The 72,089-nt window shown below is 47.0% G+C and overlaps 1 protein-coding gene across 1 annotated transcript; it reads right to left on the bottom strand.

Annotated features, from left to right (window-relative positions):
- Positions 1-30,319: 30,319 nt before the first annotated feature.
- On the bottom strand, positions 30,320-45,028 carry LOC119403455 (uncharacterized). Its single transcript, XM_049418333.1, has 4 exons — positions 44,912-45,028; positions 43,764-43,914; positions 33,224-33,394; positions 30,320-30,334 (listed from the first exon to the last, which is right to left on the bottom strand). Exons 1-4 carry the CDS (start codon positions 45,019-45,021, stop codon positions 30,320-30,322), a joined length of 447 nt encoding a protein of 148 aa, XP_049274290.1. The 5' UTR covers positions 45,022-45,028.
- Between the last annotated feature and the right edge of the window lie 27,061 nt (positions 45,029-72,089).

Genomic DNA, 72,089 nt, shown 5'->3' on the forward strand with positions numbered 1-72,089 from the left:
CTGTTATAAGCCTTCATGATACAGACCCATCACTTTGGCTGGCAGTTTGTGTAAGCTTTTTTAAAACATGTCAGAATTTCTAACGTAGTCGCATTTATAAAGGGAACAACTCTTTCAGAGCAGTCAACTTGGTTTTAGGAAACACTACTCACGCGAAACACGATCACCTCTGTTTACTAACGACTTATTTCAGCATATCACACGTTCTGGTATGGACTGCATTAACGCGATAGCTTTTGAAGAGCTCGTCTCGTAGAAATTCCGGTGTCGGCGTCGGTGACGGCGTTGTTGGTTGTGAGCGAAAAATCGTCCGTGACCGAAAAATGGAGCAAGATGCAAATAAAATAATAAAAATCTTCGGTGCCAGTGACGATCGAACCAGGGCCGTTTACGTGGCAAGAAGGTGTCCTACCACAAAGCCACGATGTTACTTGCAACTGCTGCGGAAAAAAAACACTACATAAATGCCATGTAGTGGAAGGAGTCTCCTTCACGCATTTAATCTCGGATGGCAGAGGCGCACAATCGCGGCAGGCGACGTTTAACTGCATCAACTCGTGTGTGTGTGAAAACTTTGAAGTACACAGGCATGTGAAGAATAGCTTCATATGTTTCGCACTCCCATCGGCCCTCGGACTGAGCTTTTTCGCCCCCTGGGAGAGCTTGCCAGTGTCATGTCTAATGACTCTACCTCCGACTTCCGCTGCACACTACGTAATGGTGCTCCTGCGATTGTCATTCATTGCGTCAACGCTAAGGTCGGTTTTGTCGGTTAGAGCCGGGTAGCTGTTCTGAAGCGAGACCCTGAATTTCTGTGCTTTCCCTCTGAGAGCTAGCTCATTAATTGACTTCTTGCGGATGAGTTTCTCCGTTCCTTCCTCAAGTTTAGGCGAATTCGAGACCTTACCATTGTGTGGTCACTTCATCGTATCTTCCCAACTACTTCCACATCCTGCACGATGCCAGGGTGTGCGCGCAGTATAAAGTCTATTTCAGTTCTTAGTTTCGCTGTTGGGGCTTCTCCACGTCCACTTACGGTTCGCCCGTTTCCGGTAGAACGTATTTAGGAGTCGTAAATGTTTACTCTACTAATAGCTCCCCTCCGCAATTCGAGAAGCGTGCTCGACTGCTGACGCGGAAGTCGCGGGATCGAATCCCTGCCGTGGCGGCCACAGGTTCGATGGAGGCGAAAATGCTAGAAGCCCGTGTACGTAGATTGGTTCCACTTTAGAGAACCCCTGGTGGACAAAATTTCCGGAGCCTTCCACTACGGCGTCTATCATAATCATATGTGGTTTTTCGTATGTTAAACACCAAAAGGTATTATTATGTATTTCTAGAACCAATGCCATATATCTCCACGTCCTGGTCTCCAGCCTGCGTCTTGCCTACCTTTGTATTAGGTCGCCCATCAGCACAGTATACTGTGCCTTCACCTTCTTCATGTAGGCGCGAAGGCCTGTACCGACTCTCGTCCCCGACTTCGCATCGACTTGAGAGTTGTCGGTTGCATTGGTACAATACAACGCTCGTACGAGCGCTTTGCATGAAGTTAATACTTATGTATTTGGCCGTACTGAGAATCGTTCCAATGCTTGTCAGCAGGAAAGTTGATCCTGTACTTCCTGAGCTTATTGATCCTGAACTTATTTGCACAAGTATCAGCAGCCCCAATGATATCAGACAATTGTGAACCTTTACGAACATTGTGGCATGATCTGTGCCGAGAAGCTGCTAACAGATTTTGTCGGTGAAACATAAAGATAAAACAAGAAGCGGGCGTTGCAGCTGTCCCCTTTGAAAAAGCTTCGTGCCGATGCGAAAAAGAGAACATGGAAGTAAGAAACGCCAGGCCTGCGCGGAAAGCGCAGCACAGTCACAGCGAAAGCTGGAAGCGCGGCATTTCTAGAGCTCGTCATAAACTCTATTGTGGCTACTGATACAAGTACATTGACAACGTACCCACTACACCACAAATCATAATTTTGTGACGTTGGGAAGCTCCCACCACGACATTATTCGTCATTCTGCGATGACGATGAATTATGGATGAGTCCTTTGTAATAGGTTCGAAGCTATAAACGACCCACTAGTTACGTAATTCACCTTGTGTGACACCCGGTCGTTATTTAAATCTCCCACCGCGCTTTATAAAATGCGTTACCGTGAGAAAGAGGAAGAGAGAGGGCAATCATTTTATTGAGACCCCGAGGAAATGGATCATGAGAGCCTCATGGGCTTCCTTAGCAACCAACAGAACTGCATTTGAGAGGAGCCCAGTTCGCTATACATCATAATTTTTGTGCAGTAGTGAAGCAGCCACTATGCAAGTTTTCGTCATTCTGCGGAGAATCGTGGTACCTGCTAAACACCTGTAAGGCATTCTGAGCACTTTGTTCGTGTTGTGGCTGACGACGATAAAGAATTATGACAGAACCCTTTGTAATGGGTTGAAAGCATTCAACAACCCACTCGTTGTGCAATTTGCATTGTGTGACGCCTGGTTACAGAATTCGCGTTGTCTGACGCCCTGGTTGTTATTTTACTCTTCTACCACACTCCATTACATATGTTAATCTGGGTGTTTCCCGGCATGAAGCCTGTATAGGGCCTTTTTGCAACGCAGTTTCAAGCACCGGCATGGCTCTGAGGAAGAATACTGGGCTCCCACGCAGAGGTCACAGGTTCGAACCGCGTTCCGTCCCGGATATTTTTTCTTATTTAGTTTATCTTTCTTATTTCGCGCGATAGTGGTTGCAGACACTGGCGGCGGACAATTACGGCGTCAAAAATGGCCCTTCTTGTGATCTTATAAGAGCTTTCGCTGTAAAAATAACTGCATGTAACTCGAAAGAACACCAATAAATCAAGCAAAAGCAGAATCCTCAGGTTCGTCAACGCGCATAAAACGGCTTGAGGTAGTTGACTCAAGGCACCACGAAAAGGTAGTTTGTCGAAGGGGCGAGAAGTTCTTTAGAAGAACGCCGTTTCGCAAGGGAGATGACGCCAGTCCTCGCTTGAATACCTTCCGGACAACGGTGGCCCTGCCTTCGAGGTATTCCACAAGACCCCTGAGTTCTAGATCGCATCGCTGTCGTTCGGCGAAGTCGTCGGAACTTATGGTTCCCAAGAAGCAGTCATCATTCTTCTCGTCCTGCGACGGTGGGTCGACGGGGGCACGAGGCAGGCAGTCAGGGTCGGTGTGGTTTATTCCAGACATGTAAAGGATGGTAATGCCGAATTCTTGAAGTCATAGGCTCTACCATTCGAGGCAACCTGAAGTGTTCAAGTTAGCTAGCCAACACTAGGTGTGGTGGTCGCTCACAACTTTGAAGGGCCTGCCTATAGGTAGGGACGAAACTTGGATCTAGGTCAGACGATGGCTTGGCACTTCTATCCAGGAGAATGCGTGGTGGTGGCTCACAACTTTGAACGGCATAAATGATGACCTTTTCCAGCCCGTCAGTCTTCTGCACAAGGACGCTGCCAGTCCTACGCTGCTTGCGTCGGTGGGGATTTTCATATTGGCGTATTTGTCGAAGTGCGCTAGTATCGGAGGCATCTGAAGCGTCGTTTAAATTCTTGAAATGCCTCGATTTGAGCCGTTTCCCACTTAAATGGCACATCGGTCTTCGTGACGTGCGTTAGAGACTCGGCGATTTGTGAAAATTTCTTGAATAAGTGTCTGTAGTAGACGCACAAGCCGAGAAATCGGGGTACGGCATTTCTGTCGGTGGGTGGAGGGAAGGCAGCGATGGCAGCTATTTTTCGCGGATCTGGGCGAACACCATCCTTGCTGATCACGTGACCCCAAAACAAGAAGAAGAGCTGCTCGTACGCGAAGTGGCACTTTTCAGCCTTCAAGGTGTGTCGGGGTGTCTTGATTGTTTGAAGTAAAGCTTAAGGCGTGGGAGTTTCGTCCATGTTTGGGGCAAACACAACGACGTTGGCCAAGTACACCAGGCCCGTCTGTCACTTTAAGCCAGCCAGTACTGTATCCATAACGCGTTGAAAAGTTGCAGGTGCCGAAGCAAAGACCAAAGGGCATGACCTTGAACTCGAACAGGTCGTCTGGTCTTATAAAGGCAGTCTGTTCTCGGCCCTCTCGTTGACATCGATTTGCTAGTACCCAGTCTTGAAATCCATCGAGGAAAAGTACTTCGCATCGTGGAGTCCATGTAGGGCGTCATCTATTCGTGGAAGAGGGTACACGTCCTTTTTCATGACTTTGTTCAGGTGACGACAGCTGACGCAAAAACGCAGGGTTCCATCCTTCTGCCTCACTAACACCGCGTGTGACGTCCACGGACTCTTTGACGGTTGGATGATGTCGTCGCGTAGCATTTTGTCAACCTGTTTCTTAATGACCTCGCGTTCTCGCGTCTAAACTAAGCAAGGGATCTGACAGTTTCGGGCAATTTCTTCTTTTATGATGCAATGTTTCGCGACTGGGGTCTGTCAAATTCTTGATGGCGACGAGCAGCGATCCTTCAATTGCAGGAGCAGTGCTCTGAACTGGTTTTGCTTGTGCTTCGGGAGACTCTGGTTGACAACAAAATCCGGTTGGGGACCTCGATCCATCGAAGCAGGTTCAGTAGCGTCGAAGAGGGCGAAAGCATTGCTGGCGTCCATGAATTCATCGATATAGGCCACCGTCGTACCAATGTTGTGCCTATATTCGTGGCTGAAGTTTGTCAGCACTACCTTTGCTTTGCCATCACGCAGCTCGGCAATGCCTTTTGCGACGCGGATCTGACGGTTCAGAAGCAGCTGCTGATCGTCCTCGATGACGACTTCAAGGTTTGCGTATTGAATTTTATTTATTTCTATATTTTAACACGATACCGTTAAAGAGCTCGTTTCGGAGAAACTGCGATGTCGGATTCGGCCTCGGTGTCGGCATCGTTCGTTGTGAGCAAAAAATCATCTTGTCCGTGACCAAAAAGTCCAGAAAGCTGCAAATACAATAAGTAATGAAATCCGGCAGATTTCATGCACCAGTGGGAATCGATGTAACGCGAAGACTATAGCGAAGAGCTCCGTACATCGCGTTGTGTTTGTTGGAGCAAAATAAAGTCATTCAAGTCATGACATCTAGTTCACTATATATCACATGTTTGTCATGCATGCAGACATGTACAATCTTTTATATTGAGAAGCGTATATTCTGGTATATACAATGCATGATCTATTATGTTCGTAACGCACACGTCATGCCATACTGATTGAGGTATATACCCAGTTAACAAACAAGGCGTAGGCGCACCAATAGAGTGTCATGTAAATCACGCCCTATATGCACGTCATGATTTTCATGATACCACCTGTCATTTATGTTCGTCACATACATACGTCAAGCAATAATAATTTGGGGGTACACAAAGGTACCTTAACAGCCGCGAGCGCACCATGAGCATGACATATAAATCATGCCCTACACAACATGCATGTCATGATTATCATGTTATCACCTGTCATTTATGTTCTTCCTACAGTCACTTCGCGAAATACAAATTTTGAGGTATACTAAGCTAGTGAACCGGCCGCGAGCGCACCATGAGCGTGTCATGTAAATCATCCTCTACATGAAATGCATGTAATGATTATCATGTTACCACCTCCCATTTCTGTTCGCCATATAGTCGTGTCGCACAATACCAATGTTGGTGTATGTCAAGCTAGCGAAACAGCCGCGAGCAGACTATGAGCGTGTTATTATAATCATGCCCTATATGACATGCATATCATGATTTTCATGTTACCACCTGTCATTTTATTCGTCGTACAGTCACGTCACACAGTACCAATTTTGGTGAATATCAAGATAGCGAAACGGCTGCGAACGCTCCCGAGCATGGCATGTAAATCATGCCCTACACGACATGCATGTCTTGATTACCATGTTGTCACCTCTCATTTATGTTCGTCCTACAGTCAAGTCACGAAATACCAATTTTGAGTATACTAAGCTAGTGAACCGGCCGCGAGCGCACCATGAGCGTGGCATGTAAACCATGCCCTACACGACATGCATGTCATGACTGCCATGTTACCAACTGTCATTTATGTTCATCGTACAGTCACGTCACGCAATACCAGTTTTTGTGTATATGAAGCTAGCCAAACGGCCGCCAGCTTTCCGTGAGCGTGGCATGTAAATCATGCAGTACATGACATGCAGGTCATGATATTAGATGCGAAGTATCTTAAGGCGGAGTTCAATAATCCGGTGGTCGTGGTGTGCGGCCTGACCACCCTTACTGCGCATGCGCATACCCTCTCCACACACCTATCCACTCCCCCTCACCATTCCCCATGTCCTCTACCCCTCTCCCCATTTCCCCTCCACTCACCCTCTCCCATACCCCTCTCCACTCCCCCTCTCCCCTTCCCCTCTCCACTATTCCTCTGAAACGCGGGCTAGACATGCCAAAATTCTCTCCTGCGCAACGCCGCGATGAGCTCGAGCGCATGCGCGTCCCCTCCCCTTCTCTCCCCTCTCCTACGCTGCCCCCCTCTCGCCCGCCTGTCGACCGCGTTCCCCGCTCGCCCTGTGAGAATTAACGGCCAGGCTAGATGGAAGATAAGACGCGCGTAGCGTCCCTCTTCGCGTTCCACGACGCGAGGTCGGTAGTATGCCCAACGAACGCCAACGGAACGCGATCGTGCAAGTGCTCCGGCTTCGCATCGCCTCATGGTCCCCTTTAGCGGGAGATGGTGTAATTTTTTCATCTTACTGCCTGTGATTTATGTGCTGCATACAGTCATGTGACGCAATAACCAATTTGGTAATTCTCCTGATAGCGAAACGTCCGCAAGTCCACCATGAGCGAGGCATGTATGTCATGGCGGACATGACATGCATCACATAATTTTCATGTTACCACCTCTCATTTATGTTCGCTGCACAGAATATCCATCTAATTAAACGGCCGCGAGCACCCTGAGACCATGCCATGTAAATCATGCTCTACATGACATGCGTGTCATGATTTGCATGATAGGACCTGCCACTTATATTTGCCATACACTCTTGTCACGCCATACCAATTTTGGTATATATCAAGTTAACGAAATGGCCTAAAGAGCACCAAGACCGTGGCATGTAAATCGTGCTGTTCATGACATGAATATTATGATTTTCATGTTTGGCCATTCATTTATATTTGTCATAGAGTCATGTTATGTCATACTAATTTTGGTATACATCCCATTAACGAAACGGCCTGGAGAGCACAAAGTCGTAGGCGGCTAGATAGATAGATAGACAGATAGATAGATAGAAAGATAGATAGACAGATAGATAGATAGATAGATAGATAGATAGATAGATAGATAGATAGATAGATAGATAGATAGATAGATAGATAGATAGATAGATAGATAGATAGATAGATAGATAGATAGATAGATAGATATGGTCAAAGCTTCGCATTTAAAAACGTTTAGTCCGAGTGAGAATCCACCCCAGACCCCCCTGTGTGGCTAGCCGGTATTCTACCACACAGCCACGCCTAGGTTTGGAACTGCAATGAAAGTAACTTCCATGCTTCACAAACATACACCTCATGTATAGAGGTGTCGCAGTAGGAGATGTAACGTCGCAGTAATATTGCGTGGCACAAGCGTAAATTGCCATCGGGCGCCACATCATGTGAATATCATAACGATTGGTGGTTTAAAGCCAGGCTCCCTTTAGAAAAGGCATAAACATTACTGAGTGGGTGCATCACGAAAACGTTTCTCGCGCATAAGTGCTCCTGGTTTAAAGCATGATACCCATTACATAACGCACAAAAATTTGTGCGCGCATTCTGTTACACACACGTAGTGTCTGCACTGATACTTGGAAAAAAATGTCACGCGCAAGACGTTCTCTTACGCCATCGGGCTCTGACACGCTTATGTTGGATTCTTGGTGGCGCATCAGTGTCGCACGATAACGAGGGCGGCGAGTTTTCGTGGGGCATCGCACGATAAAGAGGGCGGCCACGCAAGGCGTAGGCAGAGAAGGCAGACACAGAAGCTCGGCGTGCTACGGCTATGCGGCCACTTTGTACTTTGTCAATTACATTGCAGTGATGCACAATCTGAACTTCTCGAGTAACAACATACAATAAGAAGTATGATCTAAGTGGTAGAAGTACGCACTATGGGCAGGATATAGCTATCGCGTTCAACTATTAAAGGCGAAGCTTAAGCGTCCCCCATTTTTTTATTTATTTGCATATAATGCCGTCTCTTTGAGAGACATTGCAGGTGTGGGTACAGACCTTCATTGGGAATCAGACATAAGATAGGACAAGTAAGCATGCAAAGTAACTCAATACTGCGTGAATGAGCAAGCAAATAGAAAACAATGTTATACAATTGCGCGTGTGACAAATCAGTATTGCATCAAGAAACACTTGTTGAATAGTAAAAAAAAGTCACATAAATATACAAGCGCACAGCTTGTTTACAGCTAATGACAATTGACGATGAGGTTCTTCCCTAAATTGTGTGGAAGGCAACTGCCGAAGCGCGCCGAAAAGACCATTCCAGAGTTCTACTGGGATGGGAAAATGAGAATTTATAAACTGTTTAAACGTGGCCTAGTGGGAAAAAGTTAAGGGGGCGAAAACTTCGAGTAGCGCGAGTAGGGCGCTTCACAAATTAAACTGGTGCCGCAATGACCGAAGACACATGTATAATCTTGTGAAGAGTGATAACGCGTTTACACGTTCGTGTATGCGCAAGTTTGTCAAGCGAAAAGTTATGTGCGTGCGATGAATGTGAAATGCGGCGGTCGTATCTGCTATATATGAACTTTTCGCTTTTTTTTAAAAGGATTCGAACTTGACATCGTCACAAGTGGAGTAGGGGGACAAGACAATGCATGCGCACTCCAAGATCGGCCTGATTAGGGTTTTATATGCGGTTAGTTTGTAATCATTGGTAGCGTCAATGAACGTAAGGTTTAAGTGGAATAGATTGCGAAGGGCCTTCGAGTGGACGCGGTTTACGTGTTTCTGCAATTTCAAGTAATGTGTTAAAGCCACCCCAATGTATTTACCTCCTCCAAATGCGACATGTTAGTTCCTTCTAACTATCAGAAAAACGCAAAGGCTTAACCTTATGGGAGAAGGTCATTGAGACTGTCTTCGTTAGATTAGGAGATAGTTGTTAGGAATAGCTCCAAGCAAGGACATGGAAAAAACGTCATTTATTCGAAACTTGGTCAGTATTGGAAATTACAGAATACTAGTCGTCTGCATAGGAACGAAGTTTAACTGGCGTGTTCTGAGTGAACTGCACGACGTGAATAGTATAAATAACAAATAAAAGCAGCCCAATACAGATCCTTGGGGAACACCGGATTTAACTTCGGTGGTATTAGACTTTGCTTTGTTAAAAGAAACACGCTGATGTCTTCGATGCAGGTAATCAGCGATCCAATCAATTGATCTGTGATTTTTTAACCTCACAAAGCTTGAGAAGTTTTTTGTGACAGACTGAGTCGAAAGCTTATGCGTAGTCTATATATATAGCGTCCAGCTGGCCTTGACTATGAAGAACCGTAGCAATTTCATGCGAAAACTCCATTAGTTGCGTAAATGTCGAGCGACCGGTTCGAAAGCCGTGCTGGCAGGGCGAGATGACATTCTCTGTTAGATACTTAGCAATTTGGTTGTGTACAAGTGCTCCAGTAACTTACACGTGGTAGACAACAATGAAATTGACCTGTAGTTGGAAATTATTTGGTTTTTACCGGTCTTAAAGACTGGGACCAGGTTAGCTGCCATCCAAATGCAGGGCACGGTGCTCGTCTTAAGTGACTTCCTGAAGATGATTGTTAGGTAGCGCGCGTTCCACTCAGAGTATCGTTTGAGGAAAATATTAGGAATGTTGTCAGGACCACTGCTTTTGGTTGTGTTAGCCTTCACCAAAAGGTTAACACACCCTCGGTTACGAACACCTTCGTAAGTAATAACAATGTCGGAAAGTGCTGGTAGGGGCAAGATGGTTAAAAGATGGAGTGGAGCCATCGTTCTCAATGAAAATAGAATAAAAAAATATTGAAGGCAGGAAGGCTCAGAAGAGGCAATACCATCTATAAGAAATGACGAAGTGGTAGAGCCTTTAGGAATGATTGTTATCCAAAACCGCGAGGGATTGTCTTTCTGAATAGTTGTTAAGGTCACGTTATAATAAAGGTGTTTGGCCTCATACATTTTGGCTTTTCAGTTAGCATAGGTCTTCAGTTAGCATAGAAGACTGGCTGAAGAATGGTCTTTGTGACGCAAATCTGACGGTACAGGAGCAGGTGCTTATCGCCCTCGATGACGTCTTCATGGTCTGCGGGTTCTTCGTTGCCGACGGAAATGACGCTGGAGAGAGGCGAAACAGTGACGTACTCTTCTATCACATTCAATGCATGTTTCCCTGGCATCGTATGGTGCGGCAGCGCTTTTCTGAGGTATGACTTAAGGAGGTGCCGTTCGTTCACGTTCCGGACGCTCCTTCAAGCCGTTACCTATCTCACTTCGTGGCGAAGACACCAACCCCATCACGGACAGCCGAACCAGCCTCAGACTGAAAGGACTACCCAGCACCTCCACCAGATGTCACGGGGTTGTGACGTCAACTAAGGCAGCAGTCGGCGTGTACAATATAAACTCCTTATTTGGCCAAACTAGTGGCCGCGTAACAGTAAGTCAAACTGCAGCAGTACACGCTGTACACTGATAGCGGCGACCAGAGCTTCAGCCAAACTGATCAGCGGTAATGCGCGTCGGTATTTATACATGTGGCATCGAAGGTTGGAAATTGGAAATTGCTGACACTTGCTTAAGCCCTCTAAGAAACTTGACTATTAGCGCCGTGCGTGTAATCTTGACCGAATGATCTCAAACAATTGTGAAGCTTCACGAGCATCGTGACACGGGCTGTGCCGAGCGTTGCTAACAAATGTCTTGGGTGAAACTCAAATACGTAAGTATAAAGCAGAAGCGGGCACGGAATGTCGTGGTTCTGGGTCGTTAAACTACCAATTGTTATTATTACCTCATATTCCTTCGGTAGGAGGAACCAGCACAAAAAGCTTTCTGCGTAGCTTCACTGAAGTCCTGCCGCTGATAACAATACAGCAACAACAGATACCTCAATTCCATTGAGTACAGAGAGCATTCAACAGAAAAATGGTTATACATATGAAAATGCATGCAACAGCGTGAGCGCACAGTGCGCGTAATGATGTTAATGTATATTGACCTGTCTATTCAGGCATGCATGACCAACGATGCATTCCCCAACAGGTTAGCAAGGTTTAGTCGTGAAACTATTGGTGAAAACATTCATGAAAATGGCAACTCTCGCTCCGAAGTTTTTGTGAACCAATGCCAGCGCCACTCTGCCATCGCATTTTTGTTGACTAGAAAGAAAATAGGACCTAAGTTTTCTCAACTGAAAAAAATGCACATTGAATGATAACAAATGAGATAATATTGCCCTCCACGTGGCTACTAACTTCATGACGAAGAGCGGCGATCTGGTCAGGCGCTGGCACGAAAGAGAGCAAGGCAGAACAAAGCGGCGTAGGATAACACGGCCGGCCCAGCGAAAGGGCGCAGTGGCGGTCTCCTCCGGTAATTTACTTCCACTTGCTTTTATTATGCAACAGAATCTAATATTCCACTTTCTAGTAAAATGGCTGGAGCGGTAACTTCTAAATGTATTGGATAGTGTGTCACTCTAAAACTTGGTGAAGGCAGTCGCAGGAGTAAACAAGCCGAGTTACTCTCCAGTGCCTTCCTTTTACTTTCTCAAATCGTCCGATGGAGTGAAATTCATGGTTCACTCTTCATGAAAGCAGAGAGGGAAATGTGCTTTATACTACACCTTTCTCTGAGAGTGGAATGCCCATATACTCTACTGGCATGATAGAGTAAAGCACAGTTGTACACTTGCTCCTGATCTCGATGTGCCGGCATACCACAAGCGATGACCACGTAAAAGTCTACGAAAGCAGTGAGCTTCGGTAGTTTATTGATGCTACATCATCGCCATCTTCTCCTCTTTCTTCTTCTCTTCCTCCGGCCACATTCACGGTCTCTTCACTTTGTCTTTGTCGTTCTGCTGTTGCGGTTATATTAAGTTTGTAGAACATTATATCCTCCCAACCTTCTGTCTTCATCCCTCCTGGGATGGTACGGAAGAACATTTCCTATCGAAGCTTCTGTTTTTCCTCTCAAGCCTTGGTAGTACACAGTCTTCAATATTCTTTGTTGTTTTGCCGTTTTAACCACACTGGAAGGGCCGATGAACGGAAATTTTGCATCTGAGGCCTTTGCGCACCAGAATCATGTCTCCAGGCATAATGCCCGGCATATCTGCCATGTGTCGTTTATCGAAGTTTTTCTTCATGTTACACCGGTACTTCTTCCGCTGTTGTGCTGACAATAGTGCTTGTCGGAGTGACACTTTACCAACGATGTCCAGTTCTTTATCAGCCGCAAGCCATGCGCTTGTTCCAAAAGCCGCAAAATGTGGACGGCATCCTATTCCAGCTGTGTATGAGCGATTATGATGTCAGACTGCTGCCTCGAGCGAGCATTTCCAGCCTCCCTTAAATTGTGGGTAGAGTGCTATGAATGTCTGCAGGTCACGAATTACCCTTTCAGCGAGAGAACTGGCTTCGGGGTGATAACGAGCAGGAAACGAAGATCGACACCTTTTTGCTGTGCCCAAACTCGAAACTTGTCACTTCGGAAAGCTGGTCCGCTGTCAGCCACTACAACCTTCACGTTTTTGAAGATGCCTTTTTCAAGAAGCTGAATAACGGAGTTCGCGTCCTCTTTTCCGGGCTTGGCAGTAACGAACCGCGTACATTCATCCACTGCTACAAGAAAAGCTTGCGTTTTTCTGACGCCCTCGCCCTTTTTTATCTCGGCGAAGTCGAGGTGCAACACTTCGAAGGGAACGTCTGAGTATGTTGGCATGACCATCTGATTCCCTCTTGGCTTGAACGTGGCTTTGTGCACCTGACATTCGTGGTATGTTTTGTTGTAGCGTGCAACATCCGCTTTCATGTTTTTCCACGTGAATCTTTGCGTAAGCTTCCGGTATGTCCTCCAAAACCCATCATGACCACCTGATTCCGGGCTATTGTGGTACATTCTAAGAATTAACGGCACACTTCTTTCAGGTACGTGTATGCGATAGTGATGCATAACTATCGATGGCACTATCGATACTATCGATAGCCGAGTCACAATCGAACTATCGATGGTGAAAAATACTATCGATAGCGCTATCGATAGTAAAAAATTCGATGGTACTATCGATAGGATCAAATCAACAGCGCGGACTCACTGCAGAATAAACTTGGTTCCCCGCGCGCGTAGTACATAGGGGAGCCGGAGGAGCAGGATGGAGGGCAAGAAAGTTGACATGTGTTCATCACCACAGTGTGTTCATCACCAAAGTGTTCATCACCACAGTGCTTTGCTGACACATGATCCTAAAGTAAAACTGTTCAGCTGTCGCGGAAAGGAAGCCGTTACATGTGGTGGGACTGCGCGGCTTCATATTGATATAGCATTTAATAAGGTGTAACTGGTTGCTTTTGGATACGAATTTGTTTATGGATATATTCCGCTATTTTCACTGCGGAAATAATTAATTTCTCTGCCAAAAATTGCTCATAAATTAAGCGAAGGTGGTAGTAGGCTATCGCAAACTTATTGGCAATATGGCTGGCAAGCAACCGCATCATTATTCACACCACTATCGATAGTATTGTCACGTGGTTGTGACGATGAAGAATGCTGCAGCAAGACTGGGAAACACGGAGCTCTTTATTTGGGCGAACTTCTGCCCAGAAAAACAAAACTCGAGGTACAAGCGATACATGCTGCGCACAGATAGCGACGGGAGCACTCGCCAGCCGTCGAGTAATCTGATCATCGGTGGAACGCGTCCTCCTTTATACATCAGTTATTAAACCTTCTAGCGTTATCGCTGGTGCTCGCGTAAACTCTCGAATAAACTTGGCTATTCGCATCCAGCGCGAAATCTTAACAGAATGATCTCAAACAATTGTGAAGCTTCTCAAACAATACAGCGCGGTCTGCGTCAAACGTTGCTAAAAGTCTGTGTGGGTGAAACCCGAATACGTCAAAACAAAGCAATAAACACGCGTGGCAGTAATATCGCAGTAGTAATACTAACGATGATACTACCGATTTCACTATCGATAGTTTGTCGATAGTAGCACTATCGATAGTTTGTTTACAGTATCGATAGTTTCAAAAAAATCTATCGATACTATCGATAGTCAATTTACCGATAGTTCTGCATCACTAGTATGCGACCATTCTTACATTGTAGATCCTGTGTGCCTTCCCAAAGCGTTGCCATGTTTACGCTCTCACAGTTCGCTTCCTTTGGCACGTGTAAACTGGAAAGCGCATCAGCGTCTCGATGCTCGAGTCCTGGGCGATGCGAAACTTCGAAACGATACTACTGGATTTCACTGATCCACCGAGCCAGCCTTCCTTTACGCTGCGCCAGCTTAAGGAGGTGCGTAAGAGCTTGATTATCAGTGAAAAGCTTGAAATTTTGGCCTTCTAGGTAACTCTTGAAGTATCTTAAGGCCATCACAACAGCAAGTGCCTCCTTTTCGGTAGTTGCATAGTAAACTTCTGCCTTTGAAAATGTGTATGAGTAATACCCAATTACTTGTTGTTGCCTTCCAGTGGGCTTCTGAACGTCGTGTTGATAGAGTACGGCTCCAGTTCCGTAGTGAGAAGCATCGATACATAGTTCGAAAAGTAGTGAGAAATCCGGTAATGTCAGCACGGGGTCAGCCGAAATAATCTTGACAAGTTCCAAGTAGCACAGTTCACACTCTTCGGTCCATATAAACGGAACTTCTTTTTGTGTCAGTGCGGTTAAGCAATTCGTTTTCGTTGAGTAATTCTTGATAAATGTCCTGAAATGACCCGCCAGACCCCGGAAAACTCGCAAGGAATGCACATCATATGGCTTGATAAGGCTTGAAATTCTCTGCAGACTTTTTTCTTTTGTGCTTTTCGTTTTCCCATTGAAGACTTGACCGAGGAACACAACAGTTTGACAAAAAATTCACTTTTCTTCACGTTTATCTTGAGTCTTGCTTAGTCAGGTGACTTAGCTCCTCAAAATCCATGTAATAGTCGGGGTTGAATTTCATTACTTCGTCATTATTACTAGAGGCCGCTTTTTCGAAATCTCATTGTTGGGATGAGTTTCTGGCACGAAGAACTTCAATTCCCCAATTTGAAACAGTCACCTAACTCCAGTAATTAAAAAAGTTAATTAATTTAACTTTCTTCATTACTGTCTCAAGTCATGCCTCTAACCATCTTAAGATGCCTAGCGCCACAGAAAAAGTCATTCACTCATTTTGGAGGTCTCAGAAGAATATGGCAGTTGCGTTCTTCAGTGTTTCTGTTTAGGTTTCGCCATTGAATTTGGTTGAATTTCATTACTGCGTAATTAATACTAGATGCCACTTTTTCGAAATCTCAAAGTTGGGTTGGGTTTCTGACGTGAAGAACTTCAATTCTCCCATTTAACACAACCACCTAAATCCACTAATTAAAAAGTTAATTAATTTAACTTTTTTAATTAAAGCCCTAAATAATCTCTTTAGCCATCTTAAAATTCCTGCCACTACAGAAAAACTAATTCTGAAGGCAGCAATCAAATATCGCATTTTCCTGATTTTTTGAGAAGGTTGGACACATTTCTTGAAACACCCTGTATAATACATACAGTAAATAGCCCTGAATTTGTATATTGTGGTGCTGGAGACGATTAATATGGGAAAAAGCGTTTCCAGGTCCTCCGTGCCTTTCAGTGCGCTGAAATTCACTAGGAATGCCTAATATCTGCGTTTTTAGCACCAGATTTAGGTAGTTACACAAGCAAATGTGACGTAATTTAGTCGGTCATGGTCTAAACTACATTCGAACGATTGTTAAGTTCTGGTTATTAGATATGTCTAAGGAGGTCACGAAAACTGAACTGTTCAGTAGGCAGTTCAGAAGCACGACGTTTTCTACATAGAATTGAACTAACCGCTTAGCAATTCAATGCGAATGCCGCAGATATCTTCGGTTACGCTAATGTCGTTGGCTGCAAAATGTGCCGGATTGGCGTACTGATCTCGGGAAGCACAGAACAAACAAATCAACTACCTTCTGTTTCGTTTTCGCATGTATGGAGACACTGAAATGTGCTTTTCTAAACAAGGAAATGAAGAGATATCACCGACATCAGTAATTACGTGAAAGAAAAATACAGCACTGGCCGATTCCAAAATGGTCTCAGAAGGGTAGACTGTTGGGCGAGTTGGTAATTCATGCTGGAACCAATAGCGCTAAAAAACGTGGGACAGTAGAAGAAAGCAACGGGACAAGCGGATACTAACAGCTGAACCTTTATTTAAAAATCGAATGTATTTATGCCAAGCAAACCCACACATTTACCACGCACAAAACCCAAGCCTCAGATGTGCGCATCCAGACACCCTATCTCAACTTTGTTCAAAGCAAGAGAAGGTTTAGCCACGCAGTTATCACCGCCTTTGCCAATAAAGAAAGCTACTATAAGCTCACGTGCTGTCTGGTCACGATGGCGTGCAAGCACTTTTGCATCAGTCAAGACCCACTGTTCCACGTTTTTTCGCGCTATTCGGTTCCACAATCCAAAATAGTGTATCGTTAGCGTGTCGGACTCGCGATTTGAGGAGCGTGAAGAGGCTGCGGGTTCGAATCTCGCTCGGTCTCCTTTTTTTTGCCGTAGTGCTAGTTGCTACGTCCTCATTAGGAGCTGCGCACGATTAACATTTTCAAAAGCAATTTAAAAGCCCAATTTTAGCCCATGTTCTATTTGCTTCTTGAGGTGTACTACTACTCGCTTCGGAGGGTCGTGCTACTCTGTTTCGGCAAGAGTTATGTTACTCTGTTGGTAAGAGTACTCTAACCCTTTCTGGGGGAATTACTATATTCTGCCTCAGAAAGGTGATTTACTCTGGGAAGGAGAGTTAAATACGGGGCAAGAAAAATACTACCCAAAGGGCGTTCCCGGCACTGTATTGGTTCTGAGTGTTTACAATGGTAAATAAAAAAACTCAGGTATGACGCCATATGCATCGGAGGTGTGGTGGTTACAAACAGTCGTTAATTTTTCTTTGAGACACCGCGTTACTATCCATGCTGAACGATTGGTGTTTTCTATCTTGTATGGTGGACAGATGGCGCAGCACTGCCCTGCACCGGCCTTGAAATTTGAATCCCTAGCTGCCAAGTTTTCGTCTGGAAGACACCGAAAAATCTCCATCACAGCATGTCGATGAAGATCAACATTATGATCATCATCGTCGTCGTCATCGTCATTATCGTGTTTTGTCTTCGCTACGTGACAAACGTCTCTCCTCGTGATGCGTGAGCTGATCCCATTTAATGTCCGCAAATTTCTCAATATGATTACCTCACCCTACGATCTGTTGCGCGGGGCTACGTATCCCATCTCGTCGAGAACCTTCCAGTGCTCTAAATGACCACCGGGTACTTGTCTATTACGTGACCTGCTACCACTCTAAGAAAAAAGAGTGGAGTGCGAGCTACTCACCAGTGTGGCTATAGATACCTCGGTGAGGTAGACTATTGCCCTGTTGTCCTGCTGGTTATAGGCCATGACAGGCAGCGAGGTAACCGGAGACCAGCCTGACCTTCCGCAGAGCTGGAAAATTAAACCAAGATTTTGTGGAACAAAAACAAAGACGAATACTTTATCAAGCACAACTGTTGGGGGCGAACGTATATTTACACAATTTTCACACGAAGTACGCATGTATTAGAGCAAGCAAAATACGAGGAACCAGCCTCACAGTTGTTGTCAGAGACGCAGTAACAATACCACTGTCTCAATGTATTGTGTAGTCACCCTTTGTTAAGTTCCCCTCTGCCCAAACACTCGACCCGGCAGGCAATACATGCATCTGAACTGGTGGCCCGTAGGAATGGGCGCACATAGCGCCCTCTAGTCCCGTAGGACAAGTCATTGATGTCGCTCAGAATAAGGCAAGGATTAATGGAGCATAGTGGGCGCTTTCACCTTCGAATTTGCGGCTATAGGAGCACAGGAAATTTAATGTGTCAAAAAGAATTCCTCTGTCGCGGTCAAAATGGTTAGTCTCGTGCGAAATACAGCAGCCAAGGGAAAAATCCCGGAAGCCGACAGATTCATCCTTGAAATGGTTGACAGCCTGCCAGCAAGCGTGAAAGGTCACACGCGTCTAGAACCACGTGAAGCTACTGCACTGATGCGTCGGAACAATGACAGTTTGGTCTTGTATGATAAGAAGGGTGGACATGGGGTGTCACCTGTGGAAGCTATGACGATAGCACAGCGAATACCATTGGTGAAAACTTTCGCGAGCCTGAAGAACGACCCTCCCGCCTTGAGAAGGAGAGAGCAGGTCTAGCCCACCTGGCTGGTGCAGTCAATAAGCGGAAGGCATGATAAAAAAAAACAAACCAGCGGCCGTCCTCGTCAAACCTTCCTTCGTCCCATCTTCGCGCTGCTTTTTACAACTTTTGAGTTACGTACCAAATGGCCCGCCTTCCGCCACTTCCCTAAAAGGGTAAATTTGTCACGGCAGCAACACCCCGAAATGGTGGATAGAGTAATGACTCAACACGCTATCAGATATCTGTGGACACACACACTTCGTCTTGAAAATATCCATGACATGCCGCTAAGAATGTATCTTCATATTGTCTTGTTCAAAGCAAAGGTGACGTGTACAAGGCGGCGATACAAGGCCCAAGTGCCAAAAGGGGTCAGCACAGCACAGCCAAAAACAAACCTACTGTCACGAGGACTATTGCGTGGCGCCTTAGTCTGTCTCTTTCTCGCTGGCTTATTAAGCGCGAGGCAGTGCCCTTCCTCCCGAAAGAGCATCACCTCGATGCTAAAGAAGCGTGTGCGATAAACACAAACGAAAACACAATGTGCCGGAAGGCATGAATGCGTGGGGAAAAAATCCGTAAACAGGAGGTGGGCGCTCGAGCCGACGTTTCGACAAGTGGACTTGTCTTCTTGAAGCCTTGAAGAAGACGGATTTTTTCATCGCAAGCTTCCATGTTCTCCTTCCTGCCGTTCTTTGGACAATGTGTGGTATGGGTTTAACCGCACCACGTGCACAATCTTGGGTCGTGGCTGTCGGCGTCGTGCTAGTTGGCGTCCGTCCGGAAGGATTTCGTAGGTGACGTCGCTCACTCTCCATAGCACTTCGTAACGGCCGAATTAGCGACTGAGAGGCTTTTCAGAAAGACCTTTGCGGCACACGTGGGTCCAAAGTAACACCCAGTCACCTTGTTGGTAATCGACTTGTCTGTGGCGGAGGCTGTAACGCCGTGTGTCGACGCCCTGTTATTTCTTGGTGTTCACGCTGGCCAGTTGGCGTGCTTCCTCGGGTCACTGCACAAAACACTCAGCATCTTCGTCAAGATTGTTGATGTGGACAATGTCGCATGCTGTCAATGTAGTGCTTGTTTTGTTCAGCCTTTCGGTCAATCCATTTTCTGTGGGTGATAGACTGTTGTCTTGCGATGCGCTGTCTGTGTGCAAAACGTGCTCAAGCAGCCTTGCCGTAAACGCTGTTCCTCGGTCTGTGATGACGCAGGATGGAGCGCCGTGGCGTAGGACAACGCTCTCGATGATAAACAGCGACTTCAGAAGCTGTGCCTTTTGGAAGAGCCCTTGATTCAGCGTAGCAGGTTAAATCTGTAGCGGCGATTATCCACTTGTTTCCTGAAGACGATAAAGGAAACTGGCCCAGGAGGCCCATGCCGCCTTGATCGAAGGGTGTTGCGGGTGGATTGAAGGTTTAAGTGATCCCGCAGGCTTGAACGTAATGTTTAACGCAAGCGACAAGTTTCAGCCAGTAGTAAGACTTGCGTACCCCTGCGAGATGATGATGATGATGATGTCTGCGGCCATGCCCTTTGCAGCAGGCGATCAACAGACATAGCCCGGGTCAGACATATAAAAACTAATCAAAAACAAAAAAACGTCCATGAAGGAAACAAGTCCTATTTTGGCCTTCCCTTCGGGGCCACTTGCCTGATTCCTCGTGCGCCACTAGTGCTCGAGCCGTCGCTTTGTTACTTCAACCGCTTTCCAGTTAGGTGGCCTGTCGCCAGGGCACTGAAGTCCGTCTGCTCGAGCGGAGGCTCGTTTGGCCCGGGCCGCAGGCCATTGGACTCAAGCACAACATGTTGTATGGTCTCCGCCGCCACGCTGCATCGGTGGCAGGTCGTAGACGCGCTCGGTGCGTACTTGTTCTGTAGGGGGCGCGTTCTCAGAACGCCACCACAGGTCTCTGCGAGGAGGCTGCTTCCCCAGGTGTTGTCGTAGAAACGTTCCCTTTCAATTCCTTGTCTATAAGATCGGTACAATGTCATTGTCGACCTCTTCTGGGCCGATGTCATTCACCTCTCCAGTGTAGTGGCTTTGACGCGCTCTCTCACTTTATGCTTTTGCTCAGCTTGTGGGGCGGTCATGAGTCGGATATTTTCGACTCCGAACCGTTCGGTTAGGATTTAAGCTGGGTGACCCATTTGGTGCAGAGAGAGCGCAGATGGATGTACTTGTACATCTGTCGGGCCCACCGGTCGTCTGGCATTCCGCTTAACCTTCGGTCGTAGGAGATTTTCGCCACGGCCTCTCACGCTTCATGGGAGCACCATCCCGCATCGCCCTGTACTGCATCGTTTGGCATGCATTTCTGTGCGCCGAGGGCCAAGCGCCCGGTCTCTCTTAGTCTGGTGTCCAGAGCCTGCCTTGTGCCTGAAGATGGCACAGTACCACATTCAAGAAAGTGGGGCTTGGCACGGCCACTCCCTTCCATAGAGCCCTGCATACCTCAAAGCGGTTGAAGGACCACAGTGCCTCATAGCCGAAAAGAGATCGTCGGGTCCTCGCCTTCGCTGTTAGGTCCACCTCATAGCTCTGGAATTAGTTTGGAGCAGTTGTGATTGCTATCCCCAGATACTTGAGGTTATTTGTCCAAGCTATTGGTTTAGCTTGAATGGAGAGCCTCGACATCACTTAGGAGCCCGCTTGTTCATAGGCCATTGCCACCGCCTTTTTGGCACTGAAGGTGAATCCGAGCCTTGTGCCTTCTTCGCCGCACAAGTTCAGGAGGGCGTGTAGCTCACCACAGCTGTTGGCCAGGAGGACAATGTCATCAGCGTAAAACAGTGCCGGAATGCGTCGTGTGTTAGGAGCACCTTCCTCCATGTCATCATCATCGTCAGCCTGTCTACGCCCACTGCAGGGCAAAGGCCTCTCCCATGTTCCGCCATTCAACCGGGTCCTGTGCTTTCTGCTGCCCCGTTATACCTACAAACTTCTTAATCTCATCTACCCACCTAATTTTCTGTCTCCCCCTCACGCGTTTGCCATCTCTTGGAATCCAGTGAGTTACCCTTATAGACCACCGCTTATCCTGCCGACGTGCTACGTGCCCGGCCCATATACATTTCTTTTTCTTGATTTCCACTGATATCCTTAACTCCCGTTTGTTCCGAGACCCACTGTGTTATCTTCCTGTCTCTTAAGGTTACACCTATCATTTTCCTTCCATCGCTCGCTGCGTCGTCCTCAATTTAAGTTGAACCCTCTTTGTAAGTCTCCAGGTTTCTGGTCCGTAGGTAAGTGCCGGTAAGATGCAGCTGTTATATACCTTCCTCTTGAGGGATAGTGGTAGACTACCATTCATGATTTGATAATGCTTGCCGAATGAGGCATATGCCATCCTTATTCTTCTAGATATTTCACTCTCATGGTTCGGCTCTGCGGTTACTATATGTCCTAAGTAGACGTGCTCTTTTACAACTTCCAGTGTCTCGCCACCTATCGCAAAGTGCTGTTCTGTGCCAAGATTTTTCCACATTACTTTAGTTTTATGCATATTAATTTTCAGACCTACTCTTCTACTTTCCGTATCTAGTTCAGTCCTCCATGTAGCTTGTCAAAGCCCAGACCACTTTCCGTCAGACGTTGCTCCATGCCTGCGGCATAGAGCATGAAGAGCAGTGGTGACATGGGGCAACCTTGTAGGCCTCTGGTTACTTGCATGGGGCATGAACTCTTTTGTACCCACTGTACGAAGCAAAAGGGAGAGTTGGGCTAGTTGGTTTGTCCCCACCGTACGGCTGCCCGAGTGTCGGTGTACAGTGTCTTATGTAGTAACACGAATTCGTCTGTCGCACCCAGGTATGACAGTGTCGACCACAAATTTGTCTGTTCAACGGCACCGTATGCCTGCGAGATGCCAAGGAACACCGCAAAGACAGCACGGGATTCCTTTAGAGCGACTTCCATCGTCTGCGTGACAATGGAGATATTGTTCTCCAGGCATCTGCCAGGCCAGAAGCCATTTTGCAGTACCCCCAGGACCTCTGCCTCAACCCATCGCTGTAGCCTTGCTCGCACAATATGGGCGAACAACGTGTACATGGCAGAGGTTATTGTGATGGGTTGATAGCTGTCTGTGAGGAACTTGTCAACTCCTTTCTTAAGGATGAGCCTTATGCGGGCACACCTCCATTCCCTCGGTATATTGCCGGACTGGACCACAGAGTTCAGGGCGTCTCGCAACTGCTCTCGAGTCTTCTTCCCCAGTCGCTTCAATAGTAACGATGGTATTCCATCCAGTCCAGCGGCCAAACCACCTAAAAACCGTCTCGGGGCACGGTCAACCTTACCTTCAGTGGTAGAGTCATTCTTTGCTAGATCAGGTGGTTGTAGCTTCTCATTCAAGTCACCACTGTTCCCAGCCTGTGAACTGAACGTGCTGGCCATATGTTTTGCGACGAAGTGGAGGCATGCTTCACATCTGTACTCCAGTCCCGTTTCCGGATACTGAAGGTAGTCGGTCCATGGTTCGGCTGTCGACCTCTGGCATTGTATGTGTCTCCACAATTTCTTCCCAGCGTTACGGCCAGCCTCTTTTATCTCATGTAAAAGCTTGGGATTTATGACTCTCATGCGGTCTCGTACCAAGGCAGACATTGATTTCTTCGAATTGAAGTACCGAGCCTATAGGTCTTGGACCTCCGTGTCATCAGCAACATGCCAGAGAGCAACTCTATGTTGCCAGCAAAGTTGCTTACGTGCAGCCAGAGAGGCTGCCGCGTCGCTGTCCCACCATGTCTTCCTCTTTTGTCTCGGTGGGCCTCTCGAAGGTGTGTGTTAATCGGCCACTTTCCCAATCATTTTCACCTGGCGTGGAAGTCATCATAAGTTACCAAGTGTTTCTGGTGTGCCTCTTTCTCCAGACACATAGCCACCACCTCTATTTCAGCGTCTATAAGTGACCGAAAGCGGGTCTGGTGTCCAGGAAGTCTGGTAGGGTTGGCCTGTGCTTCAAACCGCAATTTGAAGCTATGATGATCACTGCCTATGCTCTGCTCTCCGCTCCCATGAAGTTATGTCGGCTAGCCGTGGTAGAAGAACTGGCGAGATCAGGCAGTAGTTCATGCATGATGTGCTGGTCCGTGCTGTCCACGTTCCATAATACTTTGACTTGGGCGAGTTGGTACATACTCGCCCAAGTTGGCACATACTCGCCCTTGGGGGTTATCAGGGATGACCATGTATGTGACGTCACTTAGACATCGCAACACTCGATGAGGTGCGAAGTATAGTCTGAGCAGCTTCTCGGATAGTCTCCGTCGTCGTATAGGCGTCCCCACCCACACGCCGCCTCCGGTCTCGTAGATTACAAGTCTATGGCGAAGATTATAGCGACCTCCGTCATGCTCTTGTTCCTGGTGTATACGCTCACGTGCGAGCTGTGTGGCTTCCTCCGCGCGTTATATAAAGGCGTCGGCTCCTTTTTGAAAATTATCGTGTTCCTGTTGCAGCATCGCGTCATCCACCGTCCTCCTCGTTCATGAACGAGGCTGGATGTAGTCATTCCTGTCGTTTCTTGTTTGGAAAATAAGCGCGAACACGACGCACCAAGACGAGAAGGTAACAGTGCGACACAGCCTCGTCATGTGTCTCTGTTGTGTTCGCGTTGATTTTCTACGTATGCGTCGTTTCCAGCTAGCCCACTTCTCTACACTATTGTAATTTGTTTCTTGCTTAACCGTGCTCTTAAAAATGTGTAAGGTACAATTTCGCGCGCTCTGTGTCCGCGCACATTGAAAGCATGTCTTCCGGTGTTTTACTCGGGCGCTGGTTTAGTCCGTTGGTTTGTGGATGTTAGGCTGTCGACCTCGGATGAATCGCACCACTGAGCACCACCACTAAAGTCTCTGCTGTGAGTGCAGTTCCGCGCTCTGCTATTACGATGGAACGAAGGTGACGTCATCTGGACACTACGACACTGGCGACAATATAAAAATGTATTTTTCTCAAACTCTTAAGGAAATATTTTATATAAGAAGTCCATTACTTAGATTATGATATCTTTTTCGATAAAGCACGGACGCATTTCACTGTTAACTTTCACGCACGTCAGAATAGTATACCACGCAGCTTGAGTACCATGCTTTTTGTTTGCATTGGAATAACCGCACACAGGACGTGCATTGCCCAGATATAGGATGCGCATCATTGTATATTTTCAAATATTTTACAAAGAAGTCCCTCACTGAGAACCAACCTTATCGAACGCCAACAGGAAATGAGAATAATGAAAGTATGGGTCACGTTATTTGTGATGTTTAAATGGCGTTATAATAGCTGCAATATCAATATGAACCAATTAAAGTGGCCGAAAACAACACCGTGCCACCGGTAGGTACCGCACCTGCAACCTTCGGACAACGCGTCCGATATTGCACCAATTGAGCTACAGTGACTGTGGTACTCCCATGCATGATATCGGGCATGTAGCTGGCGATGATAGTCAGCGCTTTACATTCACAGAAATTAGGTAAGTTTTCGAGATATGGTAATTCATCATCGAATGCTCGCTCCGTGACATAGATAAAGAGCGTACTATTATGCCTAATATTGAATGCTCGTACGACAGGCGCATATTGCTGTCATTCAAATATCTGAACAAGTAGTGTTCAACTTGCTGAATTTGAACGTAAAGAAAAGCCCTGGGTCCGACGGCATCCGGAATGAGTTTTGTAGAACTAAGCTGAACGAAATTCAAGATATCTCGCCGCATCACTTTTCAGGTTTTCACTTTATAGCGTGTCCCTAAGGATTTGACGAAAAAAAGAATGATTGTGTCGCGAAAAGCTCCAATACTAGCAATACAGCAAATTATCGAGCTGTGTTACTAGTATTTGTTGCAAGCTGCTTGAACGTACCATCTCGAAACGTTTATTAAGTTATGTGAATAGCAGAATTTATTATCTGACAGGCAGCATGGCCTTCGACCAGGTTTGTCGAAACGCCCCAGATAGTCTTATTAGTTCATGATCTCTCGAAAACATATTAACTCTCGAGGACAGACGGATAGGATCTTCATGGTCTTTGCGACAGCTTTCGCTAATGTGTATCACCGTAAAATACTAAGAAATGCTTTCTTATTTTGCAAAAATCTACCGTTACAAACTGGTCATCTTCTTATTTTCATTCTCGCGAGCAATACGTTAAATTTATGACACGAAGTCGCAACATTTTTATGTTAAGTCGGGAATACTCCGAGGTAGAGTTTTGTGGTCCCCTGCTGTTCCTTTTATTTGTAAATGACCTCTCAAATCAAATATACGTTTCCATCAGTCTAATAGCAGACGACTGCATTATGTATAATAAAGCAGATAGAGTAGGTGACTCTGTAAAATTGCAGGGTAATTTGCAGAAGATAAAGGAATGCTGTGATAAATGGTAAATTGTGGTAACCCCTCTAAAACAGCATTTATGACAATCTCCAGAAAGAAAAAGAAACATTTACATTAAACTTACTGCATTAATAACCACGAACATAAATGCCTTGATGCATATGAATATCTTGGCATCATTTTCAGAAGCGATCTCGCTGGATTCATAATTTTGATTGCATTTGTGCTAAGGCCAAAAAGTCACTGTGGTGCCTGGGGCGTAATTTGCCATATGCAACGCATGAAACAATATTTTTAGCACAAAATACCCTAAATAGACAAATAACAAAAGATTTGAATATTGTCTGGTATCCTTTCCCTGTTACATGCCAAATCTTGACGAAAATCGGCGTCTAACAGTCACATTTATATCTGACAGTCAGATTTATATATTCACTATGTAGTGGCGGACGGGCTCTCCTTAAAGGGGTCATGAACCACTCCTCGGGCTTGGCGTGAAAAACACCCTGGAATGATTCGGACCCTTCCCAGAAATATATAGCCGAAAGAATTTTTCGAAAAGCTAAAGAAGGACCGGAGATATAGCGATCGCAATATTTACCCTCTCAACTCCCTCTCAACTCGCTTCATTCCGGAGGAGAGAGGGAGCGCCGTTCGAGGAGCCCCGCCCACATGCCTTACGTCACCGCGCTTCAATGTTGTGTGGTGTCCTTTCCGCGTAACTTGGCGGTGTTGACGGCTGCTGCTGGAAACTAATAGTTCCGGTCGGCTGCTTCTCGCGGCGCGGTGCGGTCTATCGCGTCTGGGTTGTAAGCGCTGACGCGATCTATTTGCATCGATACTGTCGTTACTTCGCTTATGTCGCATTGATATTGATACTTCGCATTGGTACTGTCGTTACCTTCGCTTCGTGACTTCGCTTATGTCGTTTTTCCATCAAATCAAAATTAAACTGAAAGGAAAAGCCGGCCTCGATGCAGCCTCGATGCAGCCGATTGGCACGGCATGTACACTCAATATACGCTTTTAGATAACGAACTGGCCAAGGCGGCCTGCCTCATCGCACGGAATAAAATCCCGTGCGGAGAAAACGCGACGCAAAAGCAAAAAAAAAAAACGCGATTCTTTTTAAGCGGCCGCTGTGAACGGGAGGAAACGAGATAAAATGCCCTTCGACCTTCGGACGGCTGCAGCCCGCCTGCCGTGGGCGAGAGCGAGGAAATCAGACAATCAGACGCGTCGGAATACAAGCGAGGTTTGAAAAAGCGTCGCGGCGTATGCGCGCGCCAAGGGGGAAAAAACGCAAAAAAGAAACGCGAGAAGAGAGTTGTTTTAGGCTGGCCCCAGCAGCGTGCGGGGTGCCCAAGCAAAGCCGTCATGGGATTACCTTGGCCCTGTGAACGCCGCTTCTGAACTGCCCAGCTGTGTCGGCCGTGTGTGCGCGTTTTGTGCCTGCGCTTTGCCGCTGGACGTGAAATGCGTGGTTTGACGACAGTGCAATATGCCTTACTGCGGGTCTTACTGCGGGTGCGATATGGAGTGACAATAATGTCCCGGCGACTCAAGCGAGCCTGCCGCTGTGTATATTACCAAGCAGATGATGGGCACACTGCGTTCGCGGTACCATCGGGAACACAATGGTAAGTAATACTAATGTTTCCTCTGTTGGCGCGTCCTTATCGTCGCTCGGGCAGCTGAAGGTATCCTCCTGTACATTGCGTCGAGTGAAAAGTGCAATGAAAAATCGATAAGAAAGAAAGAACAGTCAATAAGCTCACATAGCGATGATGTGTAATGCGTGTTTAGAAACTCCTGTGAATATATATATTGCACATGCGTCGATGCGCGAGTGCGCCTTGAAAAAAGATGTTTGTACAGCATAATTTCCTTCCTTGCGATAAAGCATAAATGAAGCAGAGTGCTTTCAAGGAGTATACACGAAAGCGAAAAAAAAAACCGCCATTATCACGCTGTTATGTAATGAAATGTGCATTGAGGCCAAATTTGTTTTCTGTTTATGCTGTTTTGATGCTTGATTTGCTTGTCTTGATCCTCCATCTCGATGTCAATTTGTGCGCGTTGACATGTGGCATAATCGTCACATAATTTTGACCATATGATGAAACATAATTATGGCCATATTATGTGTACAGACATCTGCTAAGTGACAGTGTGTGTTGTGAAGAACATGCATTTTATGGTATTGTCACTTCATTAGTCACCTATCAGCACTGGAACTTACCAGGGTTACATATGCATATTTATAGCCTTTAGGAGATGTATTAATTATGCAAGGTTATTTTAATCACATTGATATAAGCCAGTTGAACCTGTTGAACCACCTTGTTGAATCACCTTGTTTCTTCCCTCTCGTTATTTTGTTTTGAATTATGTTGCCATAGTGTTTATTATCTGTACACAGTATTCTCATTGTTGACACAATTTCTGACAAGGTGAAAACGCTGGCATTGTGTCCAGGTCTTCTTTTGTCCTCATTACATGTATGCTGTTAATTTTTGCATGAATCAATACCAAAGTTGCCCAATATTCAGTCCTAAACAGAGCAGCTGTGGTTGCTCAAGAATCTCGTGACCAACGTGTTTAAATACGAAGTGAACATCACTAACATTCACACCCTTTTACACTATAATGCTAACTTAACTGACATCGAAATCTACCCAAATGGTGGTACACAGGACAAGAGTAACACTTCTGGTGTTGTTTCGCATTTCTTTACCTACGTGTATTTTTCGGCCTGTGTACTTGAAAAGTTGACAAGGAACTACTTAGCAGCCTCACAATTTTGCATTTGTTTCACGTTTTGTTAAAAGGTCCGCAATAAGTATAGTGAAGTGTGAGTCCTTCGCGAGAAATTCATTTTTATGGACACAGAAAGCTTAATGAACTTCGTTTTTGTATCATTTTCAGGAAGACATTTCTGGCAAAGCAGCAAGAGTTGCTCGCCCACTGCTTGTGTACGAGGCAGTGTATTGTGGGAACACTCCACTGTGCCTCATTGTACACTATCTCGAACATTTCTTACATCTTACAGCATTTGGGCAAATACTGGGATTGATGCAGAGTGTTATGCATGATACTGCGTGCAACCTTTCCAGTAGCATGTGCATTTGAAAATTTCGCATTGTTCAAAATGACACTTAGTCGAACTGGCTTTATTCAGCTAACTTTATCCTAAAATAGACAGCTGGGCGAGTTGATGTGTATTCATAGTTAAAGAAAGTGCGGAAAAAAACCCACAGCACAGAGAAATGAGAATGAAAGGCACAGGATGATGCGCTACTAGCAACTGAAGTATAATGCAAACCGCAGAAAGATATACACACAGTATGAAAAACTACAAAATTAAGGAATCACGCAGTCTCAGAAAGAGTAAAAACATGTCTAAAAAAGCCAAGCACGTGCTAAACTTCAGTTGCTAGTACTGCGTCATCCTGTCCCCTTCATTTCTACGTGTGTTGTGGTTTTGTTTTCCCACTTTCTTTTACTGTGAACTTAAGTCCTGACTGCTTTACAGTCTCTATAAGTGTGTGGTCAAATTTTATTCAACCTCATGGCATATCAAGTACTAGGATCCAATGTGCCAAGCCATCAGCCACTATTTATAAGAAATTTTTAATTTTGGCCACATTATTGCCTAATATCAAGTTCATCTTGAAGCCATAATGCTGGGCTTAATTTTCAATGTGGTAATTATGCATAAGCCATGAAGTGAGGAATTAAATATGAAGAACTTTAAGTTGCAGATGACACTAGCTGGCATGGATATATTGTAAACATAGATGTACTAATTATTCATAATAGAAGTATTGGTACATTGTAGTCATGTGATAACGCCAACAAGTTCCCAAGCATAATTCCAGAAATTTACGTTAGTTTTCAGATATCTGTGAGCAAATATGTGCATCAATATACATATGAAGGCCGCGTTGTCATTTTGTGGGCATTGCTGAATGCTTTCATAAATTGTGATAAGTGGATCTACAATCACTTTTAGACTTTTCTGCAGGAAACTCAACTGTATGATCATCTGCGACATGTTTTGATGCCATAGTGCAAACTAATGCAATAAAAATACTAGAACATGCCTATCTGCATGGTTGCATATTTCTCAAAAGTAAAGCTAGCCTTATTGTACTAATTTAGTTGCCTTCATGTGTAGGCTGACACCAAGTTCATTGTGCATCCCATTTCTTTGGATTGTGCTTAGATACTGGCACTGTGAAGTGCACATACCAATATGCATTATGAGGAGGTTTTACACACTACTTTCATGTTGCTTTACTGCTGTGAATTGTATATAGTACCTGGGCTGTACTGTATATGTTGTTCCATGTGTTCAGTATTGGGTGCAGGTTCTGTGCACAAAGATGGAAATATACATATGCTTACACTGACATGAGGACTGCTTCTGTTTTGATTCCAATAAAATAGTGCAAACACTGTTGCTTGTATCAGTTGAGGTATGACTGTTGTGCACGCAAATGGAAGAAATGAACTTCTGCATGCAATACAAATTGGTGAAACACTGCTCGCTCAATGTAACGGCCTGTGTTTTATTACCAAACAAGTAGAACAGATGATTTACACATTAGAACACATTGTGGAAGAGAAATAGGTGACAGGCAATTAGGCAACAAGTCATCACTGTGTTCTAACGTAGGTTTGGTGATATTTCAATTATCGTAGCATAATTAAAGTGCCTGTTGTATAAGTGAACTTCAACACAATGTGCAGGTGGACGAGGGAGTGCACATATGACCGAGTTTTTCCAGTTTTGTCCCGATTTGCTATAGTCCTCGTGTTTCTGTGTTATGTATGTAACATTCTGAATTGTGAACAAGCCACCCTGTCTACTGGTGTGAATATAGTATACTAGCAACTCAAGCGAACCATTATTTTCTGGAGAACAGCTGTTTCATTGAGGAGGACTGTATGCAATAAATACATATTTTTTAAAAATTCGTTCTGCGTTATCTGTGCACAGGGAATGCCAAGTACACATGAACGTTCACAAGGGTGAAGTGCAAGTGCATTAACTTTTTTATTTGGCGGGAGACATGTCACTGGTAAATTTTTGGATGTTGTGCTTGACCAACGTTACTAGATTGGCTTGACATCGGGGCACGCTTTTGGCATTCGCTTTAACGCGGTGATGTGATGCTTAACAATAACGGTTAATTAGTAAGATAGTAGGTAGTCTACGAGTATGAAAGCAACTAAATACAAATATCAGTTATAGAGAAACACTGTATGCCACGCTAAAGCGAGAATTGCAAATAAGTGCTCATTGCGGAAATAGATTATCGCTCAGCTGCTCAGAAGGCGCTGTTGCCCCTGCGTGCAGCTCCCGACAGTAGGCGCGCTTTAAATGCACCTAATGTAGGCGTACAATATCCTTGTAACTGTGGCGTCTGCGTGTGTAACTTTTATATGCTGTGGGAGCGGCAGCCGCGAGCGCGCCGACGGTAGAAGAGAACGATGGACACGGGCACGCTTGCCGCTCGCGCTCAGTGGCCGTTGATAGTGAGTCGCGGCCGAGTCTTGGAATGATAAAGACGTGTTGCTCAGTGCACGGGGAGATCGAGCGGCCGTGTTCAGCGTCTCGTCCTCGACTCTGAGAGGTTCTGCGCGGCGGCTGGCCCAGACCCCTACAGTGCAAACACAGGCGGGCTTAAAACAGCTCAGAACACGCTGCTGCCACTGGACGCGTGCAGCTCGCGGCAGAAATGACTAAAATTGCCCCACAGCATACGCCCATGAAATGCAGATACGTTCGGCCAACTGAAGATACCTTTGTCACGCTGGTATTCACGAATTTCGGGCGAGCGAAGCATTGTACACTCAAGAGGGCACACGTTTATCATTTTTATAACGGCACGACACGACGAACCGAAGAATTCGGAGCCGAAGGTGTTCACTTCGGCCTGCATGACGCCCCAGAAATTATGTAGCTTAAACACAGGCCGATGGTTGTTCTTTGATGAGGACTGGAAGCAAAAATACTCTCAGTGAGTTGACAGTGGAATTCAGGTTGTATTATTTCGTACCTGACCGCTGAATCCATCTTCGGGATATCTTCGACGTGAAGTGTATTATCCAAAGGTCAAAGGATCGTGTGCATTCTCTGTCAACTAAATAATAGTGTTCAAACCCTCAGCTATAATCCAACCCTCATGGTTCACGAGGGGCCGCTCTCCGGTCTGTTAATTAAAACTCGATCTGTGCACGCACTGATCAAGTCAGCAAGAGAGCCGTGTCGTTAGAACTCAACGCCACACACAAGTTTTGTAAGGTTTGAGGCCAGTTATGACGTACAAGACTAATCGAAACAAGCGAGGCACAAGAAACTGCGATACTGAAAAGGTCATGCGGCCAAATTTAAGTTATGCTCGAACGTGCGCGGGCGCACCGAGTTCAGCAGACGACAGTTGGCTTCTACCGGAAGTGAGTCACCTTTTCGAAAACTCGCAACGAAGTTTTTCCATATTTCAACCTGTTTATTTAACTACAACAACTATTATACACAGTGTCAACGAGAACAAGCGCATCTGATCCAAACACCGCTCTTGATTTATGTCGGCTATTGGCCACAAGTATGCTATGTCTCTTGCGACGTACAACGGACAGACGCCCCGCCCACCGACGAGAGTGAGAACCGGCCTCTGTTTGAAAAGAGGGTGCCTGGGGAAACGGCAACTTCGCGCTCCGCTTGTGGCCATTACGCGGCGCGCACGACTGTAATATTTGGCAGAGCAGTTCATAGCCGTGTCAGCTTTCCGCAGGATGTGTTTTTTCAACAAGCCCAAGGGGTGCTTCATGACCCCTTTAAGTACCCACATTACAGGCTAGGACTAAAGAAAGACCTAAACATTTTTATCTGATTATTAATCATTATATTCGCCATGTTATGCCGACTGTTTTGATATTCCTCCCAGTGGAACTTGTCGACGCTATTATGTGTTTATTCGTGCTACCGCTATTCACACCGATTTTTTTAAGAACAGCTTCTTTTGAAGAGCTATCATGGAATGCCATTCCGTGTCAGATGAAGCCATTTTTTGCACATTAGCTGATATATTCTTGAAAGGTATTCTTGAAAGGAGGACCTACTGTTTTGATTTGATATGGTTTTCTTGGCCACTTTGTAATATGGTTTGTTTAATTTTCTTATCTACTTATATGTGTCTTGGTCTGTTATCTGTCCTTTTGCCTGTTAGTTATGATAGCACAAGATAGTAAATTTTGTTTCGAGCAAGATTTTTACGTATTTCTTTTCCACTGCTGCAGTATGCCTGTGTAAGGGCTCATAGCGCTTGTCAAATAAATAAAAATATATAAATGTTAAGTGTGCTCACCGTACTTGGGTCATCATAGAATGGCGCCTGATGATCTCGGCATGGCTGGAACAATGGATTGGAGTTGGCCGTTTTGGGGACGTAGTGGACTCCTTTTAAACCAAAAGAGATCGCAAAAGGTATCGAGAGACCCTGCTTCAGCACTTCCCGAAGTACCAGCAAGCTTTCGTTCTGTAAACATACGTGAAAAAAGAGAGGCACTCAGATTGGGTCATGCCTCTCCACGTCACAAGAGTGCTCACAAAAATGAAATACGCCCCGCGCCCTCTGTCGTTATAACGAACTCTGTCTCACAGCAATATCATTCCCAGTGCCTTAGCAAGAAAAAAAATTCAGGAGCTCTTTCTCTATCGGAAAAATAGCAGGACGTGCTGCTTCTCGTTTAATGCATGGATTACTACTTTTCTTTTTTTGTCTTTCTTTCTTTCTTGTTTTTATTTTTTAAATAGGCAGGATGCCAACTGAGTCATGACTAAGGACTAGATGCCGGCTTTTTAGGCAATAAAAAGCGCGTTTTTGGCGCCAAAGTAGGCAGGCAAAACACCGTCTTAGGCCTCCAAAATCGCAAATATCGGCGGAATAAATTTTACATAACTTCAAACAAAGATTTGCGCTACCTGTATCTGCGACAGGAAAGGAAGACACGTTATTGTTTATGATGGTACAAAGGCGCCAACGGTTCAACATAGCTATGCAATTGTCCTTTCTCCCGCATGGTTCGCAGAACACGGTCTGTCCTTTTATTGTCTAGCATGGTGAGTGATGTGTCCACCGTCGAATCGACACACTTCTTGGTCTCTTTATTTTCGGCGTGGCGCAGAAGGGCAGCACCGGAGCAGATACCCAGACCACTAAAATACCAGAACGGAGGAACGCCTCCTATTGGCCGGGGATAATCGCGTAGGGTTAATTTCTCCCCTGTTGTTGCACACCTTAACACTTTCGTGACCGCGCCTATTCCCATCGATAGTATGTTATCGATGACTTCAAGATCAAGTTTTGGCACTCTCTGAGCGGTTCTGGACAGCTAACGCAATACAAAGCATACAATAACAGTTTTTTATCATTTTTGTTTGCGAGTTTGTTTTTCCACCGGGAAGATTTTTAAAGCTCGTTCGCAGTCGGGTAGGTGAGCGCTCGTTGTTTCAGACTTCGCGTCGACGCCGCTCGCGGGTGATCCACAGAAACGGCGAATTTCGACGAATTCTGATTAATATGAGCGGAATCTCTGGATGATGGTAGCAGCACAGACACGAAAGACGACTTCGATTCGCCAGGCGAAGTCGTACGGACGGCGAAAGTGTGTCAAACCTCCCCGGAACATCAGCAGCTATCCGCCGGTAAGTTTCGTCTTCTCCTCGGGTCGTTTTATCGCTGCCGCGCATCGATGTAAACGTATCCGGTGCGTTCTAAACATAACAGCTCTTATCTGCAAGGTGTTAACTTCATTCGGGCGGGAGCATTTGGCGCCGGCTGCAGAAAGAGAGCAGTTCTCTCCGCGAAGACAGCACGGAGTGGACTTTGACCCAACGCTCCGGTGTGCTGTGCGGCGGCGTCTTCGTGTTGCTTTTTACCACAGAAGTCGTCAGAGAGATATGCAACCACGCAGATAAGTATGCATCCACGCCAACATACAGTGAGAGGGACGGATCTATGGAGGGAGGTTACTGAAGAAAAGATGAGCAAGTTCGTCTCACTCCATGTATACATGGTAATCGTTGAAGTCCCGCGCTTGCATTGGTGTTGGTGTCGACGAAACGTATTTCCGGGCCTTCGTCTAGCGTCAGTGATGCCACGGAAAAGGTTCAAGGCTTCTCGAGTGTCTCTGATCTGAAGAAGACGGCCGTCGCATCCCACGAGAATCTTCACCACGTGTCTTCTCTATTGCAACACATGAACGATTTTTCTACGCTATCTTTTAACCCCGTCGAAACATTTCAGTGAACGAGAAAATGGTCAAATGTGAAGGTCGGTATGATATTCGGCAGTATATGAGCGAGAAAGAGGTCAAATGAGAGTACAATTATGGATTTTTGGAGATTTGGAACAGGCTACACGGTTCATTTCAACAAATACACAGGAAAATTGAAAAACACCAGAACTGCAAATTATGCTAGGAAAGCTGAACAGAAAAAGTTTTTTTTCCCGAAACATGCGCAACCAGCATTTGTTTCACCGCGTCGAGAACCTGCATCACGCGGTTGTATGATAGGCACTAGTGCCTATATTCTTGTATTTATGTAAATAATCTTTGTACTTACAGAGCTTCTATTTCCACTATTATTCTACGAGGGCTTTGCGTTCAAAACGTATATTTCGATTTTTTTTAATGTTTAACCTTTGCAGAGTAGCATTCATGTTTTTATGAATCTTTCTTTCTTTTTGATGCATTTTTCTTTGTTTGATAATTGTTTTATTTTATTAGAAATAAAACCATTGTTTGAAATTAATACTGTTGGAAAGACCAATTCTTCCTCTATCATTTGATACTCGACACTTTGGTATCAATTATAATTCTTTGGCAGGGAAAAAATATTTCCTAGACTAGTCAAAAACAACCGATTTTTCCGCGGTCACGAAAGTGGTAAAGGGCCCCTCACCACGTTTAACCATTTCGAGCAGACAAGTGTAAAGCATGCACTCGGCGTTCACAATCACATCTGTCAAGGTCTGCAACGCCATGCGCCGCGGAAGGCGTGAAATTTCAAACTGAACGCCGCTTGCCCTTTCCGCAGGCGTGCGCTCCAAGATCGAGGGGCTGACGTACAACAATTAATGGTCCTGACTCCTGAGTAGTTACTTGTGCTCTTACGTCGTTCATCTATGTAGAAGTTGGTGCTCCGAGTCCTTGACGTCAATCACAGTAGCACCTGACACTGCGAGAAGTATTCTAGACGGCATGTGTAATTTGTGTAAATATGTTGCTTGAATGGATTAACAAAAGCAGATAGAAATATTAAAACACAGAAACCGTGTGCGTTTTAACAGCGCAGCTCTTAAAGCTAGCCGTAATCTGTGCGGCCTATCAGAAAGCGGATGTGGCATGGCCTATCAGAAAACTATCATCATCATAAACGGGTATGTGCCACAAAATATACTCACCACTGGACAAGTAAAGATGAAGATGTCAACATTTAGCCCAGCAAGTGGCTACGAAACGATAGCGGCAAGCCAAGACCCCGATTACGTACAATGATAGAATACTAGAGAACGGGAAAGGCAGTGGCGCCTGGGAGAAGATCCCGAAGCGATAAAAGGCCTACGCCAACGACGACGTGCCCGCAGATCTATGAGAGGTGCGAACAGCTTGGTTTCAGCGCGGGGTTCTGTGTCTGGGCCTTGGACATCCGTGTCGTGTCTGTGACTGTCTATGGTTGAACTCGAACCTCACTACGCTGAGAATCAACGATCTAGCAACGATCTAGAAGCAACCTAGAAACAACCTGCATCACCTAGTTAAGGGCCTACAAACAACCTAGAAGTAACCAGATTAGCCCTACTACTGGAATCGTCCCGAAACTGGAATCGTCGAGTTTTGCTGCTTCGAGCCTTATGCGGCTTAGTGCAATCATCGTAATTTCTTTATTTTTGTTCTTTACTTCTAACCACAGCGAGATGCCAGACTAATCTGCCTCCATTTCGCATGCATTCGTGTTCTCGTAGTTCGCCGCGGTGTATGCGGTAAGGATAAGTGATCCGTGCCAGCCTCAACAAACGTGCGCGCACTAAGGGGTACATCCCACAGAAACAGGCAGTATACTACAGAGAACGCCGAAACGACACAATACCAATCGCGTTCACGCGTCATGCGCGCGTCACCTTGCGAGCGCAGGGCGTGTTGATGCGCCTGCGTCATGTGATCCTACGGCCTCGATACCGAAGAGTGCAGGGGAGGCACTTGAGTTGCGAAGGCTTCACGGGGCGAGTGGCAAGGGTTTCAAGCTCGCCTCCTCGCGTCATGGTTTCGCGCCCCGCAATGAACCAATTTGAAAATCCTTGTGGTACAACGCTCTTTATTGGGCACACCACAACTTCCAGGGTCAAACTACAATTTCTTATGTGATTTCGTGAGGGGCCTTTTAAGAAGTAAATTACAAAATGTCCCCGTTCCATAGCGTTCGTTTGTTCCGCATAAAACATTGTATCATATCGAGTGGATGCACCGAGCAGCGGATGGCAAAGCACTCGTTATTCGGCTGATTAGGCGCCCGCTCTCTCGCAAGGGGAGAATGGCGGCATTGTTCATTGGCAGCACTGGTAATTGTGATGACACCAAATCATTGACAACCTCGAAAGAGCAGGGCAAAGGCATCTTCCCCATTCAGCTGTCAATTACAAAATACGCAGAAAGTGTGGCCAACCTATTTAGGTGCTATTCCACTTAGCCCAGTTGTACTTACTTGAATTTAAATATTCTTGCAGTATTTACGGACGCATCTGCGCCACGATAGCCTAAGCGCTTCTGCGAATTTCCTTTCTCCTTCGACAGGCGTCAGACGGGTGTTTAGAATACATAACCCATCATAAGTGCCTGCAGCACTAGCATCGATTTATGTTTTCCTTAAGTACGTGCGAGAAGGTTTATTAGAATTGAAGGTCGTTATTCTTACAGACTCTGGTGGTGCAAGGTGCCGACAGTCCTACTCTATGCATTATCATAGAATCTGGCGACAAAACTCGCTCACTTGGGGTGGCCCGTGCTGCCCAGTGGATCGCTTCGTATGTGGGCATTGCTGTAAGTGAAGAGGCTGATCGCCTCGCTTCAAGTTGTAAGTAATCATGATGAGTGCGGCTGCCACGGCAATTTTGTGTAAAATAGACAACACTCGTCTTATAAGGCGATACGTACTAAAGCAGCACCCGGACGAACGGGCTAGTGAATGATCGTTCCTTGCACGTGTTCGTGGTCGTGGCTTTACTCGTCATTGCAGAGCAATCTTATGTTTGCTATGAGTTGTCTGTTGATGCGCGTGCACCTGTGCCGTCAAAGACGTGTGGACAGTCGGTTGTGTCCATCTTGGGGCTCTTGTGAAGCACTTGTCTGTTAGTTCTCGTTATTATTGTGTCTAACAAAGAAAAAGAATTGACAGCATATCCACGGGTGAATGTTGAAGAGCTTGGGCGAAGCTCCTGAAGAAATCATGTTTACACCGCGAAATCTTCGGTGGTTTCGCCCAGCAGTAATCAAAGCGCTAGCCCAGTACATCATCAAAGACGTGACAAACACTGTATACATTTATACAAGAAATTTTATTATTTGTAAGTGGTAGCTAGACGTGGCTTCCGTTCCCCCTTCATTATAACGGCTTTATGGTCGGTGAAATGATGGATCGGTGATGGGTCGTAGTGGGATATTTGCAAAGACGAAGTAGTGGGAAGTTTGCAAAGGTGGCTGCCGTTCCTCCTTCATTATAACGGCTTTATGGTCGGTGAAGTAATGGATCGGTGATGGATCGTAGTGGGCTGCTTGCAAAGACGAAATAGTGGGCAGTTCGCAAAGGATCGGCGGATGGGTCCCAGTGGGTTGTTTGCAAAGACGAAGGAGTGGGCAGTTTTCAAAGGTGGTTACGCCGGACAACGGAGACGTGACAAGGTTGGTCTAAGAGGAGCTTCGCCCCTAAAAAAACGAGCCCTTAAAAGTGATATTTACTTGATGATCGTATATTACACTGACCCGCATTTGTTACGCCGCGCGCTCTGCTGATTAGGGAATCTAAGTTCCTTGGATTTAAGTGCGCAACCATGCACGATTTCTTCTTTCCGAGGGGATGTGCTTGTCGATGCGACCAGACCCTCCGAGCTGTGCTGACTTCTATGGACCAACTGGCTTCCAACTTATGGTCAACGCAACTTATGATGAGCTTGGTCTCTCCCTCTTTACTGTGTGGCCTTGTTTATGTGTGTATGCAGATCAAATAAATAATGCTTAAGAAACACGCTGCAAGTTTCGAGCTGCTTGCCGTTCTTCGTGCGACGTTCCCATTAGTCGCTATCGCAATAATTGCTTCGTCCTTGCGGCGAAACTAATTCTTTAAATCATCATCACCAGCAAAAGCATCAACGAAGTGAGCAGCTGCACAGGTTCACGTGTTCCCTTACGGACGCGTCGTGGGTACTGCGCTGATTAGCAAAAGGCAGAATTATGGCGTAGTGGGCGCTTCGCAACTGTACTTGCAGTACGCCTACGATAGTTTAAACAACTGATGGTACTTGTACAGACGTTGTTTGTTTGCGAGAAACCAAGCGAGGCTACCGATTGAGAAGGCGATGCGAACGGGGCCAGATTACGCTATCAAGTTCCACCCCTGAAGCGAAGCTGAAGCATCTTCCAACTTCTTGTTCCGCGGTTATGTCTGAAAATGTGGTGACCGCATTGAATGCTTCACGAAAAAAATGCCTGTGATGGGTCACATCCATGTAGGCCATTACCATATTACGAAAACGATATGAGACGAAGACAGTCATTTGCGGGTCGTGCCGCCAGCTAGATGTCCGCAAGCCGCTTCCAGCCCACTGTCTTCGTGTTTGAGACATATGATCTATGGTGGGGCCGTATTTATGTTAGAGCTGTGTCCTCGTTGGAACTAATAAGTGCCTTTCTTCCCGCGTAAAGGGAAATACAGCTTTGTGTAGGCCCGCAGCCCACCTAGTGACAAAAAGGAAATGCACACGCCGGTGGCCGGATGTCAAAGAAGAATAACGTTTTCAGCACTTCCGCTTTTCGACCATCGACACAATTCACAATTTGAAAAAATAGCGAGTAGTTACAACGTGCCACTCGCACTTTCACTCCCGGCCAATCTGGAAGAGTTGTGTCTCAGAATCGCCTCCGGAAAGAAAAACCTGGCGGTTGTGGCACGAAGCATGTCCAATGGTTTCCAAATGCTCGGTTGGCGTTATTGATGAAATTCCGCTATCTTGTGGAAAGTCCTATACCGGGGAGACTGGGGGGCAGTCCCCACATCGGGCAGACTGTGGGGCATATCGGGTAGTCCTGTATCGCGAAGGCGTGTCAACGACTGTTCAAGGGAACATGTGCTTTCACTTAGAAGAAGGGGCAATGCGCATTCGCCCGCGCATTGTGCACTCTGCAGGCGTGCACCGACATTTCAGAAGACGAAGATCTTGTGTGAAAGCAAATATTTGTTCGCGAGGGAGCGCTTGCGTGGGCTGTATATTTGTGCATCTGATGGAAGTTGCAAAGATTATAGAGTGATATATGAATATCTATTGCGCATGAGCGAAGATGCGCTCATATTGACGTGCGGCGAGATAAAGTTCGGTTAATGTTTGCGTTTGTCTGTGCTGTATCCTTGTCTTTGTGCATTGTAGTTGCTCTCTTTATTCTTCACTTCTTGAATAGTCAAGGAGTCTCCGCTAAGATGGTGCCGACTCTGAGGCTTAATCCTTGAGCCTCCGGTTATCTAAGGAGCTTCCTCTTCTGTGCCATGGGGCAGCGTGGGAGTGCGGAGGGCGTAAATAAAGTGGCATCGCTTCTTGAAGTGCCATTCGGCGACAATAGTATACCCCCGAAAAAATAAATACCAGGATTAAATAAATATCAAGTTTTCAGTAGGATCATTTGACGTCATCTTTGTCTTCTCATCATGAAATCACTGATTATTGCTTTCTGGTTTATCGTGATCTCAGATCAATTACTTTAGCATGAAAAATTTTGTTTTCACTGGCAGTGTAATAATGCGTAACACTTTTTCATTGCTAATGCATTTGAAAGCGACAATGTTGGCGCTAAATGCAGAGCCAAGGTGCACGAACATTGAATAATAATGCCTGCCTTGCTTAAAAGCCAGTGATGTTCTGCCCGTTGGAAAATAGCTTAAATTGTTTTGCATAAACTTTGAAGTCTAACATAAAAAAGCTAGGCGTTACTCTACTGTCGCAAACACCAACCACCACAGCAGCTGAGCTAGAGCTTCAGCAATGCAATGCATTGAGAAATGGCGGCACACGAAGGGAAGGTATTGAGCGCAAGCCCGAACGAAGAATCGGGCGTTTTTTGAGGTGTTCGCAGGCGGCGGTCGCATGAGCACGGCAACTGCATCAGCCGGGCGAAAATGCCGCCTAGGGCGTCGAGAACTTCTAGATCGAGAAATACGCTGTCGATGCGAGAGGGTGTCTTTTATGGAGGAGCGGTGATGTCCTGACTAACACCATAGCACGTGCGCTCGTCTCCTTAATCTACAATTTTTTCCACATCGCCCGACGAAGTGAGGGCGTTATTGCGGTCTTTGCGGTAAATGGCACAGTGCCGCAGGACGTTCGTGTGCGAAAAATTAAGGTGCGTTTCTTGGACGCACAGCACCCGTGGATCGAACCTATACAAGAGTTCCTTAATGTCGTATGGGTTGGGCAATAAGCCTCTAACATTCCGCGGCAGCGTTTGGGTATCAATTTTGATGCGTTTTATGCTGTGCATCTAACGATACCTTTCGCTCAGGACACCATTTCAGGCCCTGTGAGGCGAGTTTTTCTTTCCTAATGCGTTCGAGTGAGCTTCGACGTTCCTTGAGCGTCTGAGACTCCGCAGTAGAACTAGAGGTATCCAGCACTTCTACCGAGGTGGTGAATAGCGCCCACTCAGCAGGCAAATATCCGGGTTTTTCCAACCCAACTGCAGAAGCAGTGGCCCTGGGTCCGGCAGACGTGGTAGTCTGCTGGCCCTCATTGGCCAGCGGCGGAACAGCACTTGCTGCTCCAACAGGGGGCGTGTATGGCGTGACTGCAGTCACACTGCATTTGGGTGTTGCATCAGCCGAAACATGTGGCGCTGCGCCCCGACGCGTCACATCGCTGTAAGAAGGAGAGGACTGGTTGTGCACAGAAAAACGCTTACGTGCCTCTTGGAAAGAGAGGCTCAATTTAACTTTGAGTTTTATGTCTTCTTTCTCTCTTTTCCACGAGGGGCATGATCGCAAGTAGGCGGGATGGTCTCCTTCACAGTTGCCACAGCAGGCTGCTGAAGCGCAATTGTCACATAAGTGGTCGCGTTGGACGCAAACTCTGCGCAAGTAGTACGCCCTCTGCATCCTTGTGACCCATGACCAAATCGTTGACCCTTGAAAAATCGTCGGGGATTAGGTATGTACGATCACACCCGAAGCTTCCAGTAGCCAGTTTAGATTGACTCAGGTAAATCACTGGCTCCGAAATTGATAACTGTGTGTTTGGTAGGGATGTCCTTATCGACTCACTTTATCAATATTCTTTGAAACTTGACAACGGTGTGCTCTTGCCATCCTTCCAGTAATACCGAGTTCAAGAAGGTCTTCTGAAATGATGTCACGCACTTCGTTCATTGACCAGGGTGGGCCCACCGAAACAGGAATATCGCCAAAAACCACAAGTTTCGATCGCTTGTCGCATTGGGGCTTGTCGCGAACCTCCAGAAGGAGGCTATATCGCCGCTTCCAATCTTCGTTATTTCTTAACCTAGGCCGATCACTTCCGTGAGAGACATTGACACGAGGAACGGTGAAATAGTTCGGATGGTTTTCGTTTCGTGCTGGCTGTGTATCACGTGGTATTTGGGAAAAGACTTCTTAGGCTGGGCAAAAGTGAATGGTTCATCGGTGCACCACTCTTTGAGGTGGCGATCAGGAAGTGCGGGAAACGTGTTTGACATGTAAACATTCGAAATTCGGCGGAGATGGTGCCCCCCCATCAAGCCCAACAAGGGGACGCCATCCATTTATCGCCGTTATAACCAAATATGGCTACCCAAGGTTGAGTAACTACACCAGGTTAACCCTTGCCGCCAGCAAGATTGGAATACATTGGAAGAGGGGAGTAGACAGAGAAGATAAAAAGTTGAGAGAGAAAGACGAAGATGTAGGGAGAGAGAGAGAGACACAGGAAAAGGCGACTGCCGATTGACCCGCGGTTAGTCAGCCCAGAAGTGCCGTCTGCAAGAAGCCGGGGTCAAAGGGTTGTGTTGCCTCTGCCGGGGGTCTTAATTGTCCAATAACCCGGCGTCGACTCAACCCCCGGGATCGCCTTTTCCCCGGACACGCAAGGACACGCACGGCGGGGCGTGGGATGGGTCGAAACCCCCCGTTAGCTCGGGTCTGTGGTGTCGCTACACACAAAACGCCTGCTTGCGCAGAGGCCCCTGCGTGGGATAGATAGATAGATAGATAGATAGATAGATAGATAGATAGATAGATAGATAGATAGATAGATAGATAGATAGATAGATAGATAGATAGATAGATAGATAGATAGATAGATAGATAGATAGATAGAAATGGACAAAGTGCCTGAAGTGTGCTAAGAAATTCTTCGCATTTTAAAAGTCTTGAACACAGGGTGTCACTGGAGCAAACGTTTCGACAAGCGGACTTGTCTTCGTCCAAGCTGCAAATTTACAGAAAACAAATCGGCTTGTATTATTGTTTGCTCTAGCAACATCGCCTGTGAAAAAAATTTTCATCTCGAGTTCTCTGTCACGCGGGCGAGGTCATAAACAAAAATCTCTAGAGCGCCGTCGACGCTGCAGTTAGCGATTCGAGCGAATACGTACGACAGTGTGCCCGTAGGTGTAGTCTCTCCCACGGGTGAGGCCTTCAGGCAGATCCTCCATGGCCAGTGGAAATATGCGGCAGTCGCTGAACGTTCTCAGCGGGTAGGTGATGTGCGAAATGGCGATGAACATCGATGGGCCGAACACGGTCCTGAAAAAAAGCAGCAGTTACGAATACGGCAAATGGAATTCGCTGGGTGCAGAAAATAAGGAATCTAAATTCACGCGTCTGAGCCTTCACGGTACGCCTTCGGTTGTCATACATAGTCACTAGGATAGACTTAGTGCACGTATGCAGTCGAACCTTACTAGAGGGAAGTAACGTCGACCATCAGCTTGTCGGCGATCAGCCGTTTCTGATATATCAGTCCTATATTTCACCGAGGTCTTTTTTTATTTTCCGCTGTCACATATCATCGTTGCCTGAGCCTGAACGAATGACAGTCATTGTTGCCCTTAGCAACTGAAGTGTTGCTTAGCTAAGGGCGTGGATAAAGGTACAATTCCCGGCATGGAGGAAAGAAAAAGCCAGGAGCGAGTATTGCACAATATGATGGAAAAGAATAAAGAAAGGATAGTAGTAGGAGAGGCACACACACGCGAAGGTACGCTTGCCTCGAATTTCCCGGTAGGGAAAGGCAGCTAAATTTTTGTGCTGGTTTTTTAACAGCGCCTGCAGTGACTCTGCCACTTTTTCCCTGTGTATTTACTGTTATTCTGAAAGTCTCTGGCAGCTATCAGCCGCAGAGAAAGAAGTGCTTTCTATCCACTATGAAAAGCTTAACCGCTTAACGATAGCCGCAATCCACTTGAATGATTGGGTATCCGGCAGAATGAAGTCAATGAAACTCTGTTATGCTTTGCTTAGCTCCCCGTTATGTTCGTGGGATCAAGCGGCTTCTAGCACGAAGGTGCAATTGCAATACGTGTGGATTTTGCTGTACTAAAGATGCTTAGCTGACCAAAAAAATCGGGTGTACGCCAAATCTTCCCTCTCATAATCCTCCTTCACGGCCTTTCGCAAAAAAGGCTCGATTTGCCACAGTGCCCAATCTAGAGTAGGTTATTAATAAACCCTACCAAGCCTGTACCATAAAATACCTGATTTATACCGCTAAGATATATCATTCGTATTACGTGTTGCTCACCTCATCAAGTTGACAATTGCGGCGCGGGCTGTAATGTCGTCCAAAGACACGCCAATGACGTAGTAGGAAGGTGTTGCGGATGTGGCTTTTGGCATCAGGTAATGGTACATCGTCTGGAAACAAAGAATGCGGTGAACATATCTTCTCTCGTTGAATCATTGCAACTGCCTAACAATAACTGCATTACGACCTCCATATGCGGATTACTATTCGCAAATACTACCTGATGCGTTTCCGACAGGCATTATAAATGAGAACACTAGAAGCATGCGAAACAACTTTCCTGTTAAGAGGATAACGAAATGTTAGTACTGTAAACGCTAATAAAAATTGGGGGACCCTTAAGCTTCGCCTTTAAGAGTTGAACGCGATAGCGAAATCCGGCCCCTAGTGCGCACTTCAACCACTAAGTGCATACTTATTAATGTGCATTGTTACACTCACATACGCACGCACGCGCGCGAATTTTACAGGCTTTCGATCTAAAGCAAGAGTCGCATGGCCTCCAAGATATACGCCACGCGCCGGCCCTCTCGGATGCCATGAAAAGTCGAGACGTATTTCTCACAATGCCTCACAGATGGCAGCACATTATCTAGCGTTTGCTGCGTTGGCTTGATATGTTTTCCTCTAGATGGGCATAGTTGTCCATTTTTAGAGCTGTTTCAAAGTTCGTGTGTGTATTTAGCGGCGATGGCTGCACTATCCCGGCGTTTTTCCACGTAGTTTGATGGCCTCGCGAATGCGCCTACCGTATGGGCTCGTTTTCGTCGTGACACCTACCGAACAAAATGCGTGGAGGAGACTCCTCCTACTACATGGCATTTATGTAGTATTTTTGTCCGAAGCAGCTGCAAGCAACATCGTGGCTTTGTGGTAAGACACCCGCTTGCCACGCGAACGGCCTGGGTTCGATCCTCATTGGGACCGAAGATTTTATCGTTTATTTTATTTGCTTCTTTCTCGATATGATTTTTCGCTCACAACCAACAGTGCCGGCGCCGACAGCGGAATTTCTGCGACACGAGCTCTCTAACGCTACCGCGTTAAAAAGGGTCATATAGGCTACCAGAGCTTTACTAGGAGCAATCGGCGCCAGTTTGAAGAACTACTCAATTTGCTTGACTTGTAGTGTGAATAAAAAATACTTTAACGTGAGTTGTCGCTGAAGACAACGTTAGTGGTCTTGTCTTCTTCAAGGCAGCAACTGCTGCCTGAAGACGACACGACCAATTGTCGAAAGTTTGGCTGCAGTGACACCTTATATTCAAGGATGTTTCACCGCTTCAAGGTTTCATCTTCCCCTTGCGCTCTGCCTCACTCAAGTGTGACTAGCCTCCTTACATTTTGACGGCAGCGGTGAGATTCAGCAACAAGAACAAGCCGAAGGGCCAAATGGAGAGCGCGCTTGAGCAACCTGACGTGACACGATCTCAAGTTTAACGGGACGACGAAACAGAGAACAGACGAGCTGTGACTGTAATTGATGCGGACGGTGTGCTATTACCTTTATTTATGTCGCCGGAGTGCTGCGTGCCTATAAGCTGCGACGCAATGTAAATCAGATGAATTGGGGAGCAGGGAATCCTCTGGTTGTTCTTTCGAGGACAGTGAAGTGAATCAATCTATCAAGCAATCAGGATGCAGATACTGATAAACCTCAAAGCCAACAAAACACAACAGTGTCGGTCGAAAGATTACCGAAGCACAAACCATCTTCGTTACATTCGGTGTCTGGAAGAAAAATTCTGGCAGATTCACAAATGCTGCCAGGGCAGCAAGTTCTACAGCACCCACTCGAGAAACGTGCGAGGCATGACAAAGTTTATCCACGGGTAGGAGCTTTCAGGGCTCGTAGATCCAATGTCGAACTATGCCAAAAGGGGCATGTCACACCCTGATACAGAAGGAGTTACGGAGAAAGAAGTATTTGAGGAGGAGAATCTCTAGGCCGCGGCAGCGCGCGAGGGCAGCGTGATAGCGTGATGGCGGAACGCGGCTTACGCCGAAGCACGACAGATGACGCTTTCGGCCTGTTGCCATCTTTTACATGCTCTTCTATGGACGCGACGCATTAAAATCGTGATAGCACCTCATGCAATGTAAAATTTCCAAGATTTCTCTCTGTAACATCAATCGGTAGATATGACAGATATTTTAGCAGCAGTTCCTAATCGATACTGCCAGAATTATAGGACGCACAGCGCTTGAAACGAACTGCTAGCACTGCTTGTAGTGGCCCCTGAGCAGACGACATCTGCCGCCGCATGGACGCGCCCCTCGCTCCTCGCTCGCATGTTGAGGGCGCGCATGCGTAGATGGCCTTGGGAGGGAAAGTTTCCTTCGCGATTCGCTGGTTTTCTTTCTCTTTAGCGCTCTCAGTGGCTTCCGCGCGCTGCGCCGGCGGCGGCGACTCCTCGATGCTTGCGCGCGCTTTTCACGCCACGACAAAGGAGAGTGCGTTGCAGATTTCGACTATACTCGGCGACAACTTTTCTTGGCACCACTGTGGAAGCTACAGAGCCAAAGTGCCTGCATGCGCGCGCGCCAAGAAATAGTACCTATCTTTATTTTCTAATTCGAAAAGTTACCTAGCTCGAATAAATAAAGATTTCTTCATTATAAAAAGAGAGCGAGTATGGGAAGCCATTCGTGAAAAAATGTAATTTTAAACTTCAAGTTTGTTTCTGTCTTTATTTTTTGGACAGCACCACGTTTTCCTCACGCCTGCTCTCTCAGAGTCTCAGTAAACATGGCGTCCGCGATGCCGCCTGAACCGTTGGACTGAACCGTGTGCGGCCGCAAACTCGCCGTTTCGTTCTCCGAAGAAGCTGTACTCTAAATGTGACAGAAAGTGGCTTATCACACCAGACCACGCAAGTTATCTGCAATGTCATCGCTGGAGTGAGGCGCCGTCAGCGTGACTTGTCTGCAAATGCAGTGTGCCGGACTGCCGCCGAGCTCACCGGAATGAGTGAGCGAACAGTTAAGCGTATCAAGGCTGAAGCTCTGCGGGCCCCTCTTGCCTCCCCGAAGCGCAAGAAATTGAACTTCTCGGGCCAAACTGAGAAGCGCATCACCGGCAAGACGCGGCTGCTGCGCTATTACACGTTTGCGTTGGCAGCATTGCGGCGCAAAGTGCACAGCTACTTCATGCGCAATGAAATACCTACGGCCGGAAAACTACGCTCTGTGAAGGTGTGTGACCAGCGAAGCTTGATAAAATATTCTGCGTCAGTCTCTTTTCAATTTAGCGTGAGCTCTCCTTAAATCTAAACCCAATTCAGCGGCATCATGGTACTTGCATTTCGTATTTATTCGAATACAATGCGAGCTTTTTCTCCAAATTTTTGCTACCAAAGTCGTCCCTCACGTTACAATCGTGATCGCGTTACAATCGAGCAAACACCATATTCAGGCTGCGGTGTGCGCTTGGTGGCGTTCATCATATTCCCATGTGTCTTATTTTGTTGTCTTCGGGCTTCATCCGCAAAGACTGTTTGGAATCTTCCGCGCAGACCGCGATGCGATGTTCCAGAAGCGTCACGATTGTTCTAGATCTTACCGTTAAGATTGCGCGCGGTATGCGAATAGTCGAGAGATTACGTGGCCACCAGCGATAACGCTGGAACATTCGCTAGAACATGTATAAAAGCCGACACGCTTCACGCCTGTCAAAATTATTGACAGACGACGCTCTGACTGACTCGTTTCCCGGCCACAAGTTCGGCCAAATAAAGAATTTCATCTTCGACACGCCCACTGCTGCCTTCGTCAACATAACAACCCTGTGACAATATACAGTACAGTAGGTAGATGCATCTACGCACACTGGTGTTCCCATTCTGCATGTAGACGTGGTGCTAAACGCTCCAGCGAAGCGAGCAAGCGAAACCGAAACTGGAACAGAAATCGGCTGCAAGATGCCGAACTACTTGCGTAGTAACACAAATGTGCGGATGCCCCGCCTCCGTAGCCTTCGCTCCAATGCCAAGATAAGTTGTCGCCCAGTATAGTGCTTCTTCAGGATGCGGCGGAAATGTTTCGTGCCGATCTGCAGCGGGGGGCAAGCGTACTGCAAGGAGAAGGTAATAACCTTCAAAGTTCCTAGTGACCCAGTGAGGTTAGAAGCGTGGGCTCACGCCATACCAAGACCGACAGCTGACGCCTCGTGACTACGTTTGCGAGAAGCACTTCTCGTACAGTGACATAGACATGCGGCGCTATTATGGCAAGCTTTGTGCCGAAGTCCTCCCTGACAAACCGAAATGGCCAGTGTTATTACGAGACGCCGTGCCTTCAGTCTTTCCGCGCTGTGCCAGCTACTTGTCTGCTGTTCTCAAAAAAAAAGCACACGGTTGATCCCTCCGTCATAGGAATCGGAATAACACGAAAGTAAAGCGTGCCCTTCCAGAAGTAACTCAATGCTTACTGTACATTGATATAAGAGGGTTTGCACAATGTATATTGATGTCTGGCAGCTACTGGCGCCGTTTAACGTGTATGCACCCACTTTGATGATTGGTGGTACATCTCCATCCCGACGACTAACGTCCATGTTAAATTATTAAACAAACCCTTGTGGTAGCTGTAGTAGTTAAAAGCGTAATCAGAGAACGAGGTGCGATAGCCAGAAGAGCGTCGCATATTGGACGCAGAACTTGGTCACCATCCCGCGGTATCTTAAAATGTGATTGAACACCACGGCCGGACTAGAGAAACGCAAAGCGCGTCGTGCCGCCCCGGTAGCCCGGCGGCGATTTTTCTCGGGGCGAGTGCGTGAGCATGGAACGCGGTGTTACAGCCAGGTGAGGCAGGCACGCGTCGCAGATCTATTTTTGGTTTGTATTCCAGAATGCATTTTGCGCGAAAAAACACGAACAGGAAGGGAAGGACTACACGAAGGGAAGGATTAGCGTGATGCTGAGCGAGACCGACGCTTTTACGACGCTTGGGCAAAGATCGCCGCCTCGCGTTGTGTTAAGGCATTGACAAAACTGAACTTCTATTGAAACGCGCCGAATGGGACAGACGCGTAACGCGTTGCAGATGCTAGTCGCGGAGGCCACAGCAGTGACGAATAAGTTTACCTTACCACTCCAAGAGTTTACCTTACCCTCCAGAGTCTGTGACGGTGGCGCAGTGGATAGCGTGCCCGGCATGTGTTGTTGCTGACTGAGCGGTCATGGGTTCGATGCCCGTTGACGGTACCCTTTTTTCATTGCCATCTGATTGTGTATATTTTTTCGACGTCATTTCCGTGACGGAAATACGTCACTGAAGTCTTGGTGGACCCCGGCATAAAACACTTTCGTGTTAAAAAGAAAACGTGAAATTTCTACCACCTGGGGTTTTGCAACGTGCACCTAAATGTAAGCACACGGGCCTTTAGCATTTCGCCTCCATCTAAATGCAACCGCCGCAGCAACCTAAATCTCATTTGATGGCATATAGGCTCCATCATTCGTTGAAATAAATTATACCTAACTCATTGAGTTCCCGTTATCAAAAACGATAGATTTTGCGTTGTACAAAATATATCGCGCCGGTAATTTTTCTGTATGTGACTCCATTTTTCTCGTTAATTTACCGAAAAAACTTGGAGTGCGCTGCAGCTTCGCCTTTAAGAGTAGAACGCGATCGGGCTCCGTGCGTGTCGCCTTCTCAATTGCTAGCGTCATCGACGCCGACACCGGTATTTCTGCGAAACGAGCTCTTTAACGCAGTCCCGTTATAATTTGGAGACGGCGAGGACGCACAAAATCACGTTCATTCGGGCGTGAAGCGCGAACGGCGAATCGGCGACGAATGGCCTTGAACCGACGAGCTTCGTCGGAGAGCTCGGTGAGAGGGACGCGCGCATTTTTTCTTCTCCGCTAGCGAACTCTCACGACAGAGGGCGCGTGAGCGCTGTGCCCGATTCCGTGACCTTATTACGACGCGCGAGTGAGCGCAGTTTCGCCTCTTAAAGAATTCTTGCTCCGTGGAAGGAGCCCATTAACGGCAGCATCAAGTAGGCACGCAAAATACGCGATGTTTAGCAACAACTACAATATCACTGCTTCAAAGAACAGCCTTCAATTAAAAAGGCAACTCAACTCCTAAAGCGACACTGAAAATACGCGTAGCAGCATTTGCAATCTTACGTAATCCGTAATGTTCCCCATCCTCATCGTCTGAAGTTTGAAAGCTATAGTAAACAAGTGCATCTAGGTAAGGGATCAGCGCACACGGCTTAGCCCAGACCAGCGCAACGATGCCTTCGAGGACCGCTGAAGGATCTACACCTGAAGAATTTCGCTCCACGAGTGCCCAGCCATTCTGGTTGCGCTGTTGTTAGTCTCAGTCAATGAATGACCTCTCGCAGGTGTTCGTAACACTAAGGCCGGAAGGAGGAGCAATGAAATGCCTGGCTAGATGTTGGCACCCTTTCTTGAGCGGAACGGGTGTCATGGGCACGTTTACGAAGCGTTTTTAGCGATCTTGAGTTGAATAATATGATTACATCATGGTTATTTCTCATAATTTTATTACTTTAGACCTAGTTCGTTTATTTTGACCTGGTTTGGAGAATTGCTAGCCATGTTGTAGGCCTATATTAGCCACTTGATTTTGATCAAGATCACGCCACATGAGATTTAGGGATAGACGACAAGCCGGGTCCCTAAAGTGCTCCGCACTTAAAAACTTTCAAGTGCGCACGTTCTGTGTTCTTCTAAGGGTCCCTGCAGAGTATTTATCCAGTGCTGTATAACAAGGATTGCACCTGGCCCAGCTAGGTTGAATAGACCAGTACATGATACCTTCGAGAACTGCTGAGGGGGCTACAGCTACACAAAATCCATAAATACGCACGTTCTGTGTCCTTCCAAAGCACCCCTGCGCAGTTAGAATCTGTCTGTATAACGATATTGCTTATGATCTTCTCACGTAACGTAGGCTAGTAAAACGATGCCTTCGAGGACTGCTGTGGCCCGTGGGTCAACAGCTAAAAAAGCCCGATGAATGCGCGTGTTCTGCGTCCTTCCAAACCTCCCGGCAGTGTAATCATCTAGTGCTGCATAACCAGGATTGCACGTGAGTCAGCTACATTACAGAGACCAGTAAAAAGTACAGCTACAAAAATTCTGTTGTAAATGCGCATGTTATGTGCCCTTGAAAAGCTCCCTCCAGATTGTTCATCTTGGGCTGTATGAATAGGATTGCACCTGAACCAGATATATTACTCAGAGCAGTAAAAAATATGCCTTCGAGGACTGCTGAGGGAGCTACAGCTAAAGAAAATCCATAAATGCGCATGTTCTGTAACCTTCCAAAGCTCCGGCTGTACGAACCAGGATTGCCCGTGACCCAGCTACATTACACCAGCGACCTCACTTGATAGTGGCATGTTAATAGAACCCCAAGTAGTTGAAATTTCCTAAGACCGTTATTACGGCATGTCTCATGGTATTTTCGACACGCGAAGCTCCACAAATTATTCAAATATAACCTGATCGTACCCTACAGCTTATTTACTAGCTGACCTTCACCCTTGCTCGTCTATCCTCGCTGGAAATATCTTACGGGGCAAATGAAAGGAACGCTAGTGAGAGAAAGGCCTCAAAACAAAGGATGACAAAATGTCTAATAGCTCAAATAAGCTAGGTGACGACCCTCGTTACAATACTGATATAAAGACGTGAAATTTATTTATAGGTTCCAATAACTACACATTTGTGGTGCGACATGTAATCTATAGCAGTAATTCAAGCTACGCTGATTGAGAAATCTCAGCTGTTCAGCGAGGAATAGTGGCTTGAAGTGATAATAAATGCTGTCGCCATTGTAACTAAAATACGATGTCAACTTCTCAGAACGTTACCTTCGGTGACAATGTCCTGTTATACAAGTTCTCCGTGCTACGCTCAGTATATCTCTGTCAAGCACGGGATATTTTACAGCCCCGTTTACTTGCCTGCGTAACCATGCATTTACTAATTTTCAGTTCTCGGTTATTGACCAGATCAGGTGCACTGATATTAGTGTCTATATTATTCACAAATTACTGTCATATAAACGTTTCATCCTTTTCTAGAACTTTACTGAATACAATGGTATACTACTTTGCGAGGACACACACGCACGTGGTAGCAGAGTGGGTAAGTAAATAGAGGCGATGGCGTCCTTTAGTATTCCTATTCAACAGCTATTCTGACAGTCTTTTGCTACTTCACGAACCAAACGCAGTAATCGTAAGGTGGACAGGAATGCAGCGGGTTTTCTGCGATATTAACGCATAGGAGGAATTCAGTTTTTTCGAAGCACCTTGCGAAGCGCTTTATCAGCTGCAAATCTTTTAAGTAGGTCCCGATCCTCATGAACTGTGGAGAATATAGAAAGCTTACATTTCGAAAAACACTAGCAACGTTAATGTCCCGAGTGGCAGTTGGCTAATTCTAACGAATGGCTGTTAAATTACAAATTCGACAAACAGTGCGCCCCACAAGACGAGGAATATTGGTTGGCGGACTGACGGTGTAGACAGGAAGATGTTCACCAATGAAAGCTTAAAGGACGCGAGTCAACCCAACAAAGCACCTAAAATCTCGAAAGATATTTTCAATACCATGAAGGCAGAAAGTGCCGGCCTTCGCTTAGCAGCAAAGTACCAGTCCCAGAGAAGAAATTTCCACAGATTCCAGGCATTGTGGGAATTGACTTCACGCGAATGCGTCAGCTAGAGCTGCGTCTGCTGCATTTCCTTTGATTTGACAAGGTGTAACGTGGTAGATCGATTCCTTTGTGGAAATTGAGTAGTTTCGTGGAGGCCTATCAGGCATGTCGTATATACTGGCACTTTAAAGGGACCTTGCAACACAGCACTGTGAAAACACGCTGCCGATCGATAGTCGAGGTTCCCGAGAACATGTGAGCCAAATTTAGAACTAAATATAGCGCAACATGGGGCCGGAAATTTAGAGCTAGTTCTCCAATCCAGCAAGTAATCGTTCCCCTTCATTCTAGAAATCACGCCATATGCCCAAGGGACCGAGCCAAGTACACAATTTCACGGCCATTGGCCGATTTAAAGCTCTTCAGCTGCATAGTTACCGTGCTCGTCGCGGGAGACCACTACTTGCCCGCGCTCGCCCTCGCAATAATACCGAAAGTAAACCGCGCGTTCGAAGAAAAAAAGAAAACAAAAATCACCGATGATTACGATGCTGCCTAATGCGAATTCTGAGCGCAGCTCTTTAGGTTGAACTACGGCAGTGCGCACTCCGAGTCTCCTAAGCGACGGCGCTTTGATTCTGCTTTGGCGGCGCGCACCACTGGATTGTGGCGTCAGCAGCGTTGAGCCTTTGTTTGGGCAGCTCGCTTAGCAGCAGCGGCAGACGACGCACTTCCACCATTGACGTCACTCGTTGTTCAGAATAACTGGCTGAGACTATTTTGAAAATAGGTACACGGTTTAAATTAGGATGAGAACGCCGTGAGTAGCGCGGCTGGTGCGGACAATATTGTGCAGCCCATTTCACATCAAACGCCGCACACGGAGCATATTGCGACTGCCCGCTAACCGCGAAAGGCTGCACGTGGGCGCGTTCCACGACACCCGCCGCAGACAGCCATCCGTTCATGCAGCGCTTTATTTCCATATAAGGTAGCAGTGGACGGCCTCACCGCATACCTTAGTGATGACGTCATCTGAGGCTGGACGACGGTGCGCACTACTGTGGCGCGGCGGGTGGCCGCTGCAGAATCTGTCCCGCAATTGCCGTTCCCTCCTTGTCGTGCTCTACTCGCTATCGCCGTCTTTCACCCTCCGCTGCGCTCACTCTCCCTCCTCCGCGCTCGCTATTTCGGTTACGACGACGCCGACGCCGCTCAACGCAGGAACGAACGGCTAATAGTTGCGATCTAGTGTGCTAAAGTTATGACACTCGTGTGACGTAACTTCTGTCACCCGCGCCATCCCTCTCTGCTTAGCTTCCATCGCACTCGTCGGGACGAGAGAAGAGAGAAAGCAATTACAGCATTGCCGTGTACAGCGACCCGCCGGCAAAGCCATGTATAGCATAACCATGTTACGTACGGTGTAGTAATGGCGCGGGAAAGAGAAGTGAGAGTGAAGAGGAGGAGGGAAGGTGGTAAAGCACAACACAGCCATGTTTGGCGTCATGCAGACAAAGCAATGTATAGCAGGACCATCTATAGAACAGCCATGTATAGCTAGGTGTCGGGAAAAGGAAGTTAGGGTGAGGAGGGAGGAAATGAGGAAGGAAGTATACTCTCATGTGCAGTCATCTCAAGTCTCAGGAAAGAAGAGGAATTTTGAGGGCTCGTTTTAGGGGCGTAGCTCTTCTTATTCTAACCTTGTCCCATGTGAGGCGTAACCGCGGCAGTATCTGCAAAACAGTATAATAGATGGCGCTGTCTCATAGAGATGTACGCAAACTGCAGTTGGGTGACGATATACTAGATGGCGCTGTCCCATAGAGATAGAAAAAATAAATAAAAATAAAATAAAAATAAATAAATAAAAAATAAAAAATAAAAATAAAGAAATAAAAATAAAAAAATTATTAAAAGTATAAAAAGAAAAAAATACAGAAAAATAAAAAAGGAAAGGAAAAACGGCAAAGGTACAAATAATCGAAGCGGCGTATCGCTTTGATTACTGCTGGGCGAAACCACTGAACATTTCACGGTGTACACATGATTGCTTCAGGACCTTCGCCCAAGCTCCTCATCATTCACCCGTGGATATGCTGTAATTTTTTTTCGTTGTTAGACAGTATTACTAAGAAGTAGAAGACAAAAATGCCAAGGAATATATAGGGGATGTTCACATCCACTATACATTCCTTGGCATTTTTGTCTGTTGTTCTGATAAAAAATTACACCATCTCCAGCTAAAATGGACCATTAGTCGATACGAAGCCGGACCAGAGCACTTGCACGATCGCGTTCCGTTGGCGTTCGTTGGGCAAGCTACCTTCCTCGCGTCGTGGAACGCGAAGAGGAACACTACGCGCGTCGTGTTTTCCCTCAAGTATGGCCGTTAATTCTCACAGGGCGAGCGGGGAACGCGGTCGACAGGCGCGCGAGTGGGGGGAGCGTAGGAGACGAGAGGGACGCGCATGCGCAGGCGCTCTTCGCGGCGTTGCGCAGTAGGGGAAGGGAGAGTGGAGAGGAGGTGTGTTGACAGTGTTTGCGCATGCGCAGTGAGCGTGGTCACGCCGCACGCCGGATTGAACTCCGCCATAACATGCTTCGCATCTAATATTGCGCCATCTCATGTTGTCGCATGGCGTCACGCAGGCAAAGCCATGTACAGCATATCCGTGTATGGTATGTTTAGTAAGAGTACGGAATAGGGAAGCGAAGGCTAGGACGGAAAGGTGGAGGGGAGAGAGTAAGTTACAGCATAGTCATATTTGGCGTCACACAGGCAAAACCATGTGTACTGTGGCTACGGATGATCTGTCCAAATACGTGGAATTGGAAGCCTCACCATCCATTTCCATCTTTCATCAGAAGCAGGGGTCGACAGCATTTTGAGGCTGAGGGCCAACTTGCATGAAACCGACACAGCGGGAAGCCGGATGGCAAGAGGGGGGCGGGTGCTTGGCACAGAAAGGGAAAAAATTCGGCATATTGACAGCAACTTAAGAAGTGGCTTAGAAAGCGTGTTTATTTTCAGCACGCATGTCCCAATGTTGTTACACGCGAAAATTCTCTTTTAGGTCAAACAAGCCATGTCGGCCTTCACTTAGGAAGTGATAAGGGAAGAGGGTGAGAGTGGTTTGCGGCGTGCCGGGGCCGCATAAAACTGCATCGAGGGCCGCATGCGTCCCGCGGGCCACTGGTTGCTGGCACCTGATCTACAACGTAGCCAGGTGAAGCAAGGGGGCAGCAAAAGTAAGTGGGGGTGACGAGTGATGTGATGTGAGGAGGATGGAAATGAGCACGGGAGGAGATAAAGCATAGCATAGCCATCTGTAGTATATGTAGCAAAGGAGGGAAAGAGAAATGAGGGTGAGGAGGAGCGATGTGAGGGTAAGAATGAGCGAAAGCAGGAGGGGGAGGGTAGATCATAGCATGGTCATGTGCAGTACAATATAGCAAAGGGGAAATGATGTGAGGGTTAGGAGTGTTGCGAGGGTGAGAAGTATGGAAATGAAGAGGGGGACGGTAGAGCATAGCGTAGCCGTACAGCCAACCAAGGTGGCGGGAGAGGGCAGCGATGGTGAGAAGAAGAGATATAAGGAGGAGGTGAAGCGTAGAGTATAGCATAAGCATGTATAGTAAGAAGAGGTGGTACAGTGTAGCAACGGACTGAAAATAAAGTGAGGTTAAGGAGAGAATTGAGGGTGAGGAAGGGAAGGAGGAGGACAAAGCATACTGTCACATCTGATATTGTGTGTCAACTGTTTATGCTACTGGCCCATTACACGTTTAACTACTGCCTTGCGCAAACCGCGCCCGAATGACTGGAAACATTTCATGTACCTTAACCCTCCGATAACATTACCTTCCATAAACTCCCAACCATAACCTTCCGAACGTTACAGTTTATTTTGAAGCTTAAGCGTCCACCAGCGATAAGGCTGGAATCTTCGGTGGATGCGTATGAATCCCGATATGCTTTACGGCTTGGCAGGTCATACGACTGGCGATGCTGTTCTCGCCGCTAGTAGTGTACAGCTTGAATTGCTTGTTCTTTTCCCCTTCTGTTTCACGGGCACAGGTTTGGTCTTGAACACACCGGCCACGGCCTTCGTCACCGTCACGAATATGTGACATTAGTGGATGTGCTTCCCGGTCAATATACCAAACGGCCTCCTCCAGCCGTGAGGCAAGTGCACGCTGTCAAGAGGACATCGACGCCAACAGCGGCCAGCGATCCAGCCACCTGCAGCAAGGTCTTCCACCAGAATACGGACCCCTACCTCACAAGACCAGGACCAAAACGACGAACACAACAGCCATAATGACGGGCACTGTGTCGCCTACAACTCTGGGATCCGTGAACACAGGGAATCATCGACTTTCCGTGGATCACAATGTGAAGATCCAGAAAGCTGGCTGGCGTCATACGACCAAGTCGCCATGATCAACATCTGGGACTGTGACGGGGAGCTTCGCCACGTCTATGTCACCCTTGATGATAACGCAAGGACCCAGTTTGAGAATCGAGTGCGCACGCTAACATCACGGGACCTCTTGCGCACCGGATTCCTCAACAACTTATGACCGTCGTCCAGAAAGAAAGGGCTGAAAGCCTTCCGAGAACCGTGTACAGTTCTCTAACGAGAACGTCGGGATGTACTATCGTGAGCAATACGAGCTCGAACGTGCGAGCGCGTGGCGAATAGCCTCGAACCCTGCATCGGCTGATTCGAAGTGGCCAGTGCCGGAAACAAAGTGGAAAGGGCGCCGCGCTTCCGCTAGCTGTTGACACTCTCGCCTCAATATCGTTGCTGCAAAAACGGCAGCCTATAACGTGTCAGTGATCGCTAGCGGTGATACGAATTCACACCAACGCGCACGGGCACACCCAATGACCCATCAGCTATGTAGCTATTGAGATATCGGCGGGGACGTAGCCTGCCGTGATGCACAGGCCATGATTGTATTATATCTACGTGGTGTTGGTTGAGCATATTGATACGCCTCATTTATTTATTATTGTTTTTCGTGCAATATTTGTTCGCGTTTTCATTGCTAGCAGCCGATAGCACGCAGTCAGCTGCCGTTTCGCAGCAACGCTATCGAAGGGGGTGTGCCAACAGTGAGCGGAAGAGCACCCCTGCTTTCTTCTCCGGTTTCGGCAGCGCCATCCACGTATTGCGCTATCTCGGTTTTGAGGCTATCCACCACGCGCTCGCGTGTTCGAGCTCATATTGCTCACGATAGTACACCAAAAAATAACTCACCTGTGCTGCCAATGCCACCACGCCATGGAGAAAAAAGTTCGCTGCCTGATGCAAAGTGTGAAGGAAGCACTTTTTGCTGGAAGGTTTCGGAATTTGTTTCGGAAGCCGCAACATTCGATAAGGTGGTAGGAATCTGCACTAGGCAATGAAACCACCGCATGCACAAGAAGACCTACTAGCAAGTTCAAGCGCAGGGAACCAACGACCTGTGCGAGACGATAAGAGCTGCACACGATCTCCCCACATCGCGAGATCAGGTGGACTCGACCGCCGACATCGCTACTGAGGAAGTCTAGCGATCGCTGAGAATACCCGAACCACCTCCGCCTCATCTGGAAGCTGTGAGCTACGCTCCGTGCCCAGTCAAGACGCCTCACCGCTGCTGTTCCGTCGCGAGACACCGACGCCATCCCTTTTCCCTGTCGACGAGCGCTTGCCCCTACCACTTCCCACTTTGTTACCACTGCGTATAATGTGGCCACACGTACCGGCGCCGCCAGTACCGTGATGGGACTGCGTAGTTTGGTCGTGAACGCGCCGCGTCCGCAGCCAGGTGCACGATCTCGCGACATCGCCGACGGCAGCGCCAGGGCACATTAGTAACGACAACGACCATCCCGTTCACCGTCACCCGGTCGCTATATTTCGCCGCATCGCCGTCAGTACACCGGCCCAACCCAGGGCTGATCCACCACCTTATCCGGAAAACTAAGGACAGCAACCGACGGAGGTGCGGTGGCTGTACGGCAAAAAGCCGAAGATCCTCTGCCGCCTACGACGATGATCATCAGACATCAGCTTGGCACCTAACAGAACGAGCCTTGATGAGGCGACTTCACCGAAACAAGACCACACGACACGACGCTGCAGCATCGGAGCAAGTCGACGCAGCCGTGATCTGACGCCACAACCTAACCGTAACGCAAGACGACGAGCCGCTGGTCTCGACGTGCCTAATGATCGCCGCAACGTCCCTACTCTGGTCGACACCGCAGCCGAATACTCCAGCGCCAGTAGCCCGTTCGCCACCAAGCCGAAAAAAAGTAAGAATCGCTTGGGAATGACCCACAATCCGGACAGCTGGAGACCACCTAATAACGCCGACTGGAATCTGCAGAGCGAGAATCACCATTGACGGCCAGACTTATTCGGCGAGCTCTGTAGTCCTACGCCACTATTCAAGGAACGTAATTCTAGGCATGGATTTCCTAAATCAGCACGGCACACTCATGCACTTAAGATCCCAGTCGATAACGTGTTGTACAGACCATGCCATTCCTCTGGATAAAAAAATAAGTCACTTGCTTTAAAGGCGATAAGAGCTGGTCACCATTCCACCTTTCTCCAGCGCCACCATTTCCGGCGGTACCGAATAACCCACCGGCTTAGAAGGCGTCATCCAGGGCGACCAGCAGCTGCTTCTTAACCGTCAGATTGGCGTTGCAAGAGGCATAGCCGTGCTGCGTGATGGCAAAGCGAAGGTAATGCTGACAAAATTTAGCCACAAATACAGGCACCAGAAGATTCGTACGAAAGTCACCTACGTGGATTATTTCGTGGATCCCAGCAATGCATTCGTCCTCTTGGATGCTATCGAACCTGCTTCGACGAATCGAGGGCCCCAACCAGAGTTCGACGTCAATCTAAACATTCCGAAGCACAAGCAATATCAGCTCAAAGTCTTTCTCCTGCAATTCAAAAACTGCTGCTCGTTGTCGTCAAGAATCCCTAAACCCCAGTCGCCAAACATCGCTTCATAGCAGAAGCAAGTGCACGACCAATCTGTCAAAACCCATCGTATCTAGTTTGGATGCGAGTACTCGAGGTCGTAAAAATACACACTGACGAAATGCTACGCGACCAAGTTATCCAGCCGTCCAAGAGTGAATGGGCGTCCCCCGGGGTGCCAGTAAAAAAAAGGACGGGTCCTTTTCTGCGCCAATTATCGTCGCCTGAACAAAATCACAAAAAGTACGTGTACCCTCTCCCACGGTTAGACGGCGCCCTTGCTCGACTACACAACGCTTCTCGTAGATAGACTTCAGGACTGGCTACTGGCAAATCGACTATCGCCGACAGAGACCGATATAAAACAGTTTTGACAACACCAGACCGCCTCTTCGAATTCAATGTCACGCCCTTTGGTCTTTGCTCGGCATCTGCGACTTTCTAACGCGTTATGGATACAGTACTGACAGGCTTGAAGTGAAAGACTTGCCTCGTGTACTTGAACGACATCGTTGTGTTTGCCTCAAACTTCGACGAACACCTCTTGAAGGGGGTCCTTGATGCACTCAAGACATCCACACTCACTATGAAGCCAGAAAAGAACCGCGTCCCCTATGAAAAGCTGTTCATTTTGGGGCACGTTATTAGCAAGTGTGGAGTTCGCCCAGATAAGCAGAAAACAACTGCCATCGCTGCCTTCCCTCCAAGCACCGACAAGATGGTCATACACAGATTCTGAGGCATGTGCGCCTAGTACAGGTGATTCGCCAAAATATTACAGGTGGTTCGTCAAAACAATCGCCGCGCCACTACCGAACCTCACGAAGACCGACGTGGAATGCAAGTTGGAGGCGGCGTAAGTCTAAGCATTTCATGAACTGAAACGACGCCTGCAGACGCTTCTGATACTTGGGGCATTTCGACGAATATGCCGATACGGAAATGCACAGCGACGCAAGCAGTGTAGGACTGGGCGCCAACCTTGTGTAGAGGACTGACTGACTGACACACTATAAAGCGTTATCAGTTACGCTAGCCGGTCGCTATCTACAGCGGAAGCCAACTTTCCACAAAATAAAAGAGTGAATTGCCGTCACCTCCCCTGCCTTTACGGCAAAATTTTAAATTTGTGAGCGACCACCAATCCTTGTGTTGGCTAGCCAGCTCTAAGGAACCTTCAAGTGGCCTCGCACGGTGCAGTCCAAGACTTCAAGAATTTGATACAACCGTAGATTGCATGTCCGGAGCAAAGCACTCCGAAGCCGGCAGCCTGCCTCGCGCCCCCATAGACCTTCGATTTCCCAGCACGCTCGAGAGGATACAAGAAAGATACTACTGGTCTCGCCTCAATGCCGACGTTGCCAATTGCGTAAGGACTTGCCGAGATCACCAGGAACGAAACAGACACTGCCGACTAGGCCAGCGGGATTTCTACAGCCCATCGAGCCACGTCGCCGGCCGTTTCAACGAATTGGAATGGACTTCCTGAGGCCGTTCGTCCCATTGAATGAATCGTAGTAGCTACCGACTACCTCACCCGTACGCCGAAATGGGCCCTGCCCAAAGGGAGCGCCACCGCGGTAGCCAAGTTCTTCGTTGAGAACATCGTTCTGCGTCATGTAGGCTATGAACGCATCATCACCGCCTGAGGTACGGCCTTTACTGTGGACCTAACTCACGCCATCCTGAAATATAGGCATACGAGCACCGGAGCACCTAACACTCACAGACACATGGCCTTACCAAGCGTCTAAAAGAGGTCATCGCAGAAATACTGGCCATGCACGTCGACCACCCTTCCGTACGTGACCTTCGCATACAACACGGCTGCACGAGAAACGACACAAACGACGCCATACATGTTGCTCTACGGAATGAACCGGCAACGACACTCGACGCTATGACGTCAAACATCACCGATGAAGCAAACGTCCACGTTGCTATCTACTTAGAGGGCACCGACGAAGCTCGACACCTCGCCTGCCTGCGTATCAAGAACCAGCAGAAGGTCGTCAGCCGTCACTACATCCTTCGACGACGCAACATGGAATACCAACCCGGAGACCTTGTTTAGACCTGGACACCGATACAGCTCCGAGGGCTCTGCGAAAAACTTTGGCGATACTTCGGGCACAACACGTTGCTTCGATGTCAGGCGTTCTGCACAACGAGGTCGTCCCGGACGCGATTATGAACTATCAGCGCTGCCGCACGCGACCTGAAGTCACCCATGTCGAGCGCCGTAAGCTGTTTTAAACGCGTTAGCGAACTGAACACAACTTTTTTCCTGCTTTATTATGGTTCGTTGTTTCCGTATGCGTATTTTTTCGTCTTGCATGTTCTCTAAGCATCGGGATGATGTTATTTCAGAGGGGGCATAATAATAATATTTGTGGTTTAACGTCCCGAAACAAGGATATGATTATGAGGGACGCCGTAGTGGAGGGCTCTCGAATTATCGACGACCTGTGGTTAACGTCACCTAAATCTAAGTACATGGGTCTCAAACATTTTTGCTTCCATAGAAAATGCAGCCGCGGCGGCCGATATTAGATCCCGCGACCTTCGTGTCAGCTTCAGAGGGGGCAATGCAATACGGGTTCCTTTCTATATATCTTTTCTTTATGTTACCGGCCCATTACACGTGCAACTACTGCCTAGCGCAAGCATCGCCGGAATGACAGGGAACCTTTATTATTGTAGAACCTTGCGATAATATTACACGTGCACCGTGGTTATTACAGTTTATTTTGGAACCTATGCAGAAACCAGTGATAACGGTGGAATATTCGATGGCACATTTACTGCTTGGCAGATCACTTGATGGCCGACGCTGTGCTCGCCGCTATGGGTGTACAGCTTGAATTCTTTGTTCTTTGCCCCTTTCATTTTGCGGGCACAAGTACACCCAAATAAATAGTTTTGTCTTGAATACACCGACTGCAGCCTTCGTGAGTGCCACGACCACGTGACATCTGTTGCAGGTGCCTCCCGGTCCATGAACCAAACGCCCCCCTCCGAACGCCGTGAGCTAAGCTAGCGCCATCAAGAGGGCACCGAAACCAACACCGACGAGCGATCTAGCCGCAGGCATAAGGGTCTTACACAAGAATACGGACTCCTACCCGACATGGCCTGGACCACAACGACAAAGAAAACTATCACAATGACGGCCGCTGTGTCGCCCACACCGCTAGTCATGCATAGGGAGCCACCGACTCTCTGTAGATCACAATGTAAGGATCCAGAAAGCAGGCTGGAACCATACGACTGAATCGCCACGTTGAACACCTCGGACTGTAAAGGGAAGGATTCGCCACCTCTCTTTCGCCCCTGAAGATGACGCGATGACCTGGTTTGAGAATCGATAGCCCACGGGACTCTCCTCCGTCACACTAGCGGACGGGGGAAAGTAGGAAAGGGCGTGAAGGGAGGGTGGTGAGCGGCTGCATTGGGCGCATCTGGCAAGGATTGAAACTATACAGGAGGCGCTGTATAGATGTTCGTCGCGTCCACGCAGCTCGTACTTACCGCTTAGACGCATTGCTACGAGATATGAACACGTGCAAGCACAGAGACCGGCAGAACAGATATTCCAAATCTTTTTCTCGTTCAAATCCAAAAAGTTATTTGATAAAGCTTTCTCAGTTAGTAGTCACCAAAGGTTGCTAGTAAATGCGCTATTAAACATGTGTTTATTAAGGCCACCCCAACAATAAATGTAAGACTCAATATGTGCAAAAATGAACTTTTTTGCAACTTTGTCGCCAGTTGTACATACTGTTTCACATAGTATACGTTAAAAATTTTTTGCCGCCAGTAAAACTTCGCTGAATATTAGTGCACACTATCATGCTGCAATTAACGTTTCTTTCCTATCACAAAATTTTAACATGCACTATATTATCCACATTTATGACAGCATAAAAAAACCCACTATGGTGTAATAGCTTGCAAAACCTATTTTAAACGAAATGCCTACAATCGTAAAAAATCGAAATGAGATCTAAATCGAAATTGAAATGCCTCTCACAGTACAAAAATCGGCAGATCCCACCCCTTGTGGCAATCGGATTCTTACAAAGAAATCAGCGAGCATTTGTCACTGCTGCATTTTCTGGCTTTCATCCAAGCGTTACACGGTGGATGGACGTATTTCTGTAAGCGTAGCAGTTGCGTGTATATCGTGGCCTTACCACGATATACTGACGTTTACTGACGTTAACCCCGCATGACAGCTGTGTCATAGAAGTACATATAAAATAGTTTTATTGATTTGTTATAAAATTAGCCAGCAATGAAACCACAATTGACATAGCACCGACGTCATAGGGTCTCTTTCCAACGCAGTTTCGAGACGTGGAATACCTGACGGCTACGCAGAATGCTTGGTTAAGATTCCTGCTGGGATCCTGGTTTTTACTCTTTGCATTCCTTGGGTCTATGCTGCCGATATCGGTTTTTCTTTACACTCTGGCATTTAAAATAACAATATGTGTTCTCGCCGTTCCTGGAAAGATATAAACTGGCAATCGCCTGTGGCGCATACCCGCTTACCGTGGCCCGTGGTAAACGGGTATGTGCCACACGTGTCTGAAGTAAAAGGTTTCACGACGTACGCGACAGGATTTTAACGTTATTCATGCCTTGACCAGGCAGTCGTATTTGTCAAACCCTCTTAACCTTCCATGCCAAGTTTGGTCACCTCCAAGCTAAGGATGCGATCACGAGAGCATCCAGACGTAGTTGGCTAGATAGATACCCAGAGGCTCAAAGTGCCTTATGTCCCCTAAGAAATGCTTGCATTTAAATTTTTTTCTAGCCTTTTTAGGAAGATCGAATTGTTTCACACTGTGTTTTGCGAGCCCTGGTTTCGAGCTTTCCGAAAAAAATCATTTGCGGCTTGCTGTACTGACACGGCCGGACTGAAAGGGGGCGCGAGCGTAGCCCTCCCGAGCCTCTCCAATACAGTCATGGTACTGAAAAATGTTTTCGCCAAAATACTTTGGGGGAGGACTTCTCGTTTAAGATAGACAGTCCTCCATTTTTTCAGCAAATCGCAAATCGTCGAGCGCCATGGTTGGACTGTTGGTTTCCAATGAACCATATCTGGTTCGTGATTTTTCTTGAGAAAGGCACTTCTACTATTCATATTCTGAAATATTTGAATGTCACTCGGTTGCGTTGGCACTTTGTTTTCATATTCGCAGACTCATAATGGTAAACTTTTAGTTTTTGTATGCTGTATTGCTTTGTAAGACTTAATTCTTAGGGAATTCATATCAGTTCGCAGTGGTCAGGCGAACTAATAAAATCGACTGCATAAAAAGTACCTTTAGTGCATTGAGGGCTTCTGTGACCATGGCAGCGTCCGCGTACTGCCGATAGAGATTCAGGAAGCCAAAGTGATGGATCTTGTAGTTCCAAATGACGTCCAAAAATTTCGGGAACAAACGGTCCTTGAATTCTCTCATGAAGAGGGGCCTGCAGAGAGATTACACGCAAGAGATTGGTTGCCAGAGACGGGATGCGTGCGTGCACATACCACAGTGTACAATATTAACACCTAAATTCGGCACCACTCCTTTTCGCCGCGGTGTGAGAGTACATTTAAGTCGAAAACCTTAGAGGTCCCATCAAACGCGAAAATTTACCCTCGGCGCTGGCGGAGCACAGGGGATACAAAAAACCATCACGTGACGATGTCGCCATTTCACATCACAGATTACAAACATTTGTGACGTCGTGGTGGTCTCACGATGTTGTCCATACCGTGAGGTGACGTGAGAACATCGCATGACACCGTCGCTTGGTCAAAGGTGGGCAGCTCACGCAGGCAGTGCAGTACCATGTGAGGTTAAGAAAGCTTGCATTGCCTCCACTCCTAAGGCAGTGCGAAACCACGCTAGGTGCAGAAAGCTTTCGAAGGTTGGAGGAGGAGGATCAATACATCGACTGAGAAGAATCGCACCACCTCCTGCTAAAGGGGACCATGAGGCGAAAGGAAGTAGCGTTTCGGCATGTCGAGCCCGCGTTTCAGAGGGGGAAAGGAGAGGGGAAAAGTGGGAGAGGAGAAGCGGAGAGGGGTAGGGGAGAGGGGAATTTGCGAGACAAGGGGGGAGAGGGGAAGTGAGAGAGGGGAAGTGGAGAGGCGGAAAGTGGGAGAGAGGCACTGTAGACGGGGAGAGGGGGAAGTGAGAGAGGAGGTGTGTGGAGAGGGTCGCGCATGCGTAGTAAGGGTGGTCACGTCGCACCACCGGTTTGAACTCTGCCATGAGATGCATTCGCATCTAAAAAAAGAACATGCCTTTCGCCTTCGAGTCACCTTAGGGGAATGCATAAGGAACCGTGCGAGTTTTTTGGAGAAGGCTATGATGTTATAGTAGGCCTCGACTCATGCAGCTTTTCAAGACCTAGTTTATTATAATAAATAACGGAGTTCATGCTAGGGAAATGTGTTCACCGTAGGAAAATTGACATCATAAATAATGCGCAAAGACTATAATGCCACAGCAAAAAATAAATCCAGTTGCCAGTTATTGTTTGCAGGAATATTCTGGGGCATATCACATTGAGATATAGAGCGGCTTTGCTGCAGCCTGCCCGTTGTATTGAAGAAAATTATTTTGCTTCTGTCTTGCATTCACCTCGATGTACAACAAAAGCAATAGGACGCACCTAGAGGTGGTCACGCGCGAGCAAGTCCACTAGAGATATAGAGGCTCCGTCAAGGTGATGCTCACGATCTCTTCGATTTAAGTATGGAACGGCTTAGACTTCGTGCAAGCGCACCGAGCTTGTGTGTACGCGTAGAGAGAGATGACACGTACACACTAGCGCTGACTGATACCTGGTATGTGCGCTTGTGCGTACGTATTGTCTCTCTTGTGGGTGTCTGCGCTGGCGCTGCCTTTTTTCGAATATTGACCTATTTGCTCAAAAAGAAGCATTGATAAATACGTTGGCAAATCAACGTTAAAAAACGTAGTATAATATACGTATATAAACAGTCGTACTAATCATTCGTCAAAAGAGCTGCATAAAGCAAGAAATCTCTGTAAGAAAGTGATCTAATTATGAAGGGCGGCAAGCAAGGAGGTGCAATCTCACAAATATCACTAAAAGATGTTTTTCAAAGCTATGATAGTCGAAGTTACGAGCGAAGGCGAACGCGAATGGGTTTGCACAACTAACAACCGGAAATCACGTGGTCTATTTAAACAACACTAAAAATTTCCTCTCAAAAATTATTCAACACATTCCCCGCAAAGAACGAATGTTATTATCAACAGAAGAAGGCTATGACAGCAACATTCGTAGAGATGGAAAAGTTAGCGGCAATGAGCTGCTACAATATTTGCGTGTACACGTAGCACAAGATTACCACGGTCCCCAATGCATTTCTCTAAAACGACCCGAAGGGGAAAGCCATCCCCTTTTTTTCACAGTATATTCTAGTGACCACCCCCACCCTCTTCTCCCGTAAGCTTACTGCGCCAGCGGAATTTCGCTCTGCCTCGGGGATCAGAGGCACTAGAAGCACCCTGCACCTCACTTGGTTTTTGAAGTTCCTGCGGGATCCGCCCATCGCTAACAATCGACGGATGTCATGTATTAACGGAATCATGTGAGGTCACGTCATGTGATGATAAATCCCTGGAACAAGGAGTCTCGTTGGAAACATTGTTTCGACAAGCCGTCTTGTCTTCTTAAGGCAGCAACTATTTACCATAGTGCGTGTATGTATATGGTTTGGGAAAGGGTAGTAAGCAGGTATTGCATACACACACTAAGCTAATCAGTTGCTGTATTTCAGACAAGAGGGGAAGTCGAAACCCCGTGTTCCAAAGATTTTTCGTCGCTTCATGCTTCCATCTTCTCCTGAACTCCGACCTTATTGGATGGTCACGTAATGTGACGTCAAAGTGACGTCATCACAGAATGATTTTTTTTGAATCCCTCATGTTAGCGGTGGCGCCACCGACGGTCACTTTTCGCGATTTATAGGCATTTGAGGCTTTCGCCTAAGTAACACTTGGCAAACATTGGCAAGCGGTATTAGCGTTATTGGCATAATAACGCTTGGCAAACAGGGCAGCAGATGTGAGCGTGTATTTGAGATAAACCTTGGTATCTAACCAATATTGTAATCAGACGAGATGTACGGAGAGGTGTGGGAAAAGTACTTGCTTAGGCCGAGCAACGGGTTGTTAGAAAGATAATGTGGATGCCACGGGAAACTACCTCATTGACCCAGAGATTAACAGGTTACGATGAAATTAGAAACTCCGGTAGCACGCTGTGCAGCCGGAGCTAATAACGGAGGCCGCGATAGTTTCCACTCGTGAGGTATAACCAGCTCTCGCAAGATAATGGTAGTTATGGATCCTTGGGCGATGCCTCCGCCACGCAGTAGGCACCAACACAGTGCGCGAAATACCGTGATAGACGTTTCATCCCCAGCGGTCAACCTTGGAACAACGCTGGCCTTTTTATAATGCTTGCACCTTGCCCGGTCACTTAATATACTGACAAGTGGACTTTTTTTGTTTTTTTTTTGACAATGTAAGCTTGCATCACCGACTGCAAAGGTTACACCTGTTGTCGATCTAGGAGCGCACGCAATGCCTGAATTAATAGACCATTCTGGATTGCATTTGGGTGTTCGGATCAGGTTGCATGCACGGTTTCACACAGTTCGGAACCGCGCGCAAACACCAGCACTCACCCTGGAATGTACCAAGAATCGTGTATAAATAGAGGAGTCGTTCGAAATCATTTTCGACGACCGACTGTACCGCTCACCACTATCCCTGAGTTGTGGCTGTTTAGTTTTGCTGCGCACATGTACACCCATTTGATATATACATATTTAGTGGTTTTACTAGGCCCCGGAAACTGAGCACGAGTTTCGGTTTCAGGGAACATGCGCGCTCGTAGCGGTTGCTTGGCATCCTAAGATCTGGTTGAACGAAATAAGGTCCATGCGGATGTTCGCATTTATTGTCTTTCACGAGTTTTTACAGATAAAGAAGTCTGTCTGAATTGTAAAGAACTCTTATTTAGTTCATTTGTTTTTTTATGTCTTATTTTGCGTATTTTAAATTGGGCGACGCGCGGGAACTTGTTGAATTGTGTTCGTAGCTCTCCACTCGCTCAGCGATATCACAGGTTGGATCATGCTGGGTTATCTTCGCTCGGTTACCGAGCCAACTATGTACGCGGGAAAGATAAGACGTTCGACGGGGCGTGCTGCGAACGGAAGCCGCAGGGAGCCACGTCGAGGAGGTCAATCGAGTATTAGAAGAAGATGGCTAAATCGGGGCATCACATGTTTTGCGCGGCACTGTGGTTTCTCAACCCATAGATTTCCAGTCCCGTGAAGGTTTTTTTAGGTTGCCTAGTCAACGCGGGTGAGCACAAGTATTTGGGTTCATTATTAGAGCAGGTATTCAGTTTGCATGAGTACATGAGTAAATCCAGTTTTCTGCAAGCCCGAGTGGACTGACATAAGCGCAGTGTCGCTTGACCAATTCGTCATGACGACAGCCTACCTGTTGCCGGCAAAATACGTTTATGAAAGGCTTGAATGCGTGCTGGCTCGGCGACACAGTTTTTTCATGTTTTACTTTTGCCGTGTACTCCAATGATGTGAAGCAATTATAGGCTCCTTCCTGTTCATGGAAATGCATGTAGCCAGTTTGAAACTTTGTGGGCCTCTACTTCTAATACTGTCACTGAAATACATGTAATGGACTGTTTTTTAGTAATAAATGTAAGGTAATTGTGAAGAAAGAAAAGTGGACGAAAAGATAGCTTGCAGCGGGCGGGGACCGAACCTGCGACCTTCGAATAACGCGTCCGATGCTCTACCAACTGAGCTACCGCGGCGGCCATCCCCCCGTCCACTTTATAGGGTACATGTGTGCATTTAAACGTGGGAGCGTCAGTCAGCGCCGCCAGTAGCCATGATGGCGAGTGTGGAACACTCTCTTTCTGCCTGTTGGCGTCACGTAGCACGTGAACTTATTACGAGCTGTCAGCTGACCAATAATCCCTCGCATACTACCTGAAAGCATCAAGTCTGCCAGAACGAGACCCTCGCTATGAATGAAGGAAAGAAGTGTTAATTTCAAGGGCTCGTTTTCTTTGTTATACGCAATAATAATGAGAACTAACAGACAATAATGCCAAGGAAAGTATAGGGGATGTTTTTTAGTAATAAATGTAAGGTAATTGTGAAGAAAGAAAAGTGGACGAAAAGATAGCTTGCCGCGGGCGGGGACCGAACCTGCGACCTTCGAATAACGCGTCCGATGCTCTACCAACTGAGCTACCGCGGCGGCCATCCCCCCGTCCACTTTATAGGGTACATGTGTGCATTTAAACGTGGGAGCGTCAGTCAGCGCCGCCACTAGCCATGATGGCGAGTGTGGAACACTCTCTTTCTGCCTGTTGGCGTCACGTAGCTGACCAATGGATGGGATGGCCGCCGCGGTAGCTCAGTTGGTAGAGCATCGGACGCGTTATTCGAAGGTCGCAGGTTCGGTCCCCGCCCGCGGCAAGCTATCTTTTCGTCCACTTTTCTTTCTTCACAATTACCTTACATTTATTACTAAAAAACATCCCCTATACTTTCCTTGGCATTATTGTCTGCTAGTTCTCATTATTATTGTGTATAACAAAGAAAACGAGCCCTTGAAATTAACACTTCTTTCCTTCATTCATAGCGAGGGTCTCGTTCTGGCAGACTTGATGCTTTCAGGTAGTATGCGAGGGATTATTGGTCAGCTGCCAGCTCGTAATAAGTTCACGTGCTACGTGACGCCAACAGGCAGAAAGAGAGTGTTCCACACTCGCCATCATGGCTACTGGCGGCGCTGACTGACGCTCCCACGTTTAAATGCACACATGTACCCTATAAAGTGGACGGGGGGATGGCCGCCGCGGTAGCTCAGTTGGTAGAGCATCGGACGCGTTATTCGAAGGTCGCAGGTTCGGTCCCCGCCCGCGGCAAGCTATCTTTTCGTCCACTTTTCTTTCTTCACAATTACCTTACATTTATTACTAAAAAACATCCCCTATACTTTCCTTGGCATTATTGTCTGTTAGTTCTCATTATTATTGTGTATAACAAAGAAAACGAGCCCTTGAAATTAACACTTCTTTCCTTCATTCATAGCGAGGGTCTCGTTCTGGCAGACTTGATGCTTTCAGGTAGTATGCGAGGGATTATTGGTCAGCTGCCAGCTCGTAATAAGTTCACGTGCTACGTGACGCCAACAGGCAGAAAGAGAGTGTTCCACACTCGCCATCATGGCTACTGGCGGCGCTGACTGACGCTCCCACGTTTAAATGCACACATGTACCCTATAAAGTGGACGGGGGGATGGCCGCCGCGGTAGCTCAGTTGGTAGAGCATCGGACGCGTTATTCGAAGGTCGCAGGTTCGGTCCCCGCCCGCGGCAAGCTATCTTTTCGTCCACTTTTCTTTCTTCACAATTACCTTACATTTATTACTAAAA

This window comes from Rhipicephalus sanguineus, chromosome 8 (assembly GCF_013339695.2).
Source record: "Rhipicephalus sanguineus isolate Rsan-2018 chromosome 8, BIME_Rsan_1.4, whole genome shotgun sequence".
Lineage (NCBI taxonomy): Eukaryota > Metazoa > Arthropoda > Arachnida > Ixodida > Ixodidae > Rhipicephalus > Rhipicephalus sanguineus.

Excerpts from the sequence above, each read along its gene's own strand:
- LOC119403455 (XM_049418333.1), bottom strand. The coding sequence starts at position 45,021 with ATGTACCATTACCTGATGCCAAAAGCCACATCCGCAACACCTTCCTAC. Across the intron at positions 43,915-44,911 it reads GCAATTGTCAACTTGATGAG|GACCGTGTTCGGCCCATCGA; the intron begins GTGAGCAACACG and ends GCTTTTTTTCAG. Across the intron at positions 33,395-43,763 it reads ACACCTACGGGCACACTGTC|AACGAAAGCTTGCTGGTACT; the intron begins GTACGTATTCGC and ends GTATGTTTACAG.